The sequence below is a fragment of the Ptychodera flava genome, chromosome 11 (genome assembly GCF_041260155.1).
Source record: "Ptychodera flava strain L36383 chromosome 11, AS_Pfla_20210202, whole genome shotgun sequence".
In the NCBI taxonomy this organism is placed as follows: domain Eukaryota; kingdom Metazoa; phylum Hemichordata; class Enteropneusta; family Ptychoderidae; genus Ptychodera; species Ptychodera flava.
The window spans coordinates 24383869-24455957 of record NC_091938.1 but is presented as its reverse complement, the minus strand read 5'-3'; the positions used below and the strand labels follow the sequence as shown (position 1 = coordinate 24455957).

General features: G+C 37.0%; 1 protein-coding gene and 2 long non-coding RNA genes across 4 annotated transcripts; 1 reads left to right on the top strand and 2 right to left on the bottom strand.

The window, feature by feature from the left end:
- Window positions 1-15371: 15371 nt before the first annotated feature.
- LOC139143891 (neuronal acetylcholine receptor subunit alpha-10-like) lies at window positions 15372-60853 on the top strand. Of its 2 annotated transcripts, none has more exons than XM_070714483.1 (7): window positions 15372-15758; window positions 39205-39344; window positions 44960-45004; window positions 53630-53739; window positions 54599-54801; window positions 55904-56230; window positions 56888-60853. In XM_070714483.1, exons 1-7 carry the CDS (start codon window positions 15704-15706, stop codon window positions 57445-57447), a joined length of 1440 nt encoding a protein of 479 aa, XP_070570584.1. In that variant the 5' UTR covers window positions 15372-15703; the 3' UTR covers window positions 57448-60853. The 2 variants fall into 2 exon arrangements, with proteins under 2 accessions (XP_070570584.1, XP_070570583.1); XM_070714482.1 differs by having other exon boundaries at window positions 15438-15758; window positions 55901-56230; window positions 56888-58989.
- A 4607-nt stretch (window positions 60854-65460) lies between these two features.
- Window positions 65461-66262, bottom strand: LOC139143084 (uncharacterized). Its single transcript, XR_011554521.1, has 3 exons — window positions 66151-66262; window positions 65833-65930; window positions 65461-65554 (listed from the first exon to the last, which is right to left on the bottom strand). It is a non-coding gene; the product is annotated as an uncharacterized lncRNA (long non-coding RNA).
- Window positions 66263-68734: 2472 nt separating this feature from the next.
- On the bottom strand, window positions 68735-70105 carry LOC139143083 (uncharacterized). Its single transcript, XR_011554520.1, has 3 exons — window positions 70032-70105; window positions 69614-69734; window positions 68735-68873 (listed from the first exon to the last, which is right to left on the bottom strand). It is a non-coding gene; the product is annotated as an uncharacterized lncRNA (long non-coding RNA).
- Window positions 70106-72089: the final 1984 nt, after the last annotated feature.

The window sequence follows — 72089 nt, the reverse complement described above, 5'->3', positions numbered from 1 at the left end:
ATATAGAACAAACAAACCGAACCACCAAACGGACTCACAACGTGACCAAAATTAATATACTTGCCTCGCTAATCCGAAAGCAAGACCACTAAAATGCATTAAAATAATTTTCACAAACACAAAACTAAGGAAAGAATCTGCACTGCGACTGATGAGAAACCACACTCGGGTTTCGAAACGCAAGCGTCAAAGGGCGACTCTATCAACTTTTGTAACAACATAGGTCCAGCTGCGTCTCGCCATAAGCTTTCCCCACACAAACAAAACATTACCGTACACACTAATCCAAACTTCTCTACAAATATCCAAAGCGAAACAAACATTTCATTAACACAAACAATCGGATAAGAATGTAGGAACACATTTTCGAAACGAATCAAACACAAACTCGACACAAAAACATTTAGGATAGTTAGGTGGGGAGCCTGTTTCACATTTTTTACATCTCGCTATACTGTCTATGATTCTAAAAATAAAGTCATCTGCCACTTTTTCTGTATACGCGGTTTGGCAAAACTCATCTCTTCAATCGAAAGTCGGGCGATTTCATGGTTCTTTGGGGCACTTAAGTGTACGTCGAGCTTAAGGAATGTAGTTACATTCGCGATGTTTTATTCGAAAATTATTTATTCCTTCAAGGGCAAATGCACATAATTTATGCTGTTGGAAATACTGGCCGCTCATAAACAAGACAATAAACTCAATATATGTGCATCTTTACTTATATTGTCAAAGTACCACCGACACCCACAAAAAACCAAATGGTTCAGTCCAGGTATTTGCAACTCTGCCATCCGACTGGTCAACAGGAAATCAACCATAGGTGTCTTTTGGCAAGCGTATACGCCAGTCACCTAGGCGACGGTAATCTGCACCACTTATCACCATCGGGAAGGTACTCCTCCCCATATACCACTGGTGATCCCACCCTCAAGGCACTGCGTCATTCGACCAAGCATTGTTATTGTAATTTCTGCATAAAATTAACAGCGAGGTCAACCGGTCAAACTCTCTTGGCATTTTCTCTCATGATATTGTTCATTTCAAACGTTTGTTTTCAAGAAAGTATTGGCCTGGACACATGTTTTTGTTTGAAAGAAAAACGTACACAAGTATTTCGCTGACATTTTACTGGGCACCTACTTTTAAATAATCGATGCACAAGACGGTACATATACGTCATGTTTATATCATGTTCCATCTCCTGCGAAAATTAGATTAAAATGGCTGACAAGCTTCCCGCTGTATTTTGTAATCAAATAATAAATTATGTAACAGGAATTATGCTACAAAATGCAAACATCGGCGATAGTATGTGCCGTTCTATCTTTTTTGAACAAATTATATAGTGATGGTGATGATGATGGAGATGACAGTAAAGATAACATGTATGATGATCACGGTGATCATCATCATCATTATCAATGCCAGTCGTTGATTATGATGATGATGATGATGATGATGATGATAAACGTTTCTTTTGTTGAAGCCAAAGTACGTATAACTCAAGGAAGTCGTCAATCATGCATTATACTCATAGCACATCAATAATTTGCATAACAAACCAAATGATAATTATGTATCATGCCGGACTGGTAAATATCAGAATGCGTAACTTAAAAAAAAGTGTTTACCTGTGGCTGTAAACACCATCTTCATTCAGTCTACATTTGTGCTCTTTGCGTTCAAATGTCAATTGCTTTCCCCTCTGACATTTATTACCTGTTGCCCGATAGCCCCGTCGCCATGGTTTCCAGCATGGCACACGCAACATCAAGAGTTAACTGCATGTCCAACTATACCGTCGTGTATTAAGTTTGCTATGTAAACCATCCAAATGTCACTATTAAAAAATCTTTTCAGATATAAAACATATTTGTAACCCACTTTCACTGAGACTTGGACGAAATGCCATCGCAAAGCGAAGCATTAAACTACCATCTTTAGTAGACATGGCTGAACGAATTAGGAAACGATAGGAAAAGAGATACCATTACTAAGAAGAGACGGCACTTTCATGTTTGAACCGAGCTAGCTAAGAGCGCAACACAGAGAGTGTAAATTGTTGCTTTACAAAAAAATTACCGATGTTTTCACTGTTAAAAATAGCAATTATCATCTGTTTGATTTGCGTTTTTCGCCAAATAACCCATTTATTTAAAAAGTAGGATAGAAAAAAAATGGAGGATGTCAAATCGAAAGAAAACCAAGTGCAAGAAATTTCCCTTCGAATATAAATTCTACACCCTCTTCCACGTCTTAGGCTCAGAGGTAGTGGTTGAAGGAGCCGTAAACATCACGGTGACCTTGAATACTTCCTACTACGGAAGTGTCTGTCCTAAAATGACCCGGTACATCAACTAAACAAAATAAATTTCTTCATGGAACAGTGAAAATAGAAAACAAATCAAGCACCTTCGAGTTTACTTGTATCGGATGCTACGGCTGTATGTACCTTTGTCACAATACAGCTTACAAATTGTAGCTTTTCGTGTCATTTGATCCAGTTTGCAATCCAGCAAGCGAATAGCTTCCTCTGCTTATGACACAGAGTCCTGTCAATGTCTTACGCGCTGTCAATATCCATAAGGCTTTCTCCCTTGTTATGCTTCAATTTTCTCCGTATTCTAATTAACTATGACGTATTATCGTAAGTAGCGACGGGTAACAGAGAGAAAGAGGATTTTATTCATGTGGGCACTCAACTATGCACTTTTTCAACCTCATGCATGAAGTTTCTGTACGAAAATTCCATACCGTATTTCATCCTGAGAAACCTGTCATTGTACATGGCATGTGAGTATGTATTTGGCGGAGAGAGAGTACAGTATTTCTCGAGGGAAGTGGTTCCAAGCCATAGAAATGATCGAATGTGTACTGACAAATGTATTTCAAACATGACCGTTGTGTCGTATACACTCGATATTCGAATCAATCAATCACCAGTCAAACAAACATCTTCTTCTGTGTCGATGCAACACTGCAGAGATTCAGATATCATAGATATGCCGATGCTTTTACAGTACTTTGATGTAGCGACAAATATCGAATCTCTTTAAAGGTTTTCATTGACTCTGCATCGGTTATGTAAATAACCAGGCCTAGAATGTAGAGAGTGACGCCCCCTGTATGGCATAAATTTTCTTTTTTTTCCTGGGAATATAAATTACGGCACAGGTGTTCCATTGCCGAAGATACTTTCACTGATAACAGATATTTCTCGATTATTTTCTCCTTAATCACATCCACAAAATTGAGGTCTTTGTATTAGACGTTTTTGTGACATGAAAGAACCTAACAACAAGCCTTTCTACTGTTTGGTTTGTGGGTTAAGTGACCGGGATCTGAGGTTTCATTCCCTTTACAAGACAGTTATGCTTCGTCGGCAAATATGGATAAGACACTGTCTATGACCATAGGTTCAAATATAGTCATTTTTTAAAATATAAAGTACGGGAGTTGAGCTACACTTTAGCATGTATGACTGTTAAAGTTGCAGGCATTTAAATAGTTTTGGCGACGTCACCAATCATATGAGTTAAATTGTGCCATGGTACGCAATTGGAGGTACGAAAAATGGCCGATGAGATGGTGATGAAATGAAACACGTAGAGAGTATATTAGAAAACCTCACTAATATAAGACAGGAACAACATATTTATTTTCTTCACGACATTCAAATACCTTGTACAGAGGTTCGTTCCTACAAAACAATAAATGCCGATGAAAGTTGCCACTTAATAGTTATATTCATGTCCAACATGACGACAGAAACATCTTGTGTGGAAACGCACAGACAGACTCTCTACTGAGCATCATATACATCAAAATTAATCTGCCTATACTGTCAGGTAAATCCGGGATAATAACTTAATTTGGAGATGTCAATTACTGTAGTTTACGACGACAAACGGTTTCCATTAATCCTGTCCACAACGGTAGAATGGCATTGAACCTGCAAAATGTGAACGCGCTTCAAACATTCTCACTGAGCAATTGTTGCAGTGTTTACAACCACAGTCAATTCTGTTTACACGCTGCTTTTCCAATGTATCTGTCATTAGAAATAGTGATTATAATTTACGCACGTGTAATCAACGACAGTATTAGATGTAGCCAGATGGCGTTCAGAATTGAGAAGTAAATTATGACATGCTTGGCCTGGTACGAGATACCTTTGCCATTTCACTGTTATCGAACTATCTACAATCTGAATCGAATTGAGGTCATTTTATGTTAGTTTTGACTCAGTGGTAACACATAAAAAGACGTTTGGCGTTTATGGTGTATTATGTGAATTGTTTTAATCTTGGTAAGTTGGCCGATGCCACACTGTCACCTATATTCCTGATACATTTAGCTCTTGAAAGCGCATAACGTTTAGATGCGAGTTTTGAACCAAACTTAATAGATTTGAATTAAATTCTACGTTCTCTGATCAAGTATGTTAGGTTATCGACCTCGACATGTATATGGACAAATGATACGACCCGATTATGTTGTGTCGATTGTGAGCGAGAGCAATTCGGAACCTCATGAAACAGCGTCGGACTGTTAATTGCCAAACCAATCTGTAATATTATATCGTCACCTGATCATTCATCGTTCAGGAACTCCCTCATGTGGCCCGGTTATCGCTCGAAGTTTTTCGAGTAAAAAGCTCAGATTACACTGATTTATACTTTTATTTTTCTCGCTCTGCAGGTTATTCCCTATTGTGATCATTACGTGCACCAACGTCTGTAAACGAGAATGTAGTAGAAAGTTGATACAGACTTATTATATGTAGCACTTGTTATTTGATAATAATTGTTGTCGTGACCTTCATTTTTGTCGCAAATTATCACCTGTCGTTGTGATCATCATCATCATCATCATCATCATCATCATCATCATCATCATCACTACCATAACCACCATATCTTTGTTATCTTGTCATTTTCGTTTTGCAATAAACACAGCGAGGACTGGTACTGAAGGCTGTTACAACGGCGACGATCACCGGCGTCAGCGTGGGCATACTTACAATTGACAGCTTTCGAAGAGAAGCTAGATTAATGCTGGCAAGCAGTGAAGTGAATTGCAAGCAAATACCCGCAATATGTGAGTTCAGAGCATTGGCAATTTATGGCCGTCAAGTGTCCTCTTCAGAATATTGGAACAAACCACCGAACATGTATGAGTGGAGGAGACATGCTTTTCATTTCTTTCAAAGACATGACGTACTTCCGCTGGTTTGAAAGGTGGAATTACCGATAATGGTTCGGCTGTATGTTCACTCGGATTTTCATTGTAGACGAAAGGCAAAAACACTGGCGTCGATTTGTATGCGCAACAATGGAGTATTTATTTTGACAAGAACGTGTTGTGGGTGACTGAACTACTTGCATATTCAGGTTTGTTACGATTATGTCGATTAGTTCACTTTAACTGCAATTTGCCTTGGTACATGAGAACAGTTGCAATCACTAAGTACTATATGGCATGCAACAACAACGAATTTTTTGTACCTGCAGATCCTATAATAATAATACACAAAAATATTAGATAAATATATCATATATAAGGATTTAAAATAAAAAGAGAGAAATTAATGTGATATTGATGGCTTTACCATTAATCACTGCCTCATCATCGTAGGAACATGAAAGACAGAAGTATGAAAAAAACGACAATAATAATGTCAAAATGTGAATAATTAATGTTATACAGGACAGGTGATAATGATAATGCTGATTATGCTGGTGACGGTGGTTACCATGGTAACAAAACAATTTGGATGACGTATAGGTGGTAAAAAACCTCGATCCGAAAGTGTTTTCTTACCATTGCTTCATACAGCTTACTTTTTTAACCTGTATTGATCAAAACTTGACTATGATATTCTCTATCTAGACACTGTTTGTGTAAAACCCACGCTTGTCCTAGTTCTTCGGTGAGCGTGAGATCGTAACAATGGAAGGAAGAAAAAAAGAATAGTTGCGCCTTGGGCGAACCCACGTGCAATTTCAATAATGCAAAGAATAACAAAGAATGTTGAATCTGAGCTTTCAACTATTTCAATCACATGAGAGAGAGAGAGAGAGAGAGAGAGAGAGAGAGAGAGAGAGAGAGAGAGAGAGAGAGAGAGAGAGAAGAGAGAGAGAGAGAGAGAGAGAGAGAGAGAGAGAGAGAGAGAGAGAGAGAGAGAGAGAGAGAGAGAGAGAGAGAGAGAGAGAGAGAGAGAGAGAGAGAGAGAGAGAATCTTTGCAATAGGGTTACCGCACGTACACCTCAGCACAGGGCATTTGTGCATCGTGACGAAATGACAATGAATACAATTGTGAAGGCATGTAAGCGCCTTTACTGCTTATCAGAAAAGTAATACATAATTCGTTGATTACAGAATATTAAATTAAATTTCCTGTGAAAACGATGTTTTCAATAGCACATTCTTCAGAGAGTTAGAACACCTAGTACCTTTGATAATTTTCTCTACCACGGAACAGCCACGACTCAAAATATGGCCTGAGGGTGAACGTCTTAAAAGAAGATTATGCAGGTTTACACCTCACACAATCACCATTACGAAGCCAAGCATTGTTGTTTCAAGACGGTATTTTCAGAGTAAAACACTGTTTTAAACGCAAAGGATGACGTCATGAATTCTTTATGATAATTGGGGGAATGATGCATATTATCAAAATTGACGTGCGCGATAATTAGTTATTTAAACGATGTTTATTTCAAATTAAGTTGATTAAAATAATGCCTAATCGCGTTTGAAATTGAAAAGGTTTTATTTTTCACCCAAGGGCAAATATTAGCGTCTTTACCTTTCAACGACGCCGCGTTCGTTGATATTCATCGCAGGTATGTGATGTCGTTTTACGCAGATCATTTTCCTGTTTGCTCTAGGGTGAGCATGCACGTGAAAATCATCACAAAAGGATGATTGCGGGCAGCTATCTGGCTTCAAGCGTCAACATTTGTGAGTGGTGTAGGTATTCGTGTATTGGCGTGACTGAGATAATTAACAGATTAAGTCTGCTTAATGCACAGCCCGTGACTCAATTTAGGTAGAAACAAACAGGCCGTGTAATGGCAATGGAAGAACTCTTAGCGAGACGGTATTTAGCAACGGGCATCTGTACATTTCTGTAATTTGAATGTGCTGATGACCACAGTATAGGAACCGATAATAGTGTCGCAACACTATGGCTTCGCGTATATAACTTTGACTGTTGTTTTATGAGAATATCATAGCGTGTTAATAACAGTAATGGTTTTGTGTAAACGCAAATTATCACTGCCATCAACACTTATTGAATGTTAATGGACACTGGGTAGTTCTAACTGGAACGCTAGGATGATATTAAAACTCTTTGGGCTATTGCTTGTATCATTATAAAACGGTCTGGCTTTGTGATCCTCAGTCATTCTGATGTCATTTAAAGTAAGTTGGAAATAAATAACCAATGGATTTATAACAGATAGGAGCGAAGCGTAATTGCACAAATTAATTGCCGGGTAACACTGTTAAACATATATCACATTGTACTTGGTTACAAACCAGAATTTGACATTCCCTTGACAATCTTCGACTATATTTATTGTTGTGTTTTTGTAGCTTTGCTCGAAGTGGTGATGTTTTCTTCAGCTTTGCACACCACTGTTTTAAGGTTCTTTCTCTCTGCTCCCTGCCAAGGGTAATACTTATTTTGACTCAATTCCAAGTCAGCCACAATTTTCCGAGGCTGTTTCCTTTAATGCCACAGTACGGTTTTGATAACTTTGAAACATGGAAAAATATATGGGTATTCAGCATGAGTAATTTATGAATATTGTATTAATGTTACATTACCGCTTTATTTGAAACACTAGCATCTTCCTGTACCGATAAAAGTGAAGAATTGCACAGTTTATACCGAAGGTCAAATACTCGAGACTTACAAAGAAAATTTACTTGGTGTTGTTGGGAGGTACAAAAATATTTATCTGAGAAATTACAGATAACGAGACAGAGTAACCATAAAAGTTTAAGAAATGTTTAGGCAAATGCGCACAACACGATTGGAACTAATTTGGGAAAATTGGATGAGAGTAATTATTAGGAAAATTTAACGAAATCGAAATTTTTACAGCTGAAATTTTACAAAATGATAGAATAGTGTAAATTTGAAACATTGTTCTCATCGAACAAAACAACGAAAACACAACGATTATTGCATACCTCTTTTATCGGATTCATTTCTTGAAAAAAAGTTTATTTTTGTCTAAATGTACTAAATAAATGAGACAAAATGCTTAAAATTTCTCTACTTAACGACTTTTGAGTCAGGACACTTTTGAAATGCCCCTGACTTTTTCCTGAATTTAAGTCTTCATAAACATTAAATTGAGTCAGGGCACATTTTAAATGACCCTGACTAACTTGACTGTAAATCAATCGAACAGCTTCATTTTGGTCGAGGAAAAGTGACAAACTGAGATTATTACTTGTTTTTCAGTAATGAAGAAACTACAGACAAACTCTCATATTTTCATTCAAATATGAATATTGTTCAAATGTTTTGAACAATATTGCATTAGATACTATCATGCACTGATTCTTACTCATAACATTTCAACAGCATTGTAAATTTTGAATACAATTTTAAAGATGGTGAGCAAATATGGTGTAATATTAGACAAATTTCTAAAATTCTTGAGAAATGTTACCAATCCAATTATCCCAATTTAGTTCCAATCGTGTTGCACTTTTTGCTGACGAGAAAAGAAAAGAAAAAACATGTAATTTTGATGGCATAAGGTTAAGGAGGGCATGAACCAAAATACCAATAATAAACTTATAAATTGCTCCTCAGAAGAGAACACCACTAGAATAAGATGTACACCCCTTTGCTGGCGTCTGCTGTCTATTGATAAACAGTTTTGCGCAAATATTGCTTCTACCGATGTTATTCTTGACAAGATACGTTTGAGTGAAAAGCCGCATGAGGACCCTTTGCAAAACAATAACGAAAACACGAATAAGAAAAAGAAACACAAGGATAACCTTCAGGGCAAAAGTTGGAGACACTCAGCCACTCAGACACCCAAACAAAAGGTCGTGTTGCCAGTGTTTCTTCTGATGCACAAACACAATTCAGTCATATAACCTCAATAGTACAGGCTATCCTTCTTTAAGAATTTACAATACATACAAATATGATCTGTACTGAGGTGCAATGGACGCGTAGAGGGCTTTGAGTGCAGACCAGATCCCTTGGCAAGCAGGTAAACATAAACTCGGTCAGTAATGTAGCACCAAGCACTCAACTATTAACTGTGATAGCACTTGATACCAGTATATTGTACTTTACTAGTCTTATGTAAATTATATTTATGTATATATCTATATATATATATATATATATATATATATATATATATATATATGTATATATGTGTATGTGTATATGTATATATAATGTATATATAAATCATATATATGTAAATATTATATATAAATTATATATATTTATATATAAATAATTATGTATATATATACATATACATATATATATATATATATATATATTTAGCTCTACTCTAGTATTGAGCACTCTACTCCAGCTGATCTTGAACTAAACAAGTATATATATATATATATATATATATATATATATATATATATATATATATATATATATATATATATGCAGTAAAATTGATAACAAGTTGAAAAAGGACTTAAACGTTACTCAGAGTTTCAAATGTGTCGTCTGTAGTGATCATCAGACGCTCGAGAATTTTACAAATGCTATGCTCTATCATGTCGTTGATTCCACAGACGTCTATCAAATGATTATAACGACATACAATCTACGGCAGTTTACAATTAACAGCTGACTTCGAGTGCATAATCTGATATGTAAATAGGGAAAGCAGCAATATCCAACCAAGTGAAAATTCGGTAAACTTATGTATGAGTTGTGTGTTAAAAGATGTAACTTTTCGAGAAGCCTTATTTCTAGTGAATGTTACATCTTCGTTCAATCTATTTTCGTTCATATTTCTTTTAATTCGGTTTGCTTTTAGCTTTCTACTTTCCACAGGGATGTTTTGAGGTTGAAGCAACAATCATATTTGGAAGTTTTGCTGACAGGTCTACGAATTCGTGATCAGACGCGCTGACGCCGAAGTCGTGTTCTCTACTAATAGCATCGTAATTGTTTTCTACACCTAAGTTCGACGACGCAATTTTTAAATTTGTTACAACAGAAGATGAGTTTTTGATGGGCTACATGTAGGTTAGAAAACCATGTTCCATATAAGTAAAGGGTTATTGTAGAATATATATATATATATATATATATATATATATATATATATATATATATATATATATATATATATATATATATGTAGTTCTTTCATTGTTGAACAAAAAGATGTTTTGCAATACACGAGATGCCTATGCATAAATTTGACTGTTTTCATGAACGACATCTGGTTCATTCTGCGCTCGTGCAGAATCATCTGCTTTGCTCTAATTTAAGGTTTTCTGGTAGATGGATGTAATTATGAACTTTAGGCTCCAGGCAAGTCGGCGTGGGTGGATGCATAACCGCCGTTAATCAGAAAAAAGAAAATATCTTACCATAAATTATTGCACACACTAATGGAAGAAGAACAAAACTCTTGGTACCGAATCAATAAATAAAGAATACACATATCTGCATCCTCGCAATTCACCACTTCTCCCCTAACATAAAATAACCAAACCTGTGTTACAATTGCGGCTTCGTCCCTCCCATAAGTTAGATATTACATAGAAACGGATTATGTTCGTTGTACAACCGCTCCTCTGTGGTTCATCATATCACAGGTCAATTTGTGAAAAGAATAGTTGAACAAAACATGCCTTACATAAAGTATATCGTAACTTTGGCCATGAAGACCCCGAACAACATACATCAACATACTTTCCTCGGATTTGTCTCGCGGAGATATACAGACATACATTAACACGGTTATGTTTACCGATTGATCGCGAGAGAAATACAGTTTACAACTGTTAATCTATACCTTCATTGATATTTGTGCTGAATGACTTGACCGAAATGGTTAAATGAAATTCTGCTCCCCGGCAGCATGCGATATTGGTCCGTTGCTACGCTCACTGAAAAGATCATGCATTATTTTAGTGTCTTTACTTCCAATAGCAACATTGATTTATGATTGAAATAGGGCAGAGGATTCATATGAACATGATAAATGAATGGGAAAAATGTTATGACCCGTAAATCTATTGGCAGATGGCACTGACGTAGCACAGTAAATCATGTCATGATGACCATCGATGAATTATTAATTTTTTGATGATTTAAAAATTCTACATTACTTGTTCGTTTTTATTTTAGAAAACAAACTTAAACATACTCTTACAAAGGTGATTGAACAACCGACACATGTAAGAAAAAAGTCGAAAAGCTTTTGACACCATTTTCATTATCTTCATGTCACGTAAGAGGAGTGCTTAATTTTGTTATTTTTGCCCCCCCCAAAAAAACAACAACAAACAAACACATATCGTACAACGTTTTTCTAATTTCCTAACTTGTCTTTTATACTTTGTCGATGTCAGATATCTGCTTACTTTACACATCTTTATAAGCGGAGTCAAATGTTTTCTAAATCTCATCAGCTCATCTCTAATCATATGTCATGCTGGACCCCCGCATGTAAGACAGGTCACATAAGGCAGGGCCCATTCGTGTTTCACAGTGACATGTATTTTAGCATTTGTGTTTTGTCCCTTGACTGTAAACCATTTGAAGGGGACACTCTTGCATTAATACGACCACAGATGGTAGCCCGTTTTACAGAATGAACAAAGAAATTATCGCCGTTAAATTCAGAAGATTAACTTTACCAGTATGCTTTTTGTGTCATTTCAGCATCAGATATATACCTTTGAATTAACTCCAGCAAAACGTGGCTACGGTTACTTATACGATTAGTTATATGGCCCATATGGGGATTATCTGTTAATTATTGTTTATTTGCCGGAACTAATATTCAAGCATTAAACGATTTTGGTATATTTAGTAAGTTGCTTGGGCCTTAAACAACTTAAGCTGCTACGCACGTGGCACTCGTCATATATAAAGATATGGATTATAAGGCGAGAAAAAAAATTATCTGTTCAACGGGCCCGACCGACCCATATTTGGACCACTCCACATTTTTCTTTTTTTACCCCGAAATCTTTATGAATCTGAAGAAACGCGGAGATGTTATTCAGTGAACATCTGTCTGTAAGATGAATTACCTTCACATTTTCGATGACATTGACTTGAGTGAGATTGATACAGGCTATGATTTGAAGAGTAAAGGTGGAAGCTCATCACAAACATTTGGTCAAGGTGAAGGGCAAGTTTAATACGCCGTGGAAAATAAACTATTACGCCACGTGTTACGTATAGCATAGACACTCTGTACAGTATTGTTTCACTGGCGTTTATTTCACGCCCGAGTGGTTGTACAGTCTATGTTTTCTAGTGTTCGTATTTTCAGTGTTCCTTGAAAATTCTTTATTGTTCTTTGAGTCATCACTCGTTCCGATTTTCGTCATGGCTTTCTCCTATCGAATGTGTGATTGTAAGCAGCAGTTCTCACTGCAGGACGGACATGATTTGTGTTTCCGTTGTCGAGAATGCACAAGGAGTCAACCTTGTGACATTTGTTTGACTTGGACACAGGACGAATGGTCTAATTTCGCTCCCTCGCTCGACGACGTCACCCCGGACATCCCCGGGGCTGACCCGTCAGTTTCTGAGTCGCGAGTTTTGGTTGGAATGCACCGTGCTCATATGGCTGGTGACACCAACACAGAAATTAGCTCCGTTAGATTCAGTGTAGATTGAACTGTAGAAGTGAAGGCAAAGAAGCTGTTCTGAGACAACCAACCCATGTCAACAAAAATTGAAAAAATCATGAACGTACTAAACAACATATCCAGTATATGTTATGTGACTAAGAAAAAGCATGAAACACACAAAAAGTGTTTATATTATATGTTCTGTTCAAGAAAAACCAAAAAAAAATAAAAAAAAATCCGCCCTACCTACCCAACTTTGAAGTCATCCCGCCCGTTGTACAGCTTTTTGGGGGGCCTAAAGGGAGATTATACCATGACACAGTCCAACGCCATCAATGCAATGCAGGAGATACATCATAGGCATATTTTGTACAGGAGCGTCTGATGGCTGACATGTGTATTCACAATCAGCAATATCAGACCAGTGTGTGCACATTATAATATAACTAACTGTATATGTCTTATATGAACCTCCTGTGCGATGCCTCGGAAAACTGAGCAGAATAATGAATCGTAATGAGGAAAACACACATCCTGTGTAGAATAAAATACATGAAAACAATACGATGCATTACAAGAAGGACATGCATCTTGAAAAGTAAGGGGTTCTTCGGTTGTTTGGAGATATAAATTCGATGCATTATATACATATATATATATATATATATATATATTATATATATATATATATATATATATATATATATATATATATATATATATATATATATATATATATATATATATATATATATATATATATATATATATATATACTTACAACAATTCTTTGAGGTCCATCTAGAGGGGTGTAGCATGCTACATGTAACTGATTACGCTTACCTATTCCGAATACTTGGTACCACCACTACGCAATGGTTCTAGATTACTATGTCACTTTCTATTTGATTCTCGGACACAGTTAATTATTTATTATACCTTGAATGATAATCACATGTCGAGTTGCCTTGATGTAATATTACATCATTAAATATCATGATTCTAGGGTACGGATGTGTAGTATGTAAGCCGTTTTTTATGATACATACGCTGTCAATTAATCTGAGGATTAGTTTATAATAATAACTTATACATAATTTATTTTGAACACTCTTTGTGTCTGAAACTTTATCTAACATTCTGTGTTGTGCTTGGCAAAGATACAATTTCGAGATGACGCAATTATCTAGCAAAGCAATTGCGTTCCAATCGGTAATTCTTGTTCCAAGTCGGATACCTGTGTCCCAAAGAGAACAAATGGATAATTCAATGTTCCCTTGAAAATATGTCACTGACAGCAAATGTTGTTCGGAATAGTAAGCATTATCGAGACGTAAAATACCAGAGACGTGCTCGCAGACTATGCGTAAATATTACATACAGTTTACTGAAAATAGGAAAATCCTGTTTGCAAGGCTTTGTAGACACACGCCAGGAATTACTTCCCTGTTTTCCTAGAATGTTTAAAACATAAGAGATATAAGAGTTTGGGAATCCAATATGCAAGATTTATGGTATGTTGAAGGAATTATTTTACTGACGTATAAGTCGTAAGCAGGGCTATACTTGACTGATGTTTCAGGAGTCAAAGGTTACAACGTTTGTTAAGTCTTATAATTGAAAACAAATATATGTAAAATTTATGTTATGTCTGAATATGGCGAATGTGTCCTGTCCAAACTAGCCCTGGCGATAAGTTTTATTTTAAGGCTAGAGATAATTATCAGTTAGTTAATTCATGAAGATGTACGTCAATGTTTTTTCCGAACATCGTCTTCTTCATCGCCTCGGGAGACTAAAACGAGGGCATACGGTGACAGGTGATGTGAAACAGGTAATAAGCGACTGTATATCGATGTCGAACTCTTGGCGAGTTGTGACAATAACCAATTATCGTTTGCTTTTTACTATAGAAAACATTGAGTTAGTTGCATGGCAAATGAAAGAACAGAGGATGTTCGCAGGTAATAAGGACTCATTGCTAAATAATCACGTTTTGAAGTCGACGCGATTATCAGTTTCCCTGAAAGCGGAATAGATTGTAAAAAAGCCGGAACTCGGTACAGCTCCTTGTGGCATGAATTAGTACGCTCATTTCCATCGTGGAATACCTTGATTAACTAACATAGATATACAGTCTAACAGAAATGACACCTAGAATTCAAATTATCGAATCTAAAGAATCGCAAGTGCCGCTTTTAAGATTATCTTATTGTCGACAATTATTTATCGTCATACATCTGTCAATTAGGGATGCATCTTATCAGGAGTGGCATGCGGTGATCATGTCCGTCAGCGGAAGAAAATTGAGTATCTTCGTCTTAATTAGGCACTCATAAACTGAGAACGCTAGCATGTCACTCTTTCTGGCCGGTAAGAAATCTTACCAGACACGTCGCAGATAAAGTTCACTGCCTTGCGTAATGGCAGGCCTAAAACAGACTGAATTACTCATGGGCATTTGTTTCTGACGTGAGAACATTTTCAAGCCTAAGTGGTCAAGAAAAACAAAACGAAAATGCTCACAGCTAGAGGGCCCTCCAACTTTGCATGCAACTCCATCGCGGATTCTCATCTGCTGCATAACAGCTCTTTACAAGAGTACGGACCGTACACAACGAGTACCCTTGTGGTGTTTTGAGTACCCAGCTTTGGGGAACATCGTTAAGAGAATATGTTGATTCTCTCTGCGTCCATCTTTTCCATATAGGACTTCCCATCGGATGCTCTGACGAACACACGTACATTTTCGTCTTCATTAGTGTCTCACTGGCGCTGGTTTATTGGGTACTAGGATAAGACACAGCCAGGAGATATCATCATCTGTGGCTCCCCTTTATAGCTGAACTGGTCAACATGAGCGGAAATTCCTTATTTTCATTGGTCCTGTTTATTGCGGTACTTTATCAAGGTGAGTCCTGGACATCTGCTTGCACTTGCCGTACAAGTAACGCAATGAATTCTGATAACCCAAAGAACCGTTGGTTTATTTTTAAATATTGACCTCCTAAAGCGAAAACTGTAGAGTAATATGAAATGATATATTCCACTTAAACTGATATGTCACTGTCGAATTTCTCTTCTCCGATAGCAGCTTATTTCCATAGATAGCAGTTGTGTCATATCGCAATGTCTCTCATTTTTTCTCAAAATGAGGTAATATCTTGAAATCTTGAAAGAAAACTGGCAATCTTTCTCTGTTAACCAGTATTTTCTAGCCTACAAATCAAAATCCAATCTCAAAATCTCTTTCTCAAATCCGCCGTTTCCGCCGTTGCCCCTAGCGATAAAGAATGACATTATCCTGTAGTTTCCACGAAGATCTCACAGTTCTGCAACATGTTTTTTTCGATAATAATTTCGAGTCACATGCATTATCAGCGTCCATTCTTTACATTGTCACAGCACCCAACCAACGTGTCCAATTAGTCATTCTTCAAAATAACGAACACAAAAACAGACATAAAAACTGAAAAATCTTTCAGAACGTACGTGTACAGGCCTTTACTTAGCTTAGCAAACTTCGATATTGTTGCATCGAACTCAAGCAATGAAGTAGATGACGGTAAGACAATTTCAAAGATTGTTTGGATGCAATACCCTTTCTCTCTCCTAAATACATGTATAAGAATACGCCATCGACACTGGTATTACGTCGGGCAAGAAAAGATTGACAAACTTCGAAAAGTGTATTGTAGATGACACAGAAAATAGATTATTCATATCATATCATATCATATCATATCATATCATATCATATCATATCATATCATATCTTTTAGCATTAAATCATCGTACATCATATCATTTCGTATCATGAACACATTTCCGTTTCTATTGTGATCATGCCCTCTGTTGCAACTTCCTTTCCAATTTGCATAATATACGGCAAGCTATAAATCAAACATCTATGATGCTAAGCGACATACGTTTATCAGACTGCAGCGATTCTCATAAAAATGATTGATGCTAATTGTCATAACGCCACCATCAATGGTTATTACAAAACAAACAATATGTATCATAGCATTTAAATTCGTAAAATCGCTGACAGTAGGGGGGACTTTTGACCTATAGAATGCATCTACGATAACTGACTTAGCGAAGAACAGGCTTAAAAGACCGTGTGTGCGTCAGCGCTTTCCAGTCTTATTATGGCATTTGTGATAAAAATAAGACCAGGACCATTTCCATGACAACTTTGAAGTCGCAAGAGTGATAATTTCGCTTTTAGGCGCAATCAAGCTATCCGAAAACTGCGTGTTTTGAAAGCTGTTCGCAATCAAAGGTGCCGTCACTGCCCAAATGTTTTCCATCTACGAAAGACTACACACTCTTATCAGTACAAGATGGAAAATCCACCTAGCGAGTATAAAATCGGCCCCTTTGCCGACTATACAAAACCAGCAGCTCGAAGCGAACATCAAATTCACTGTTAACTCTCGGTGACTTCTAACGAACATTTGAACACTTCAGATTTCAATATTCCATGAAACACTCCGCAAAAACAACGCCTCTGGTAGGTCGACTCAATCCCTATCTGTGATAACAGATTTCGTTCAGTTGAATACGCGGATGATGTCGATTTACTAACTGCACGTGTTTCCTTGACAACAGGCATGAAATATTGCGACTCCGAAGCAACATCAGTTGATGTTAGATTTTTACTTTTTTATGAATCATGACAAGTAGAGAGTCTTTCTGCGGTGTACGGTATGTAACAACACTTAATAAGATCTGGTGAAATCAAATCGACAATGCTAGCATATTTCTAGCTTTGAAAGTCTCACTTGTAAAGCGGCAAGTTTGAAATTCAAGTCTTACTCGGAACAACCCATTCTCGTATCATCAAGTTACATTCATATTCGCACTTTACCTTCGTATTAACCCGCCCCCCCTTATACAAGAAATTTGGCTACTGTCATGAAATTTTTCTCCATCATCGATATGTAACACCAGGACAATGCAAGTGATCATATGACAGGCTGTGTAACGCTAGTCTCCTTCAACACAATGGGATAGGCTGTCGAGCATTAAGAGTCACAGCAGGACAATGGAGACGATTGAAGCTTTCCAAAGCACCAATATGGAATTTGAAAACAGTTTGCTATCTATACACGTTCTAACTCTTCCTTTCTGCGTCTTTTGTGCTGGAACACCGCCGTATCAAAGGCCATTACGGGTTAAGCCCAGATAAAGTGAACAGAACTTTTCGATAGACGTTTTAATGGGTTTCTGGTTTTGGGCTACAAGAGTCCATCTCTGATACACTATGTTAATCGAGTTCTTAATTTTGAGTAGACTACTTTGAAATGAAAGACTATAATACATTTGTATCGATGACCTAAATGTATGCAAAGTTACACTTTGCATACATGTGAATGCTGCGCAGTCCTTATGTGGAAACCATAGCTACCAAGAGCTCCTATTGCTCGCGCAATGATCATTTAGTAAGCGTGCGATGCGTTGAGAACATCGGCACTAGAGGCTTTTGTACCGATCGAAATGAGAATACGGATCGATTACTTTAAGAGAACAAACAGAAACCCGCCGAGAAGATGAATCGTGTTCATCGTCACCGACTACCGTATGCTACTCCGGTTAGCATGGAAGTGATGCGAAGGTTATTTCGTCTGGTGGTTACACGAGAAAAACACCTCAAAGAGCTCACTGTACGAGTGTGATGAAAGATTAATAGAAGCGAAGATATAATATTTTCATAGATTCAGGTACTCATGCCGACAATGGTACGATATACCCTCTCGAGGATCGCATGCCGACATCACATTGCCAGTCACGACGAGTTGCAAACGCGAAAGGTCACAACCAACAACTGTGATAAAGAGCTGAGAGACAATAATGTCATCGTTGATCACGTTTACAGATGGTAAATGAAATTGGGCATTGTTTCTGTGAATACGAATCTACATTTGTTATGCTAACAATAATGATGCTCTTACATTTAAAATGATAGCGTGTATTAAGTAGATAATATCTCTTTTAACTAGCAGGTCATAATTACTCTTGTTGTATTCTATGTAAAGTGCCATGAAATCGCGTTGGAAGTTCCGTGACCCGGACTTTGAAATTTCTACATTAAAATGCTTTTCAAGAATTCTGGATCGAGACGTTGTATGTTGAAATGAACAATTAAACCATATAACTAAGCCGTCAATTTATTCAATATAATAATCATATATGGACAAGTTCGTTGTTTCCCTCTGTATATTTTTTAGAGTCATAAAAGATTTGTTTTCATAACTTTTGTTTAAGTTTAGAATCAGTATCACTCCAATCGTCTTTTGTTCGTCATTTATGCCCATTTGTGTCGAAAAGAGGGGCTTACAAGATTACTCGATTTACATAAAAATGAAAAAAAAGCTTTCGTAAACAGCCCTTTGTGTGGGTAGTTTGATTCAGTTGTTATCGTTGGAGACTCAATTATATAATTTGGATCACTTTCGATATACACAGCGTCATAATTTTCCTGCGCAATCGGATTCATAAGTGCATTCGCCGACATGATAATACTTTATGTCAATAGACCATAGTGCTATACACAGTAAGCTGACCATGAAAAGATTCGAAAGACCACCGTCGTCAAGTGACAAAAAATCTTCAAAACCTTGCCATGAAAATGCGTTAACATTGTGAATTTTTTGCACTAACCTTTCCACAGCGGATATATTGTATAAACTCATTTGTGTGAAGGTTCGAAGGTGAAGTTGTGTGAAGGTTTGAAATGGTTATTTTAAGAGCATGGCCAGTGCCACCTGCTGTTTTGATAAAATTGCACACGAAATTATGTACAATTGCATAACTACACATATTCTAAAGATCGATAAATATGACTTATCATGTCTACCTCCATCTATTTCATAATCACAATCATCACCATCAGGATCAAAGATAGATAGATAGGCAGATAGACAGATTGAAACTGTAGTAAAAACGGTGACCCGAATGGTAATTGAAGTGTGACTAGTGAAAGAAGAAGGGACAAGCATTGGGTCAGCTGTTGCCTCATTTGCGTTTTAACTTATTTGAATATATGCATCGACTCCAGTCACTGATGTTGCTCTTTATTTCAATTTCAGCTTGATCGGTGCTTTGATCGTATAGTATCAAAACATCTGTTGGGATAGATTTCAAAATAATATTTGAGAATCAAGTAGTGTGACAAAATACCTTGCCGACAAGGGTGTAGGAGCTACGTGTGTAACGGCGATAAGGAGTCATATCGGGGTGCTGTTATTCAGGTCACGTTTGTCAATCATGGTGAAATATTTAGCAGAGCTGGTGAAGTTTCGACCTCGGGAATTCAAATCAAATGTGGATTAATCGCTTTGTGAGGTTTCTAATGACGGGGGTAAAATTAACACCGCTTGTGATTTCAAGAGGAATACTCCTCATGTTAAGATACGCTTGGTATTACCGGCAGCGGCGAAGTCTCTCCCACTTTGAGTAGCAAAGACCTGCCCGTGTTAGTCAAGTAGTTAATGGCATTGTAAACTGCCAAACAAGCTCTTTAAAATGTCACTGACACTGACAAAAGTATAATCGAATATAATGCGAGCCTACCTCTGGCGAGTTTGCATCTTTACACGAATAGACATGTCGTGCTTAATGCGTACTAGGGAATGGCTTGCATGCGAGTCAATAAACCTCTCCAGGAAAGGGGTAGATGAAGTGTGACTAGAAACGTGAAAGGCGCTAATGGACAAGTTCTTGTGTCATGTTTGCTCACGTCAGGACCAAACACTGTCAAGGTGGCAAAGTAATTCTTTTTTCCCTAAAAGCCACTTACGAAATTTGAGCTATGGCAAATAGGAAGAATTGAAAAAAAATGTGACAGAAACACAGGTTGGGAAGACCATCTCACGTGTACAGATTGTTGTCGTATTTTATCTCATTGGTGAATCTCACAATCACGTATCTTTTGATATAGATTATGAGTATTTGCTGACATCTGTTTCCCTTTGACCTTTACCTCGGTTAGCAAAATTTTTCCTCATGCTGATTATTGGTATCAGTTACACGGATGGAAATAAGCACTTGCCTGGGGCATGAACTGTACCATGTCAGATGACGACTCTTAGAAATTTGAATCGGTGCATCCTTTATTCTAATTTCACTCATCCCCTGTGAAATGTAAAGAAATGTTTAATTCCACCCACCATGTTGCAGTGGAAGCTCTCAGTTCACTTTAGGAGCAAAGATTGTGCAAACCCAATGAACCCATTTCACTCAATGCTTTTCGTGTCCTCCTAGTAAGTGATCAGGTCACTCAACGTAATGGTATTTCCTTTCCAACTGAAGTTAGTTTAATCGTGAGATTAGGTCTCACATTTACTCTCAGAATTCCAAAGAGGGCAGCTTTCCTGTTTCTGTAATCATCCTTACTCAATACCCTGTGTCCTTTTGTTCAGTATCTAACCTGCCAAAGTTGGCGTCGTGTCAGAAAGGGTTCGCTGATTCTGTGAACGCCCTCTCTTGCAGAGATTTTATCTCGAAGCGTCCCTCACGTGACCAAGGCGCGTGAAGGTTGGTTCAAGATCGTATACGAGAAGGAGATATGAGATAGCGTCATACTTTTAATTAATTATTGGTAAATGAGAACAATCGAGAATGGGATATTACATGGTTTGATCTTGTTTAATCTGAGGAAAAAATAAATGGCTGGCGGGAAATTTCCAAGTGACGGCCATTGTATAATTATGATAATTTTGTAGTTATGTAACTTTAGAAAAAGTATGTAACTTTGTAGTGAATGTATACCAACAATTCAACAAGGCAGCCCGCACCACGCGTACATGTATCATATTGTTGAGATGAGTCTAAACAGTCAATTGAATGAATGATCCTTCCCGAGATATTTTAACAGTTTTCCCTTTCCTTCATAGGGCACGCCTGTTCCTATCAAGACAACGTCGTTATCTACTTTGCGTGAAGCAAATATTTCTTCATAGGTTAAAAATTTTACCCACATATTTGCTTACTCTTTACAGCCTGAGGAAAATCGTAGGCATTTGACAAAGCCATTGTGTTCATAATTTTGCTTGTTAACAAAGTTTGTAAAGAAGTATTAAATATATATGTTTATCAAGGCAAGGCAATATATTCATTCGCCAATTGGTATTCAATGCAATTGCACGGTTTTAATCATTTTATTGCAAAAAAACCTTATCATCACAAAAGGTTGTGACGGCGACCTATCGGAGGTCTCTCTGGAATTCATTCACTCCTTTGACAGCCCTGCCCGCAGTCACGACATATGCATTACCATCTTACGTATTACATTTGAAGATACGGTTATTTCCGACCACATGGTATTCAGTGAAATGGCATTACGGTAGCACTCACCGCAATTTTTCCTGAAGAGCTAATCGTGTAGGCTCTGTTTACGTCTTAACTGGTAGGCTGGGGTCCCTGCTCAAATATCTCTCTGCTCAAATACAAATCCGTTTCTTACAGTACCTTATTAAATTTCGTACAGCTACCACGGATATCTTTTGACAATTACTAGTCTGGCGATTTTTAAAGGAGAAATGGATAGGTATGGATAAACCCAACAGGGAAATTAGCCCCGAAAGGCTAATGTAATTGGCCCGTACAAACCCGTATTCTTTGAAAATGACCTCCTGTATCTGAGATGAAGACCAATGAGCAGCGAGTAAGCCAGATGAAGGCTTACATAATGAACAGAGCCGATCCAGATTGACTGGTTTGTACAACTCTGCAAACGTTGTTGTGATTGCTGCAAGTGCATTGTACTATTTTAACGGCATAGATCATTCATGCAACATCAGAATCAATTACATAATCAAAAAACCTGCTCATGCAAATAGATTAATCATATGAAGTAACTTTAATGATTCTGAAGTTTTACTCAATATATGATTTGTGAAAGCAAATGGTTTAGCGCAAAGAATAAAATCGTATACGCTTGTGTTTCATTTTTACGGAAGTTCAAACGCTGAAAGTGATATTAATGTTATCACACTCGTACTTAGTTTGGGAAATTGCCGCTGTCGTTGCAGTGTGTTATGGAGTTACAGTCACAACGGAAATGTTTATCTTTCTAGAAGGGTTTCTAAGATCATGCTTGAATATCGAAATATAACCTTTTGTCTTGTGTGTGGGCAAAAATCTTTTAATTTCGTTCATGTCAGTCACAGATATCTACTCTTCATGAAAAGGCAAATAAAGTGTTGCAATGAACATGAAATTCTACATTGATATTAGTGAATATCCCAATAAAAATACCATCTCACAAAATACTAGAAGACCGGAAAGTAGTGAAATAACAGGAACACATTCCTTAGTTTTTAAGGAACATTTTAATAGTTCCTAAGAAGAAATAATTGTCTAACCAAGAATGCTTAATAGACAAACTTAGAGAACTTGATAATTTTAGACGAATCCCTCATATTTATGACATGCAAAAGATTATAGGATAGCTCAAAATTCAGTTTGTAATGAGACAAAAGACTTGTATACTTGTAAAACTGTATATCTATTTTATGAGCCTCAAGGAATAGTTGTTCCCCGAATATAGCACAAAGGGCTGGTATGTGATGAATATTTTAAAAAAAATGCGACTAGATTTCCTTTGTCAAGCTGTGGTATAGGACGATTCCTGTAAACTTGAATTTCCTCGTTTACTTAAAGTTATTAACGTTTGTAGAACATTTTTGCGTGTTGTTGCGTGTTAGGTTTACTAGCATTCTCGCACTTGCTTTAGTATTTCCCTTGCATTTCACAGCAGCTATGTGACATTCGCTTTGACATTACATAATAAATGGTCTGTTGTTTGGGCAAAGGACGGAGAATGGTGTACCTAGTACCTAAGAAGCAAAGCCAGCCTTGAAAAGTCATATATACAACCACTCCCCAACTTTGTTATGATGCTTAATTTGTTAACCATTACAAAACTGACATTTATTCACATAATTATGACATTAGACTCGTACTTTCAGCACCCTTCTATGTGAAACATTTCTTCCCATCGGAGATGGCAGAGTGCTAAAGAACACAATGTGAAAGTAAACCGATGACATTTCTTTAACTATCGGACTCAAGTAATTCTACTTTCAATCTTAAACCTTACAACAAGTCACTGTCTCCCATGAGGGACTTGTCAGAAAAAGGTCATCGCGATACGTATGCAGAGTATTGGCTCGTAGTCTTCAAAGTTATTTCTTATGTCTGACATCGCTTTCAACAGAAATGCCCGCTGATTGTAAAGGGCTACTCTACCAAACTTGCCGCTCTGTACTATGTTAGCCAAACTGTAATTGCACTTTCCAATTGACCTATTATGGAACATACACAATTACAACAACTCTGAAAGTTATTAATATGTTGGCACCAATTACATGTCACAAATAATGATGGTATAAACACATTTGTTAAATAATTAACAACTTTCACTGCACGTATACCCTACAATACTTATAGTATTAGCATGGTTTATTGTCTGTATTTTAGCTGAATAGTGCATATACAGATGAAATCAGTCAAAAATCCATTGTTTATATTCTGTAAACCTGCATTCACGTGGACTCATGTAAATCAAGGTGCATTTTTCTATAATAACGGTTAGTGTGAATTTAGTTGTATAATTTCCTTTTGATGCAATGTTTGAAAAACAACATTACCAAACCGTAAATTTCTAGCAGGTATGAAAACCTGCATGTACACTTGATGTCTTTGTGGAAACAAGATGTATGTCTAGACTTCATGCAAATGAATCTCCATTCGGATGTTTGATGGGCAAATACCCATCAACCATATGTTGTTTGTCACTGTTCCTAATCAATTATAACTTAGTCTATCTTAATTCGAGAAGTTAAAGGTATACAGTCACCTGTCATCTAAATATGCCCATATATGATCAAAGGGGCGTTCCTTTGTATTCAAAATGCCCATGCGAGGGCGCTGTTTTTAGAAAGCGGCCACCCGCTTAAAATCTATGATTGGTTAGATTTTCTCTTTCCATGGTAACTGTGGCAAAATTGGAACAGGTGACAATATACCTTCAATTAACACGTTGAGAGATAAACCTCAATACCGTGAAATGAGCAAACCCATGAAAATAACCTGTTCCTCATTAGCTAACATTAACTAATTACAAAGTAAGGTAGAGTTTATCTCCTTCTATGTGTCCCGTTACTCCGTTGCACATCGTAAAAATCTTGAACTTACAAACGACCATGAGCCACAGTTTTCACGACATTATGCCAACACTGAAAGTCGCCTAATTGGCAACTCCTATTTTTAAAACAACCTTCAAAATACATACCAATAGGTTCTGACTTTACTCGCTGTTTTCTTGCAATTTCGTCAAGACTTCATCAATGAAATAAAACCTTCGAGTTCTTTTGCCGGATGAATAATAAAGCCACAATATTCCTTTATAGACTTGTTTTGCCTCTTTAAAATCGACTTATTCCATAACTGTTAACCATAGCCATCAACTTTTATGATGACTAAGCAATCACTTCAAAGCACATCTCTCATAATTTATAGTACACTTCTGGCGATGGCATCCGGAACAGCCTTCGCAATATACCGTCTTGAGTAAATGTTTGAGTATAGATTGCATTTGGATGGGGAATAATTTGTATGCCTTCATCGAATGCAACTGCCCTGTTGAACAAAGGATACAATGCGCATCAGAAAGCTGGAACTCGAAATGAGAGGAAAGCACAGGCATTTAAATGTCATACAAGTGAGTATGAAAAGAATGGGTAAGTATACCCTTATGTTGGAACATCCCATGGTTTTTATCATTGACATATGGAAAAAAACGAAAAAAATATTCGCTTGTACCTGACACGTCGAGTAATATAATGAGTTTTTGGCCTCGATGACTTTCTATATTAGGCGTAAACTTAAGATATTCGAAGACATGGCTTGTGTTAACAGACGTGATAGTCTGAAGGATATGATGAGCTCGCCAACGTGTGATATATTATATCTGAAGAAAATTATTTGAAATCTAAGATAGGGAGTGTGGCTTGCCAACAGGCATGATTTACTAACTACGGCTCAGCGTTATGGACTACATATGCCAAATACGCAGTTGAGTTTGTCTTATACAGTAGACAAGGATTTTACTCTGGATGTATGAGCTGACTTTACATGTGTCTGAAGCACCTGATATCATTTCGGAGGCACAGTGCCCTGAGGTATACTTCAGCAATAAAGCACACCCAGCAACGGTATATCACGAGATTTTGATCAGTTCACGACATATATGCAAGAGCGATAGCGAGTGCATATATGAAGTGAACTGGTCAAAATCGAGTGGTATACCGTCGCTGAATGTGATTTACTGCTATTATATCATAACAGTATGTTGAAATTCTGATATGAAACTTTAAATAGGATTTTTGCTCTTGCCGAAAGCTCGCGCGTGTGCCAACCGTGGTATATCGCGAATATACCACGGTTCATTTCACGTCTCGACCAATCAGATGCATGGCTGCATTTGCGCGATCAATATACTGGTATGATATACTTATTACTATTTGACTGCTTCAAACATGTACTGTCAGTGTACCATAATGAATACACTTTATCTAAGCAGCGTTGCAGTTTGATGTATCAATCGGTAATCTCTCATGGATATAAACACGCTTGAGATAGTATAGATGAATAGTTGGCAAGCCTTGGGCTATTCTTACTCCAGTCATCCGGTTTGACTTGTGATTCGTTACGAAATATCTCTCTGTAAGGGGATATGGCCCCAAGGTTTAGAACGCAAATGATTGCCAATTAAAGAAACCAAAGCAAGCAAATACATTTATTGTGTGCCATATTACAAAGTGTGCACCCACAGAAACGTGCACATGACAGAAACAATGTATGAAACGAGTTGATAAGTAGCTGCATGAACGCATGACACAATTGTAATTAGTAAGTTTTAAGTAAGAAAAAACAAATATGTATATGTCAATAAATTAAATTAATTTCTGCTGAACGAACAAACAAACAAAGTGAATAAATAAATAAGTGAATAAATAGATTAATAAATAAAATAAATAAATAAATAAATACATAAATAAATAAATAAATAAATAAATAAATAAATAAATAAATAAATAGGAGATATATATTTTGTCATGGAGATCATGTGTGTTTTGATGTACAGAGTTTGACTTAAGCATGCAAAATGATCTATGGTCTTGATATTTCATTTTCTACGCTCAACCCTTTGAACAGAATCTCTTGGCTCTACAGATTTCAGTTCAGTAGACATATCATTTCGAAGAAAGTAAAATTAAGGATTCTGCACGAAAATCATGGTAACTAGCCATACCTACAGGGGTTGTCCATGGACATTTACGTCGGGTCGTCTTTGCGGAATGCATAATTTCTGGACTAACCTTCCGTGAACACCTCAGGGACAAGCAGATGGAGCCGCGTGGACCTGTTTTACGTGCACAACAACATTTGGCGAAAGACCATTTATATTTTAGGGTCCTTAAAAATAGCGAGGATAACATGTAATCTTTTTAAGGATATTTTCCATCTATTATTTGTATTTTGTACAAAACTTCATCGTGATAAAATATCCACAGTGGTGCAATGTGTGTCATTTAGAACGTAAACCAAAACAGTGAGTCTTTCAGATAAAAATCAATTTATCTAATTGCAAAGTGTAGCAGGAATTCGAAACTATCCTAACCATTCTAGACTATCAAGATGTTGTTCGTAAAGGTGACGCTGGTTTAGATTCGGCTTTGGTTATTAAATTTTGATCACGTACAAAAATTGACAGTTTACTGAAAGTATCCAGCAAACCATCCGAAAACGCTTTATAAATTCTTTGTATCATGGAAACGTTCCGCTTCTCTTGTTGAACCTTAGGGTATCAAATTAAATCGAATTTTGTGACAAAATTCCATACTTCGATTGTGCTGATCATGTATCGTGTCCCAGAAATTCTTGAGGTGATGATTAAATTCTAAGTTTTATTAACATCACAGCACATGCTCTTACACAATGCTGGCTGTGTGACGAAGTTGATTTTTTTTGCTTCTCCGAATCAATTTTCTGTAGAGTGTAGAGTGTCCCGCGAAAACCTGAGGCGATTTTTACTCAGATGTGTCTGTTCGGAAACATAATCAACTTCTACGTTTTCTTCCCATGAATTTTTTACGCAATTTTGGTAAAATGATATATAAGTTAATGTTACTTTTCCGCATATCTTAAGGCCATGTACGTTACCATGGAAATACGTAAATGAAGAACGGATTTGGTTTGATCATAAATATATATACTTATTTTCCAAAGCGAATTGAAGGAGCAGTAGGCCCAGCAAAAGCCAATAATTCAAGATGAGCGATATCTGTGAAAATTATGAATAAAATACGGCCACCGTATCCAAACAAAGACGGCATTGTTAACAGCCTCGAGACATTATCAGTTATTTTCCATTAGGAGAAGAGGCGGATAGGGTGTCTGGTGGTGTAGGGAGTGTTATCATTTATTTTTGAAGCATTGGGAAACAAAGAAAACTAATTCACAGATTTTTATTTTCAAATTTAATCAATTCCTAAATCCTGTGTTTGCATTCCGTTTGATCGCAAACTAATTCCCTTTGAAATTTATGACCGGCTTTCATCAGTTATTTTCCATTTCGAGAATCAGCCGACCTCTTCGCCTCCAAAGTACCCGGTGCATGTAAGTGTCGGGTGGTTATTACGTGCTGTATCGACTGGAAATGACCTTTGATAGCGAACTCATCTGAAACGTTAACTTGTATTAGATGTTTAAGAACATGCATAGTTCATTTGGTTCACTATGGCATGACAGGTATCAGTGCAAACCATGATATGTATCAGATAACCTTCGTTTATGACTTGATGACAAAATGTGCTCCTTCACAGATCAGTTATCTTAAATAATAATCAGCCTAGCTTCGTAAATGACTGGAGTAATACTGCATCAAATTTCCCTGAAATCGATTTTTTTCCCGCACACTCGCTCATTTTGCGAAATCAGTGATTTGAACAGGACCTTCAGTGGCGGGTCACATGGCAATCCATTTGTTGCAGTGTTTTCTGCCTCGTGAATTTTTCGCAAAATGGTCAAAATTGGCTCAAAATACCTCCCGCGAATTCTATAAAAAGTAGAAGCAGGGTATATCGTTATAGGCTATTTCACATGCGTTAGAATCTACAAGAGAGGATTAAGTTACTGAAGCCTCTGGAACTATTCAGTGAATTATAAGAGTTTGCATATTAAACAAATAATTGCTCCATGTATCCCTTATTGCTCTATTTATTTAGCAATGTAACTCGTTTCAACTCCTTTATTCCACTGTTAAGATACTTTTTAAAGTGCATCTTGTACCTAACTCTAATACGACAAAATTTTGCATAATTGTTCGCATTTCTTGAAATGCGTGTGACCCTTAATTGCTCTGCCTTTGTTGGGGTTTCAGTTTAGGATATGATTCTTGAGTCTGACGCCATACTTTTGAGGAAGATGTGGCGCCTACTACCATACAAATCGATCAGGGATACATTTATTGCCCATGCTGTTGCCTAGCAACGCCGATGGTCGCGAGGGTACAGTGAGAAACACTTGAATTTGCGGGTAACCAATTCTCTGAGTTACGTGCGTCTTTGGCCAAGAGAGTAATTGGTTTTCGGCGGATATGGCGAGCAGTGTTTAGCGAAAAAGCACGTGTCGGGTATGCATGAGATCCCAGATGTATTCTTGAACTTCATATCATTATGTCCAACTGTCAAGTCATTAGCTGATTGCAGATAAACGCCATTTTGCGATGTTATTGATTTTTCTAAGTTCAAAATCGACATTTAGGAAATACATCCTTTCAGTAAAGGTTGCCCAAAGGAATGCTGTACACATTTAGATGCCACTCCTTTACGTCTGTATAAAATTCAACAACGGGCAGGGATAAATAAGACAAAACCGAGTGAGAGATTTAATTTAAAAGAAAAATTGCTGGGTAATGTGATGGTACTATTACCTGTAGTATTCTGAAATCGACATATCTGCTCTTAACATTCAAATCACAATTTATAGTCTCAACTATAATGAAGTGAAATGGATTGCCTGTCAATAGGCTGACATTTTATGATTCATTTATCGATTAATCATCAGAGAAAAATCATAAATAAAAGTGAAAGCGAACGTTTACGCTGTCTGACTCGTTTCCTAGTGCCATGAATTAACACACTTGTAATGTCGTCGAGCATACATCGCATAAAAACCGGACGTTTTAACCGTCATTGGATCTGTGACCTCAGAGGGAAAACTGTCCATCTACAACACAAATTAATCGATCATAAATTAGGTTCTCATGAAGATCGACGATTCTCACTAACTGTACCTTTATAAGCAAAACGACAAGTGTCTTCAAGACATTATTTGTAGCATAAGTCCTATAACAACTTACGGTTGAAATTTGCAAAATATAATAGCAACATCGACGACATTTTCAGTAGTTTACAGGAAGAACCATATCCGCATCATATATTAAGAAATGAGAGATTCCCTTTGAGTTGCTGATTACATGAAACCATTTCGTTATTTTGTTCATATTTGCTGAGAAGTCTTGAGCTGCGATTAATCGAGTATTGCCAAATTTCTTCAATCATTCCTTGTATTTTAAATACGTATACTTTCCCAGGAGCTACAATGGTGAGACGGGATAACCGACTTGATAATGTCTGTAAGCGGCGATCATCGGATGAAGTCGTAATGAATATATAAAGAAAAAATATGTTTGGCTCGACTACCAAGCAACGGTTGCATATTCATCGACATAAGCTATGTGTTACGACTTGGATAGAGCCTTTAACATTCTTGCAAAAACTTGTCATAATTCTTTTGAGATTGACTTATTACAGCTACTCTGTTTTTTAGCTTGATTGACAAGGTCATAAAAATAAAAGAACCCCACCTTATGCGTCAAATGCATTTTACACACTGTCAGGCTTACCATTGAGTGACGGGTCGTGGTAAAAATCACTCACAGAGAAGATCGATAAGGAATGTGCCAACTCAAATGAAGTAAGGAAATGACATCAGGTGTTCAGGAAGAGAAAATTATTACGCGGATGTTTTCAGGTTTACACTCGTGACCATCAGATTTACTTTAACATATGTACACAGTGGCAGACGTTTTTATGCATTCGTTTCTCACAATTGACGACCAAATTATATTTTGTCCCATAATGAAGGCTGACCGTTGCTGGGTTTGTAAACTTTATCAAACCCGTCTTTTTCTTGAGTTAGCAAGATTATTCTGCGAATACCGAAAGAGGGACGTCTTAGAATTATTTCGTAAGGAGATATCGATCGGCAAGGTCAGATTATGTTATACATCATGTGACATGTTGAATTCTTATGGCGTCTTCAGACTAGAATAGGACTCTTGGAAACTGCAGTCAAGTTTGACGCAAGATGACACAGGGTAAAAACCATTATTGCTCAATACAAACGAATCACTGGAACTGTGCCAGCTGTAAAGTTTGAAATTAGTATTCGGTTGTATGAATTCATCCAACATTATTACATTTGACCAATCCTCTATTTCTTCCGCATTCCATATAATATGAACTCCAGTGATTTATTGTATGGCGTTTAATGGAAAGCAAAAAGATTAACTTCACAATATTCTTGAGGCTTGTACGCTACGTGAAAGTATAAAGAACATTTTCATCAAGAAACCGTGAGCAAAGGCTATCATATTTCCATATATCGGATAACATAATGTAATGTAAGCCAACACCAAAGAATTCAATTTCAGATATTTCCATGAATCAGTTACCTACAGTGATGTTGCATTTCCGTGTTAATAAAGACAGAGCAGCTGTTGCTTATGATTATTTTCAGGTGTTGTATGACAGACACCATTCTAATTTCACATGACTCTCTCCACTCATCGAAACGTAATCGATTTGAAGTCGTATAAGCCTTGTATGTGATTTGTGATCATGTAACGTTTCACCACTGTGTGATTACCAGTAATGGAGTGAAAAGTGAATGTCCTGTTCGGGCGTAAAATTCTTGGAGCATACAAAAATATGTAGTTCGCATGTAAGAGATACCTAACCTGAAGGGGAAGTCGACATGACAAAAATCAAAATAAATGTCGTTTGAGAGTAATTTTTATGTAAATAAAGTTCCGTTTTACCCAGTTTGAAGTTTCTCTCGTTATTATACCTTATATTGAAGAAAATGCACTCTCATTCGCCAATACGGCTGGATTCTAAGACGAGGGTTGGATAGGTCGCAATATAATGTCATAAACTATACAATTTCTGTTTACTTAAGATTTCACGTCTTCTACTCTGCCTGTCTCAAGAGAACGACAAAGCTCCTATTATTGCCACATTTGCTCAATTTATCAAATTGATAAAATACCGCGAGTCGCTTATCTTGATAATACGCACTGTATATTTTCTGGTAAACTCTCTCGGCGTCTAGCAACAACACAGTATCGATAATCGATAACTGTTAGCTCTTGTAGTTATTTCGCGACGAGACTTTCATCCCCTAAGGAGACGCTTTCTTAAGGACTAGATAGATTTGTAATTATTGTCTTAAAGGTCATCAATGCAAGATAACGTCACAACACCGATAAAGATACGAAAATGCAAACAAAATACAGCGGGTACCATACCGCCAATATTAGATGATCAGATAAACGAAAAAAATGGACACTATAACATTGTTCAAATAGGATGAAAGATCTGATAATGCGAGCTATGGTTTCTATGGTGAATTAGGATCAGTTTGTTTGACACCACGATCCTTTCACTAATTTATGAATATCTGGCTAATTGAGACTGACAATAAATGATGTTTTTGATCCAAGATGTCTATATTCTTGTCCTCTCCTAAACGTCTGCGCTTCGGGGGGAATTTTATCCCCACGACATCCTCGAACTGTCAGCAAATTTACGGCGACACCTGTCATCTTATATTTGGCTTCCCGTGTAATTCGAGAAAGCCCCACTCCTCTGTTGAACAGCATCCTACTAAATCAATCCAACGGGGGCTTAAAAGGTTCCGGTCGATAAATAGAAAATAAGCTGTATTGCCACATGTTTCCAAGGAAACAGGCACTGATTTGTTATGATGGTTGACATTTCTATGCACCAGCATCCATCATCATCGTCTATGGTCATCGATGCCAGTAAAATTATTAAAATTAAGATAACAATATCCCAATTACATAAGTCGATATGACTACAAATCACATTTGCGACAAATGCATTAAGACGCTAATTGCGTTTTATGAGGATATTTACTGAAGTCTGGATGAAAACAAGAACATAATCATGATGGGAGTCAACACGTAATGAAGGGATATGAAAATCTCCTTTGATGGGTTAGAAATGTGTCACAGTGTCGTAAGAATATTAATTGTGATATGTAAATTTAAGATTAAGACCTGTATTGATTTATGTGATTGGATGTACAATTTTATCTTTAATTCAGTTTATCGTATGATCAAAGCCACGCCTTAAAGATAACGTTTAAAATTCAAATTCTAAAATAATACGCGGAGAAAACAACGGACAAGAGAAAGAAAATACAACGAGAGGGAATACAACGGACAAAAGAGAAGGAAAACAACAGACAGGGAAGAAGGACAGAACGACCACTGAGAAAGCCAAGACATTTAGACCAAGGGAAAAGGGTACCTTTGGCAATGGTACCTGTCAAGCCCTCTTTCGAGAAGTAACTCTCAACAGGCTAAGACAAACTCAAGTTCACAACCGAAATCAACCTATCACTCTAACAACAATAAACAATATGTTAGATAGATAGATAGATAGATAGATAGATAGATAGATAGATAGATAGATAGATAGATAGATTTATATACAGATATGCTGGACGAGTATGTTTTATAGCTCTATCGCTGTTTTAATAGATTTTTGGTCGGTCGGCTCATCGCGCTACTGTACCAAGGCGTAAACAGATCATTATTGACCATGAGCTGCGAGTCTGACCTCTCATAATGTCAAAACCAGCGGGAGTTAACAGACGCCAGGTAACATGCATTTTTCTCTCATGCAACAGCTGATCAAATGCCTAGACTTGTGGTTTTAATTTGTTATTCGCCGTCCAGGGTAACGTCTGTCAATTCAGAATGTAAATTCTAGTCTTAGCGGATCGGATGGCTAGACATGTATTATAATTTTCAAATAGTGAATTCATTGGAAATAATGTCAATCAATGTTTGCCTTACTGAGATCTTAAAACATTTTGAACAAGACCATATGGCTAGGCATGCTAAGCGATGGAAATGTTCGGCTGTTGATAAGTTTTGACAGTTATTCTTTCACAAAATATAGCGAATGGCTATCCATCACTTTCTATTTCAACGACAAGTGTCAAGTAGGGCCAAAAAACACAGCATTTTAAAATATTGACGGTTAGCTACATAACATGATCAATGACTGCAGATGTCATATCGATTGTTAGGAGCATCGTACTTGATGTGTCCTTATTTTTTGGAATATATGGTATGCCGTTGTGAATTGTCCATTACCTTGCTCCCCCCAAAAGGACAGGGGGGTCTCAACGATTGTTTTCAGCATGTGGAATTCATGAACACCGTCACTTTTATAATAGAAAGACAGTAAATATGTGAAGTATAGAAACCCTCTTTTGGATGCGGTATATGCAAGATGACAAGTTAAGTAATAACGATACTTATTGACTGGTATTGACAAATGTCTTCAAACGAAGTGCTTGATTCAAGGCCCCCTACAAGGAGCAGATTGTTCTTGCGTGTTATACCACGTTAGACTAGAAAGTGCGGTTTGTGCGCGGAGCCGATTGAGTATCAAAGTAGCGGGTGCATCAGACATATCGGTACTCTGTCTTCCCTTTTGTACGCGCGATTCGAAGGCCAAGCCGAATATACTCTGATCACGGTCCTTGTGGAGGGACCGTGCTCTGATTTATGGACATCTGTATGCCTTTCACGCATTGCGGCGTCATTCAACTTCCCACACGTCAATTTCGTTTGCTGCTTTTATTTCCATCTCAAGAGGTGTTAAAAATACATTGACTGAAAGCTGATAAAACATTGTCGTTCCCTGTGGAAAAAAAGATCGGCATTGAAAGGTTTAACTGCGTAACAATGTCTCATAGACCTTTAAAAATGTCTACACTAATTAAACTGTCATAAACATTGCTCCGAATAATTTTTCACATGAGAATACGTGATATCTTCCGATAAACTACTGAAAATTTATGTCTATAAAATGTCGAGTGAGTTTCCTACTAGTTTAATATATTCACCGGGAGTAAACTGATCCTTGAGTTTTGGGTCGAATGTCCACGTATCTGAAAATCAAGTAAGATGGCTCTGGCCTTTATAAAACGGTACCCCGTTCGAGCTGAACAGTTCCTTACCAAATGACAAGTCAAAAAACGGTAAACGACATGTCAATCATTGCTGGTTAAAAGTGCAAAGTTTGTTCATCCACTCTGTAAAACACTAATTGTGTGCTACCTTGACCATGGTAACGGAGTTTCTGCAAGCTTGCGCTTTGAAAAAAATGTAAAAAATGTAAAAACGCTTATATTAGTATTAGCTCCAACAATTGCGTTTGAAAACTGTCACTTCTTGTAGCAAGGGCTTTTCTACCCTCTTAAGGACAAGAATGAGATCACATTATTTTTCCGCCCTCTGTAAAATTTGAATGAAATATAACCCTACGGACCTACTGAAATCAAACAATGAAATTAATTATTATTCAACATTTATTAAGTTAATAGGTGATTAATAAGTAAATGTAATTTAGAGAGATACTAGGTTTACACGAATCATCTTAAACGACTGTACATGCATTAAGGGGCAATGTAATCTTAGAAGATAAAGTGAATGTAGCGGGAAATAGATATAGCGATGAACTTCTTTCTTCTTTTTATCTGAATTGATAAAATAGCTGATAAAATTTTAAATAGTTTAATTCCCCCTCTCTCTATTCTGCATAATAGAATTGTATCGGTACTGCTGCAATGGGTTTGCTGTTATCTACGGCATCAATATTGCATGATCGAAATCATGTCAATCTCATGATATTGTGTAGGTTTTTTGTATGCCACCTGCCATGCGTGCTAGTAGCTGTAATAACATGTCAGGAACTATACCCAAAATAATCAATCACACGAATACATATATGTGAGCCTTTACAGGATATCACCATGGACGCAATTTCAGAATCATGTCGTTTTGTAATTCAGCTAACGTTCAAGTAAATCCATGTCATTTGATAAGGTTCATCGGCTATGCTTAGAAATTCGTACGAAATACACGCTAACGGGATCCATGATTTGCTTCTGTAATGGCACATGAAAAGACGCCGTTTTTAATTGAATATTTTATTAATGTCTATTCACTTAGAATGAACAAAAAACATTTTGTGTAACATTGTTGATGTTAATATGTACGATAAATGGCCTCTATGCCATGAAGGCAGGAAAATGTCGCTTTAAATTTATCATTAGGGAAAGACTGCATTAACTTGCACGGTAACTGAAACCCGGGTCCTTGCTGACCAACTCGGGTGACAAACAGAAAACTTTTAATCCCTTAAGGGGTGAATGCACCATTGTTACGTTTATTATTTCCAGCTGGTGCTTTGATAGGAACATCAGGTCTGAAAAGACTCACTCAAGATAATCTGTTTGCAAATGTTGACATAGAGATTAATCCTCTGATAACCAAGTAGGGAAGTAGGGTGTTCCTAAGTTAATGGAACTTTCCCGCAATGTAGATATAGCGTGTTATCTGATTCCAATGTTAGGTAAATCGATCCTGATTTCGGACTTTTTGCAAAATGGACCATATATATAGCAGTGTCTAGCCAGTTATGTGTTATATATCAGGGTCCATAGCAGATATGTACGTGCTTGGCATCCAATCCAAGTTTTTGACAAACTACATTCATGGCACCCTCCCCTATCCATCATACAAGATGACGACAACGAAGACGATGTTGATCACTACCGTGACGACTTTAATGTAACGAATATTGCAATAGAGAAGATACACTGCAGTGTCAACACGCGTAAACGATGTATTTTTATCAGTAGCACGTAAATACTAACAACTACAACAACATCATTGGCTGTAAATCCGCATGTATGTTTTTGCGGATACAATAAACCAAGTGATAGGCAAATTCACATGACTGTTCGCAGTTCAAAATGTTAGACGTGTGGATTAAGACTTATCGTAATGTTGAACAGCTACTTACTCAACGGAATATCAATTACAACACGACTCTAGCAGACTTAATAATGGTACGAACGGATGAGTTCACACCGACTCAAAGCCATGTTTTCAGACTCTGAGTTACGTGCCTTTTTTAAAACTTCCAGGGTTCACAAGAGGTCACAAACTAATGACTGCTGCGTAAGTACGTGAATAGAAAGTTCATATTCACCGATCGCTAACTTATTTCTGCTGGACGTAAAATACCATGTTAGTGATTTTTTTTGTCCGTAACATACAGGTTTACAAGAGGTGAAAAAATCACAGCTATCGTGGAGATAAACATACGGGTTTTGTCACATATTGTTTATCTCAGGAGTTTATAGATGGCATCACCTTATAGCACAGTGCCACGGACGTTTAATGAATATTTACAAGATGGGGCACTTCTAAGTCACCTTGTTGTCATTGTACTTGTGGCCTCTAAACATTTTCATAGCCTCGCTGCTAGGATTTGAGTTCTCAATATTTAAGGATGCAATCGATTTTGATAGATCACGGCTTGAGCATTTCATGAGTAGACTGGTGCTCTTGTTTTGCCGTAGAGCTTCATCAGTCATAGTTTGTGAATTTTACGACGAATATTTCGGGGGGGGGGTAGTCGCCAAAAGTGACAAATTCGTCAATCTTTTGTGATGAGTGTTGCCTTGCAAAGATGCACCAACCTTTATACCTCGAGTAAAGCGGTATTCAGTAAAACCTGATTTAAAATGATGTATTCAAAACATTTTTAGTCGCACCTGCTCTCATACTATCGCTCATAACGAAAAGAGAATAAATGCAGGGCTCCTAAATGCTTCATATTTGATTGGTATTGTTCGATGCCATCGATAATGTTGCAATGACAAGGATACATGTTTATCAGTTTAACCACTTTGACCTAACAGAAATACCAAATTGTTAACTAGATCTACTTTTATATTGGTAGTTTAGCATGTTTGAGAACCATCAAATTTTGTTTTAACATGGGTCATTTAAAATTCCTTTTGTTTCACTCGAGCAGGTTTGTTGAAGGGTATCATATTCAAGGCAATATATTACATGTTGCCATTTTCAGAGTATGCACTATTTTATGCTTCAGCTATAACACCACAGAAATGGATCGATCAAAAAATATAGCAATCATTTAGCTAATTGGATACTAACAACCGTCAGAATTATCGGCCTGGTTACGTTGGCCTAATACTCTGTGCCATACCTTATTTAAGACTCATTTACCACAAGTACAGTTGATTTGGGCCTTTGAAACGTAACCTTATTGTTCTAGCCGTCATGTAGCTACGTGCTACAAAACTATTTTTGTACTTTTATGTTAATGTAAGAGAGCAGTTATAGAAAAAATAGTATAAGTAGCGCCCTTTTTTAAGAGAAACGAGCAGGTGAGAAAAATAAAGGAATTTGTCTACATGACAACATCAACTTCGAACGTCGTCAAAGAAAAAACGTCTTCTATAGTAATTGAAGTAGATAATAGAATGATCATTTCCTCCAGAAATATTCATCGCTTGCCATGTATTATTCGATGATGAATAGCATTGATGTTCAGATATGATCATGATATGCTCTAGCAATAAAGCAAACCCAGCGATGGTATACCTCGAAATTTTGACCAGCTCATGACATATATACACGAGCGATAGCGAGTGCATATATGAAGTAAACTGGTCAAAATCGAGCAGTATACCGTCAATGGGTGTGTTTTATTGCGATTATATCATAAAATTTTATTGAAATTTAGGCATGGAACATCAAAGCGGATTTTTGCTCAAGCTGAGAGCTCGTGCGTGTGTTACCGCGGTATATCACGAATATATCACCGGTCTTTTCTCGTCTCGACCAATCAGATCGCTGTATATTTTCACCATCAATACACAGGTGTGATATGATAGTGATTATCATTGTCGTCACTTTGTGTCACGATTACTTCCACTATCACCATCATCATCACCATCATCATCATCATCATCATCATCATCATCATCATCATCATCATCATCATCACCGTCATCATCATCATCACTCTGATATTATCATACATATGTTTTGATCCTTACTATTCGCCCTGCAGATTGCAGCGGGAACGAAACGATTAAAAAGCTCGTCAAGTCTTTGTTGGAAGACTACAACACTATTGTTCGACCAGTGCACAACATGTCGACGGTGACTAACGTAGATATGCAGCTGTTTATTTCACAGGTTATAAACATGGTAAGTCCAAACAGTTCTATTAAGATGATTCATGACAAATATCTGTAGACATTGTAGAATTTCTCCAGAGTAGAAAGAGCTTTAAGGACAATTTTTCATTCACTCAGTTGTACACAATAGTTTGTATGGCACACTGCTTGTGAAGACTTGTTTTGAAGTCATTTGAGGAAATGAAGTCATCGTTTTAATTTTGTAAAAATCAAAAATTTGCAATTCACATACAAATACTGTATAGCTTTCGCTTTTGATTTCAAATATCGTTAAATTTGAGGCACTTTGATTATCAAATTAAGACTTTTGCCTGGAAACATCTGATTTTTTTTTACTTCAAATATTAAAAACATGGCAGTTTAAAGTTTCCTATATTACATTAGAGTTAACACTAAAGATTTCGATTTCGTCGCTCGTTTTGCCAAAAATCCCAACACAAGAGTGTGTTGTGTAATAAATCACAATATTGTAAATCAAACTCGAAAGTTTAAATTATCAGAAATGATTTGGCATGACTGGAAGTTTCTTCCTGTAAACGAACTAAGAATAAAGGGAAGCAACTTTTTCCTTTTCGGTCCGTATTTTTGAAGCAGTAATGGAAGCTTTCATAGAAATCGCACGGAAAGGTAGCTTGTAGAGAAGACAAAGAATGTAAACGAAAGTTTTTGAAATGCCAGACAATTCAGAGAATTGGTTTATGAGTGACAGTTTCACAAAACAAACACTGAATTTCTTCACTCACAATGATTGTTAACACTGTCTCAAACGTCACAGCTGCAGGTTCTAACAGCGCCCACGTAAATAGTGACGTCATTACTAGCACTGAGGTTAACGTGGAGACCCTTTAAACCTACGTTTTCATTTTTTGAAGGAGTTTGTTTTCCAAATTATGCGTTAAATCATCACCAAGGATTCCACGCAGAGCTGTCAGGCTAATATCACATGGGACTTCTGGTCGATCAACATTCAACAATAGGCATAATAGCTGTCAGTACTTTATGATGTTCTAAAGTCCATAAAAAGTATATTACTTTCCCCAAAGTAAATAAGCTCTATTTTTAAACCGATCAAAGGCTCGCTGTATGTCATATTTGTTATTCGGGTTCCCTCATAAGTAATAGATGGGCACTCGTGACTCGAGTTACATGTAAATATGCGAATTTTTGAGTACCGGTTCAATAGCGCACGAAGAGAAGCTAGCATTTGAATGTCTTGATGCAATTCACCGGGTCACGTAATCGAACGTTGGCATTTAGAGCGCCGGCTGCCCTGGGAGATACTAGATGACTAGGATTATGGGTGATTATGCAAATGAGATAAAACTTCAAGTTAATGAATCGAACTCCTCTGCAGCAGTCGCAATTTTTGCTTGTCGTTCGTAATGAGGTCAATTTTGTTGTGCGGGGTTAATGAATGCAGTAGAAACAAAATGATGGCTGAAGTAGCTGTTCAAGTATAGGCTTCCTGGAGGAAAGGGAGCAGACTTACAAATATATATAGGCGCAGAAAACAAAATTAACCGACTTGACATCACTCGTTGGGGTCAACCATACTGCAATTCAAAGATACCTCGCATACTAAGCTGCAACATGTATGGCGGTTGTACGTGTGCTCATCGTTATGTACCTGTACAGTCACTAGTATACCGCTGCAATAATAATCTCATTATCCGTGGTCGAAGAGATAATGATATGACGTTCAGAGTTTTTAAACCCAAACAAATGGAATACAACTGAATAGCGAAAGACGCATGCCAATCATAATAATTCGTTGACATTGATGTATATCTTCAGCCATATCTGAAATTACTGCCTTGATTCTGGTGTTTTAGGAACATTAGCAATCATCCTTATGAGTGACATGTTTTCAATTTTGAGTGTTATTACCAAAATTTTCAGGATATTTAGATATACATGAATCGATGCTCAACAAGAAATATTTTAATCTTAGCTACCCTCTAGCCCCCCGTTTCTTAGTGACTGTAGATTGTCAAGCGCGAATCCGACGTCGATGGTACGTTGTTGTGAATGCAGACGAACTATCATGGCGGCGTCACTTAATGCGTTCGTAATGTGGGGATATTGAGATCACCTCCCAACGTGTGTTGATATATAATGGAATCTATTTCTGTGTCAGATTAGCTTTAATTTGATACACGTCGAAACAAGAAGAACGTCAGTTCAGCACCCTCAGGGACTCAGGCAAAATATGAATTTTACCCATACATCCCGTAAATCATTAATCCTGGAATTCAATCTTATACAGTAACTTTGTCAGAATAATGTAATCGGTCTGTATGACATTTGATATTTTGTGACGCTGCGACAAAAGGCGTCAGTTATGCAGACGTCTTTTCCCAGTTTCATATTTCTGTCATAATTCCCTTCTTATTTTTGGATAACCTAAAGTAGGCATTACGTGTGTTGGTAATCACAGGCCAATAATCAACTGTCGTCTTTCAGTCGTCTGTGATTACACTGGAAGTGCTGACGTGACTACATCGCATGGAAAGGAATAAGAACACAACGACTACGCCCGAAGCAAAATTCTCCAGTCTCAAAGAGAATATATGGGTATATGAAATATATTCTACCCTTTTGGCAAAGAAGTAATAATGCGGTCATCCAATATAAGCGTGAACATCCCATCCTTCGAAGAAGCGAACCCAAGTTTGCTTCTGCGGATGACTTTAACAAACTCTATATGCTTACTTCATATCGGGCTGGTCTTTCCGACTGGTAAAATTCATAAAATTCATATTTTGCCTGAGTGCCTGAGGGTGCCGACTGGGTTGGTCTTTGTGACTGACTCAATTACGTATCTATAGACACTGGATATTTCCATTCAATTTCTATCGCGTGTTTTATCTCTTGTTTATTAGATTGATGGCGTTTCAAGCTTGCCCATTTTTGTTTTAAATCAAATTTCTTTTGTTTACATGTTTACTACCGCAAGGCATGTATACGTTTCAAAATGTAAATGATTTAGTGCAAACAGATGCTCCGATAAGTCCCATGCCCAGGTTAGGAAAGCTTTAATATTTCATCTGCCCTAATGCGACCTTCGCCCCCAGTCTTTTCCACAGTGCCATGCATGGATGCCAGATCCGTCAAAGACGTTTTGACAGGTTTTAGTTTTCACTAGAGCCTCGCTGCTTCACCGATACACACAGCGTTACCTGTCTTAAACCTTCGCTTTGCAATTTTGAAATGCCTTGTCTGAACAAATAATGATCCTAAGTCCCAAATCATCTTCAAATTGCCAATGCGATTTAATGGCCTCAGGTGTTTACATCTAAACTTTCCTTGACGTCAAATCCAATATCTTAACAACAATTTTACCCGTCATGTCATCAAAACAACAGCAGTGTCACGTCAAATCCATCTTCTAGCCTTTTCCAGTCTTAATCCTTCAAATGCTTGCAAACGACACAAATCTTGTAAAGCCAGGGCATCGTGTTCGCAAAACGCCGTGCGGATAATTTTTTCAAGAGCCTACACTTCGTTTGGTGTCATTGAACTTGCATTTGACTTAGTCTGTCGTTACATTCAAGTTGGAAGACACATCTTAGTTCTAGATATTATACTGAAACTCACGTAAAACTTATACGGACAGTTTTACACTTTGGTTTTGCACAAACGAGCAATCGGAGAGACAGGATATTTAAAACAATGTGACATTGAGCGTTATGTAAACCCATATTATGGAGCAACATACTATGTTTTATTATGTCCTCCTTTTCCCGTTACCCTCAGCTTTTTCTAATAATACGAGTTTGGTCTGATTTAAAAAGCGATTAAATAATCATGGGGTATTGAACAATCATTATAAAAAAACTGGTATTTTAATTTCACGGCTACTTAAAAGTGCCATTCCAATATTTTATAAAATTTGCGATGAAGGAAACGAATTTTACTAAGCTTTGCGGACACAGTTCTCCCAGTATTTATACATAAATTTTATAATCTGCATGACTCCTGTGCCTGTATGCGTATTGCGTCCATTGTCTGGTTTTTATTCCTTGTCACCGTGTATTAGCTTAACAGGATGTGCAATCCGAGTAGTCGTGGCGAATACACAACAGGCATTCAATGATCCTCATCAAAGACGAAGGGAAATGTCTTGGAAAGAAGGCGATTTACGTGCGAAACGAAGGTAATTGCCCGGATCTGATTCGAATGGCGGTGCGATGGGCTCAATCAGTATTGAAAGGCACCGCCGACAAAAAAAAATCAGAACGGCGGGTTTTTTACCAACCTTTAGAGAGAGATAACTCGTGGTGTTAACAAGGCCTTTAGAAATGGCAGTGACGTAGAACAACCAGCAGTGTGCTATCGTCAAACGAACGATTAAAATTTGTGAAATCTCCCGCGTTCGTATCACAGATAGCCAAAGGCCACTCCGTGTGTTTACTGAATGTCAAATGAAGCGTGATTCTTAGGTTTCCCCGTACACCTGGTGACAAGAACGTCAGAAGATAGTATAAGATGTGACTGACGCTACTACTGTGCGTCATAGCCGATATATTGATCGAAATATGCATTTTTTAGGTCGTTCTGGGGTCTGGTTAATTAAAAATATAGTCGAGTGGTTATGAGTTGTTTAATACACTCTCATGGCATTATGGAGCCGCTTCAATCATATATGGATGGACACGAATAACCTTTTGCGAGTCAAGCAACTGTACGAAAGAACTGATTCAATACCATAATGCAAGCCATTGCTTCGATTTATATAGGAATCCAGGATATTCCCGCTACAGAAATCACCTATAGCAACTAGGAAAATGATGTGCATTCGCATTGCTCCCTGTCTACTATGTTACCTCTAGGGTTAAGTAATATCAATATGGCGTGTTTCTCGGGCAATCATTATACTAGGAACTGTTGCAAAAAAAACTGGTTTAGATCTCAAGTTCTTAGACTATGTTGTTATTTACAATAAAAGCTTTACATCTTCCGCACCCAACTTCCAAATTCTTGGATTTATTAGTGATTTCGTTTCGTAAGTGTATGTGCTGATTCCAAATTAGTAATTACGAACCGAATTAAGTGAATTATTAAATTTCCGGATGAAAAAACCAACGCCCATAAACAACAACTCGAACCAGTTGCCATAGTAACAAATATAACATAAGTATCGAATATAATTTTCAGACGAAAATTCCCCTGCCCACAAACACTAAGCCAAACCATTTGACGTAGTAACAAACATAACATAAGAAACGAACATAATATAACTAATATGTAACATTTGTATCAAATATCAAATATGTTTAAAATTTAACATCGGTATCAAATATGACATATATGTATCAAATAGAACATAACCGATGAAATGACTCGTAGAAACCGTACACTGCTAGCAGTCTGCAAGAGCTAGAAGTTGCTAACAAAAGAAAATACATTTTAGTGGGCGTGAGTAAAATAGAAAAAAATATGGAACGGAACAGGCAAAAACGGTAAAAGTAGATGTGCTCGTGATAAGGGAAGTCGCTATAAAATAGCCCTAATGGTCTGTCTGCTATCGATAAGTTCCTTTAGTTCGGGATTCCATTACATCAATTTCTGTAATAGAATACCCTGACAAATTCTTCATTAATAATTATTTCTTTTTCTTTTCAGGACGAGCGGAAACAAACATTACAGGTCAATACCTGGTTAACTCTGGTGAGTTTTATCTCCCATGAACTTTGGTTTGTCTAGTAGTTTAGAAGCCCCTTACAGACATTGAATTGCAAGAAGCAGGGACCTGAAGGTCTTTGTCGTCCATATAAACATGATCCGAATATCTCGATCTACACTTTTGAGTCGTAAAGAAACGCTGACATTCCGCTAAGTTAATACAAATCGTGGTTCAAATTTAGGGACAATTAACACTATTTTGAACTTTAGTAATACGTATCCGGTTATAATACTACTTAATCGCATGACACGAAAGCAACCTGCAGCGAAAAGCGAAAAACTAAATTATCTATTTATTTTATTGTTACACTTACATCAAATTCATCTGCACAATTGTGGGATTGTTTTCTTGTTTTTTCGATCACGTTGGAAACGACTTAAAAGTCATCTTGAAAATAGCTTGCTATGGGTGCGAGTTAACTTTTTATTTCCCCATGAGACACTCATTATAGTTTACTTGACTGTTTACTTACTATATAGTTTACAGTTGGGGGCAAATATGTTTGATTTTATGACTACCAAACCCACATGCGCTTTAATTTTTATTATTACACTCCCTTGTTCAGAGTCTATATAATATTCTAATAAAATATAGTAGAAGATCTTACCCATATAGATGGCTCAAACCGGCAACATTGCAATGAATGCACAGAATGGTAAGGAGACCAAGATACACCGTCACAACTGGTAAAGATTAAGTAAAACTGGCGTACTTTGGATAACAAGAAACACATAGCATGTTGCACTTATGCACATCTGTATAGGTTTACTGATCAGTCAAAAAAAGATAGGTATTTGAAATAGAATAATACAATTGTCGAGATATGAAGGATGTTGATACATACTGTGTGTACGTGTTACTACCGATATGCAATGCGGAATCTACTGAGATCTAGAGCATTTTGCCACTTTCTTTAGCATCAGTGTTTGTCAAAGTTTCCTAACAGCAACACGAGCCATGTCCGAGTAGGAACCTTCTATTATGGTAAGGGGTGTACACTTACAGATGTGCTCTCTAGCGTTAGCAATGTAGATATTTCTACGATGTAATAAAACAATTTTACAATTCTAGGATTCAACTGTTATCTGTTTTCCTCATCAACTGAGCTGTCATGTTTTTAAAATTAAGGGAAAAAATCTGGACTGTCATGTTCTAAAAATTAGGAACAAATCTGGACTGAAAAATTCGGTTGTGTATCTGTGCGTCTCCGATCCTAAAAAGGGTTGTAGTTGGAGGAGTACCCATACAAGACTAAATCTTTCAGTCTGCGTATTAAAACTCATACAAAAATGTTCAGACTTGAAAAATTCACAATCGAATATGGCCCAATTTTCAATGGGCATTTTTATACCGAAATACTACAGACGTGACATTGAGGTTATTTGAACCATAGAGATGCGATGTGTACGTGCTTTATTCACATCGCGTAGCTAGGCAACAACTGTATATGGGATTTATATTAACCCCTGATATTACAAAATGAAATTTTTTCGTTCAGGGATGGTGAAAGGTATCTGATGGCCTGAAATCCACACGGGGAAGTCCGTCAAAACCATATAAGATCAAAAGATATTATCTATGATTTCACTTGTCTAGTTTATCATCATTACTAGCCATTTGGAATTATCGTCAACCACAGCAGTCTATTGCTGACACTTACTCATTCGATGATTTTGTTTAGGTAAAATGCAGCAAATAAGAGAATCTCTCTGAATTGACATAACCAGTGATCAGTGGGAATACTTGCTGCGCGCTGTCTACAATAATTTCGTCCACAACTTTACCGTGTTTATAAAGAAATAAAGACAGTTTATTAGAAAGTAAAACGCAACCGCGGTTGCACTGCTCAAAGGCTTTAGTGTTCCGGGTTGTTTTCTGAGACCCAGCGAGCGTCAACTTTAAAGTTTACCATATCCGTTGTTTTATTTTCCAGCAAAGAGACCGAGATATTTTTTTTTTTCATTTTACGCGCACTGCTTTTCGCCGCTGGGGATATTCTGTCGGCTCACTATATACGTCTTTCCAATAAAGTGAGAGGATCTTTGTTCCCTTATGGCTATTTAACTCATTCGCCCTTCAAATTATTACATATGGGTAATTCTACTGACCCCGGGTGAAGGCAGTCGTTCTGTGATTTTGTTTTATGGGCTCGTTTCATCGTAATACACTTTACGGCATACCAGTTTTCTTTGATAAATCATCCATGTATTAACTAACAGAACATACATTTCGGCAGCCTTCATGTATAATATGACATCACCTTTATGAAATCGGTAGTTACCAGAAACTATACACTATCAGAGTGCCGTTGTTCTCCAAAAAAGATATGAGGTATGTATCGACAATCAGTATGACGTCCCAATGATGTGAAAGGTCATTTAAAGGAACTTGAGCGCATGGCAGGATTAGTGTCATAACGCAGCTTTAAATTATCAATTCATGTGATTTGCAGAGCATTTTCAATTCTTTAATTTACCTTCAAACGAAATTGATAACAATACTGTATGAAATGCACCTAGAAGGCATGGACTTAGACCTGAAAAAAATGATGTTTTATGTTCAAGATGTGGAAATCAATTACGTGTACCTTGGTTCTATTCTCGAAAACAATCTTACATTCTCGATAACAATCTTAAATTGAATTCAAACACTGATGCTATCGTGCTAGAGGGCCATCAACGCTGGCACCTTTTGAGAAAAAATAATCAGTTAGAGTCGATCGGAAGATCTTATCCTTTTTCTATAAACTTTCCATTGAAATTGCATTAACCTTTTCTTACACATACATCGGATGCAAAACCTTCAGTAAAAATAAAGAAGTCACTAGATAACATTGTTTTATACATTTATAGGCCGTGGCTCGTCACAGTTTTGAAAACAACGGGTAACAAGAAAAGCTCGCTCGTGTTCAGATTTTATCATCAGACATATGTTTCTTTTTTCTGTGGTCACCAGGTCAAATCAATGCAAACTTTCTTTTATTGCAACCACAGTTCGCATTTCACTCTGAGTATGCTAATGGTTAATGTATCATAGTGTTTTTCGGATTGTTTCTTGAAATGGTGTGTCTTGCTATTCATATCGCTTGTTTTCGGATAGGTGAATTAATATTGTAAAAAAAGTCTCCTTAATATACACCTTCGTGGTGCTTGAAGCAAAAGCTGAACATTTTAAACCTTGCTTTAGTCGCTTTTTTACATAAGTAACATAACCAGTTTTTTGTTTGCCAAATAATACGGGTAATCTCGAAATAATGTCAGGGTTAATTGAACTTTGTAATTGAGTAATACTTGGACTCAAGCAAGGACAAAAATAACAAAGCATCTTAGAATCGTTGAGTACTTGTCAATGAAAAATATAGATCTTTGGAGGTCAATAGGCTGAATGCTTCTCATATTTTATTTAAAGTTTTCTTATCAGTATCGACAGAAGAAAAAAAATTGTGCTTCTTTTCTAAAGCAATTACAAAGTGCTACGCTTTTGACGGGTGAACAGAACAAACGATATCAAATATTGCATAATAATTGATTGCTATCAGCAAATCTCTGCTCTAGTAACACAGTTTGATTCTTTTTTATGATTCCATAGAACCGTCTTTATTCCATATATTAAACGCGAAAGTCGAAAACGGGAAAGTCAAGCATCTTGAAGCTCATTTGAATGTTGTAATGCGTTTAGTTATAGTCAGAACGAGCACTATTTCTGTCAGTTCTCATAGCCCATAATTTCATGTATGAGACTATCTTGTTTTCTCCTCTCTTACACACTGTCATGAAGACAAAACAAGATAACCCTTTTAGAGGTCAGTCATATATTATCCGTTTCACGTTGTGATTCACTGCCGTGGTGACACTGGTGTGTTGTAACTTTTCAGCTGCGTGCATAAATGTAAAAGGTCAATACTTGACCCTGACATTCATCGCGGAGACGGCAAATTCGAGAGAACTGTGATGGATTGCAAATAAGCGCTCAAAATCCGACGTTTAATGACAGTTTCCGATTTTGAGTGGATGCGATCCAATGCTTTTTCATCATCTCTGGATTACAACTATTCCAGGGAGTCCTAAGGAAGGGAGAGACACGCCACAAGTACACCGTGCCATGGTTTAGCATGCGCCCATGCTCCCTAGCTTAAGGTAAAGAGTGAAAGTGACGAACATTCGTTTTTAGGAACTTCAAATTCACTGCATTATCGAATTGCCAAATATTGAAACAATACCACTCGGGTTTTTTTAATTTTGTGCTATCTGTACATGATGGAAATAACAAAAATAGACTGTTAGTATTAAGAAAGCAGTTTGAAAACGTTATACAAGTTCAACAGAACTTTTAATCGTTAAACTATTCTCAGTCATGATGCCACCAACCGACCTAATCGTGTATACCATTGTTCATAAATGCGAATCTCCTTTTCAAGTTTGCAGTCGTTAAATTGGTTCCTTACATACAACAGTCTGAGTAGCCTGCATGCTTTCAATTGAGATCGAACCCCGCTGCGTTTAACATTCAGTACTAAGTAATGTTCGGTGAGAACAGTCTTAATGCAAATACACTGCTGCCAAAGGGCGTTGAACTGCGAACCGGCAAGCCGTGTGCTGTATAGACTGAGGGAGAATTTACCGTATAGCACTCGCGTAAAGCTTAATGTTTTGGATGAGTATCGGAATAGAAATTTCTTCTAGCGACGATTTTGTGTTTTGAAAAAAACACAAAAAAGAACGAGTATTATTAACTTTATTTAGAAATACGTGGATATCACAACTTTTATTAGAAAGTCAATGTGTAATGTTGCAGCCTTTTTATGTATTCAAGCAAATTAACGCAATACAGTGTTTAAGTCTCTTTTTAAGCATTGGTGGAAATTTGTCAACGAAACAGATTACGATTGAAAGTGTTTGGTCTACGCCTTATAAATAGCTCCGTTGTGTGATATTCGAAATTAAAATCGGTGCGTTAATGTAACGAGAGAGTAAGTTTGGAAAACGGGTGAGATTTGCTTGAATCAGTGAAATCGGATTCCCAGGTAGTTCATGATCTAGGAGTTAAATTTTGCATTTGCAGGCAGCTGAATGATTGTAATGTTTTGCGCACTTTTGGAGTGATAGCAACGTGTCCCATTCGGTATTGTAACATGAAATTCCGCAGACTTTGTTCTTGCTGCTGACAAGTGACATGTCAAAATTTGATGTTAGGGGAAATTTTCTAGCTATTAGGGTCTAACAGGCTAATATACCAGGCTCTCTCCTTAAAATCACAGACACAGAGCTGTGTCTCTCTCTGTGTTAAAATCAAACGACAGTTCCGTAAGGCCAGGTCGAGCGAGAGTTCGGCGAATGTAGAATATTGAAGGCTGAATGTTGAATAGCGATGATGACATGACATGATAACGATAACGACATGATAAAACCAATGTAATCGCCTGTTTTTGGTAAGGGAAAAGTAGAGTTTGGTATAAGATAAAGAGCTGAGGTAGAGGGGCAAGTCATCTCGAAACAACACGAATGCTGAAGAGACGAGCGGCGATCTTGTGTTAGACCAATTTAACTTTTAAATGGTAAGGACTTAATAAGAGTAGTCCAGTACAAGTGGAAATCAACTTATACCGCCCACTGAGAGAAGTTTGTTAGACACTTTGAACGTCATGTAATCATTACGCATTGTCTCATATTTTCAAAAAAATAAACAACTTTTAATGAATAGTTACTCCATAGACGATCGTTAAAGGCGTTTTTGTCAGAAAATATTAGTCCCTCGTGTGTGCATTGTGGGGTTATGCTTGTGTTCAATATCCTACATGTCACGGGGGCAATGCTGTTAAGAATACAACTATATTGACTTAATTATAATGCTATTCTTATATGTTGACACAGACAGAAATTTCAGACGCCGTCGCGTATCTATAACCACAGAGGTGTCGTTAATCACCACCTCCCAGTTGTGTATCGTTGATTGTGGGAGGGATCCAGTTTCATACAGCTGTTTCAGACCCAGTCAAACGCCAGTGCTGATGTCAGAAGTCACATTCAGTTTTCTTGCAATTGTGTCTGGAACTTGTGTCTCAGCTGTACAACAACATATCATGTTTCTCTACCACAATGCAAAGAGAGCTGTGACAGCCCCTTCCGGCAGGCTGATGACATAAGGCGATTTCCCTTAACTATTAAAAACTTACACGACAGTCGTACAATTGCATCAGTATGTACATCTTGCTGGAAATAACCAACTGTTCAAGGAAATCTTAGGTCTTATTCTTCCACCACTGTCACAAGACTACATTTTATTCAAAAATCAATAACACATTTTATTCTTTCAAGTGCCTTTTAAACAATGCAAAGCACAACATAAGAGTTACACCACAATCTGGTTTGTCTTACTTGACACACAGGGGAAACCTTTCATATCGTATTTTTTAATTCACATGCATTCGCTCTTTAAGGCAGTATGGCATATGACTGTTAATGAAAACGCGTTTTCTGTGGAGCTCTCTATTACATTACAATTCATAACTTTCCTAAGACAATAAGCTGTAGATAGTGTATAAGGGAAGTCGATAGTCATGAAAGCATGTAAATCATTTGATGCAGCTTACTACGAATGATAGGGACAGCAACTGACTTTATGCGAGCTCTGTTTTAGTAATTTTGGTTTCTTTGAAAAATTTGGGGTTTTAGGACGTGTTGATGGTACCAATTGAACTAAGGGGCAATTGATTCAACGCACAGACTCCAATGCATCGAAGACGCTATTTGTAGCCGTGGATTCCATCGAGGTTCAACATTAAACATCCAAACAGATGGTGTGGATGAACTCGATATATCATTAGACAACCGCCGCTGCTGTTCGCTCCTTCCCTGCAGAGAATAAATATTTGTATTCAATTCACTTGATCAATCTTATATGTTTTATTAAATTTTGATAAGTAATGAGGATGACTGATGGCTTTCGCGTTCAGATTTTATTCTGCTTTTTACTTTTCAATGCAATATTTTATTGACATCTAACCGCAGATGCCAAAGAGATACGTTTTAAATAAAAATAGGCTGAAGTCATAGATAATTTGATAACAGACAAAAAGGTTACTAGTAACGCTGAAAATGCAGAGGTTACCAAAGAATCGCGTTTTGTATCCACATGTGGTAAAGACCATCTATTAACTTACTACATTGACGTGTTATTTCAGACTTAAAAAGCTAAGGATAGGGCGTCGGATGTTTGGAGTAGGGTGATAAGAATGAGAATAATTCAACGTTACCATTTGCACTGCAGCGTCAGACTTTTGAGGAAGGGAGCATCTGCATGAGGTTGATCTTTTAATCGCTCTAATTCGTCGCGTCGTTTAAAATGCGATAATATCGTCAGATAAGTCTTAAGTATTTTTTTTCAAAGGCAGTGTAAGTATTATGACAATCTCCCCTATGTCCCTTTTGAAATTAAAAATCATGACGCTGTGTCCATTTACAGCTTCTTGCACCTTGAGAAAAACCTGGACAATGTTTTCATACCAGTACTACATGGAATTTATCGAAAATAATAATCAATTAAATTTGATCGATTTTCTGGACAAAACAACTGGCATTACCGCAAAAGGACTTAAACCTTTTGGAAGCAAACATATCAATTTTATGCAGATTAAAAGAGACATTTTGACGGACATTAAAATGCTATTTTTCATTTACGTGAAAGTTCATTACTATGAAGTGTAAAGTATTACTACCCTACTGAATTTGAGTTTTGGATTTGATAATTTAAACCCTGGTGAGATTGGCTGACTATTCACTCAAAAATGAAATACAAAAGTGTATCCTATATGTAATTACCCTCTTGGCAAAAAAAACCCCAATCGTTGGAAGTCCATGCATTTTCCTATATTACAACTGTCCACATGTACTCAGGTTTTGATGTTCAATTAAGATATGGTAATTATGTTGAAAGAGATTTTTTATGTCAACTTCGACAATTCTATTGAGAGACAAAAAACAGAACGTGACGAAATTTCCGACTTAAGTCAGCATATTGGATTTGTGTGTAAATTTAGCATTTCCGACCTATCCCAGGAGACGTGCAACTAATGGTGTGTGTCAGCATACACGTTAGATTGTCTTGTCTTATTAATGTGTCTTTCTTAAAATATACGAAGTTAAATGACCAAAACACACCAGAAGGGTTGCCAGGCCTCCTTTACTCTTTTTTGTAATTTCATTACTGTAGCTTGAACTTCGGTAAACACAAATGGCAATGCCATTACTTAATGCGGTGAACTCCCATGGCACAGGCCCCGATGGAGAGAAATAGGCTCGTTGAAGGTATATTCAAGACGAATCGTGCCAAAATGAGTTATGTGAAACACGCGAATGGAGTACAGCTTAAATGCTATAAATGGAATGTCCCTGTCCAGACCGGTGAAATCTGACTGTTTTCTTTAAAACAAATTTGCCCCAGGCCAATTTGTACACACTTGCAGAAGGTTACGTGGGTGTTTAAGACTCCTGAATGTCTTAGGTCAGTGTCTAGCTCGATTGCCTTTCAGTTTCTTCAAGGATATTACAAATGACATACCTCTTGCGTCTCTTTTCTAGCCTTTTATAAATGATAGATCATTTTATTAACAGCGATGGAATGATGAATACCTACAATGGGACGAGGCTGCGTATCCAGGAATTAGGGACATCAAACTTCCGAGCGACTTGATGTGGCTGCCTGATGTTTCTCTGTACGACAAGTAAGTTACGTATCGTTTACTAATATACAACGGAGCCTGCAGCGTTTGATCAGCACTCCCGGGGCACTACGTCAGCGACTTTCTCGGATTTCGTCAACAGTCTTTGAGCATTATAGAGCTAACCACATGTAACATTATATCAGACTGTATAACGCTGTCTCTCAAAGATTTCAGAACTTTTCTGCAAATTTAAAAAAATAAATTTCAACAACACTTAAAGCAATTACTGACCATAGCTGGAAATCATCGCTGAAAATTTTATCAATTTTTATACTTTTATTGCAAGATGCGTTATATTCAATTGCAAATACAGTACACGCCAATTATTCACTAAGGTGGTCTGCGCCTCGGGGCGAATATTTCGACTCTCACGTTTATATAACAATACCTTTTGGTCTACCAATTATGAGGAGTCATTTTAGTAAGCCTAAGGAGTAACTTAAATTTTCACACGCCTATTTTTGTGATACTCGCAAACTTAATTTTCCCTTATGAGTTAAGAATGTGAAAACAAAGGGATTGCAGCCATTTTGAATTTTAAATATCGGTAAACTTAGAGTAATTTGATTACATAATACCAACATTTGCATGGTAACACTAATTTGAATTCTTGATTTTGAAAGAGAAGGGTTTAAAGTTACGTTGAAGAGAGTTTGGGAAAATTCAAGCATTTCAATTTCGAAGCGCACACTTTTGTTGGGTTTAACATACCATAGTTTTGTACGCAGTTCGTGTACGACCACGCGATTGGCTTTTACAAGCAGGCAACAACAAAAACAGTAAAAAAATTTTGCCACAGCTACAGTCAAATTAGCAATGTCTGCAAATCAACAAATCCTTTGTCTTGTGAACATTTCAGTGCCTACGAAGATTACAGGAATATTATGAAAGGCCAGATCGCTGTAGTTTATCCAAACGGCGACATCATGTGGGCAGCTCCGGTCATCCTGACCAGCAAATGCCAGATAGATGTAACCTATTTCCCGTTCGATCGGCAACAGTGTCGAATGAAGTTCGGACCCTGGCAGTATGAAGGAACGGAAGTTATCATGAGTGGCGGAGGTAAAAGAATTTCCAATATATTTCCGCCATTCTCCTATTGACTCATACATATTTGATAGCTATCCATTCTACAGCTCATTCTAGACTGTTCGCCTTTTGCAACTATCATGCTGTTCATAATCCAACGCCAGTTGAATAGCTAAATGACATGTGCAGACAAGACGACGCCATTTCACTTCTGAATCGTTATATCGAGTTAGAAGTTGTCTAAATTAAGGTTTTGCTCCAGGGAAAAACTTGTACAGTTTCACCAGAGTTGATATGTAAGATTGCTTTGCGTGCGTCGTATTGCCAAAATGTCTCTATTGTTTGACTATAATATTAACAAAGCGCCTCAAGTGAGAACAAACTCTCTCCGAAAACAATCATATCCCGGGTTATATGTCAATAGAAAACAGACTGTTCTCTGAAAGTATCATGTGTCTGGCCGTAACAGTATAAGAATTGAATTATTTACGGGCATTAAATTAAACGGTGACGCTCTGAAAACATTACAAACAGTCAACTGGCACACCAATTGGCCGACTTCTCTGCTTTGTTCATATACTAGTATGTCTGGCAGTTTACGTGTATATATTTATGTATACAACGTATAGTATAGTATAGTATAGTATAGTATAGTATAGTATAGTATAGTATAGTATAGTATAGTATAGTATAGTATAGTATAGTATAGTATAGTATGTATGGATGGATGGATGGATGGATGGATGGATGATGGATGGATGGATAGTTGTATGTATGTATGTATGTATGTATGTATGTATGTATGTATGTATGTATGTATGTATGTATGTATGTATGTATGTATGTATGTATGTATGTATGTATGTATGTATGTATGTATGTATGTATGTATGTATCTATGTATCTATCTATCTATCTATCTATCTATCTATCTATCTATCTATCTATGGTAGACATATAAGGTGTGAGTTGTAATATATGTCGTAAAAATCAAGTACTTATCAGAACACTATAGCTGCTGCACATTTTATTTTGTTACTCTGTCGATATTGATTTCACTGTGACACATAAATTAAATCTCTCTCACTAAATGAATGCATAATCATTGTTAATACATTCTTTGGTTCCTAAGCAGGAAACACATCGGTGTTCAAGAGTGATGGGGAATGGGAGATGGAGTACCTTTCATCGAAGGCAAACATTGAGTATTACCCCGATGCACCTGGGATACCTTATACCGACGTGACTTACACCATCTACCTCCGCAGGCGACCCATATACTACGTATTTAATCTTATCACTCCGTGCGGGCTGTTCTCTCTGGTTACTATTTTGAGCTTCCTCATTCCCGCCGAATCCGGAGAGAAAATCACTCTAGGCATCACGGTGCTGCTGTCGCTCACTGTGTTCCTGCTTCTCGTCGCCGAGACAACGCCACCATGCAGTACGATCCCTCTTATAGGTAATAACAACCATCAATATGATTTAGACATCCTGCAGGCAGACGACAAAATTGCCTCACCAAAATACGCTGATAGTCACGCACCAGACCAGAAATCAATTATTATTCCGACAAACTTGTCATTGAGGTGTGACTTTATGACAGTCATCATTTGTCTTCAATATATAAAATCGATGTGAAAAGGAAGTCGTTACGGAAGTTGATTGACGTTTGATATTTAACGATGACAGTTTTGGAGTCATGAAGTGAAAACAATTGGAATTTTTTTATAATTCCAATAACCATCTCTTAAAAATTCAGGAAGAAAACAACAAGTTACCCAAGCGTTCTAAATGCACCGTCTAGACATTTGCACTATAGTACGTTTTTTACAGTATATGTTGCAAATAGTTTGAGTGCTGAAGGGATGACTTTAGAACAAACTAATGTGAAAAAACTATTTTGTAAGCGTGCATTAATCTTTTTTGTCATTGAAATCCACTAGCACTTCTTATGAATTTCTTTTATTTTATCATTTCTTAAAAATGAATTAACCCATTCGACTACAGGAAGAATTATTGCAGTTTGTCAACGCTTTGATGTTGCCGGAGTATATTGTCTTACTTGACTTGTCAATAATAATGATGCTACATTTTTTTCTGTTGTACACCGATTCAGGTCAATATTATGCCGCGACCATGGTGATGGTAACACTCTCTCTAGGAATGTCGGTAACAGTCCTGAATCTCCACTACTGTGGCTCGGAGAGGGCGCCCGTTCCGCAGAAAGTGCGAAAGCTTGTATTCGGCCACCTTGAAAAGATTTTGCGCGTGCGCAGTAAATACTCCACGAAGTGTCCGCCCTTGAATAGGTACACCACCGAAGCCGGCATTTGTGTGGTCCCAAGAATGCTGAAGGAACTGGACTGTTCTTGGCTGAAGGCATGCGCACTCCACAGCCACTGTCTGCGAAACAAACACATGACCAACTCACATCACTCGCAGGCAAAAAACAGCAGGAATGACAAACAGACAAACAGTAACCATGACGACCATCTCCTCTTTCACCTGCTTTACGAATTTCGAAAAATTGCACAGCATTGCGAGAACCGCAACAAAAGGGAGACAGCCACAAATGAATGGAAAAGGTTAGCCGTTGTTATAGACAGGCTATTTATGGTTTTCTACGTAATAGGAACGATATGCACCATTCTAATAATCGTATGCCAGATTGGCTAATTAGGAAGGAAGGCACGACATGTTGGCTCTACACAGCTGTCTGAAACTGCCTTTAGTTTGAGATTACCGTGATCTTTGACCACTCTCCAGGGTGACCTTTGTTATACTCGAGTAGAATGGTAACGTCGAGCTTGGAAGGAAGTATTCAGCGTAAAGTACCATCGACAAGACAGCGTGTGTCCTGTCATAAATGATTACGCCAGACACTCCGAAAAGGTCCCCGTCGACTCAAGCTCCGTAGCATCATTAAAGTTGGATGATAGCGCGCTGACCTCGTCATCAGCACAGTCATCCTCGGTAGCCGCCCTTCAGGGGAGCATTGCAGTGCTCTGTAAGCATCAGTTTCTACCATGGACTTGAAAACCGTATACATATATTTTTCTAAAAGAAGACATCCAACATTAAGAGTACGTATCCCTGCCTGGCATCATCGTACTTATTTAGTTTCATTCTGATTAAACAACGCCACCAAACATTTGTGATAGCAAGGCACTAGGTGAAAAGACATGTGACGAGGACGAAGAATGTAAATATTAGGCTGAGCCGTGAGACAATTCAAGATTGAATCCCAGGAGGGTATTTTTGAGGCGTTTGGTTATGGAAGCTGTGCAAGACAACCAAAGCTTTATTAAAATTGAGTTTTCGCACGGAATTCGTCAAGTACTTAGAATGCTGCTACTTTTTTTTGGTTTCATGTTTATTCAAAAACTTGCGCTGCCACACAATCAAATACATTAACTGTTCTTAAAATCACTTGAGCAGCAACATTTGAAGGTATTCAATCTGAAAACTCACTCACTTTTCCGTTCAATGCTCTAGGTAAAGATACGTCATATTAATTCTTCAAAATTTTTCTCTAAAAAAACACTTCGTACAAATTGTCTTGAATGTCTTGTAACTCTTCAGAGGCGATATCAGCTGAAGAACAATCTATTTCATTTTTTTAAATTGCAAAAAAAGAAAAACAAATATCAATAACTAACGTTTGTATTGACGGATAAAGTGGAAGGGAAAATGTTAGCTAGAACTACATGGAATCCACAAATAGTATATCTGTCATTGTTCAAGATTTTGTTCAAATTGCTGGCTTTTCCTGTGTAACATTCGTTTTGTGTATATTGCCTTATTTAAAGATATAGTGGTGTCTTTCATTAATTAATAGAGTTTATGTCAACAAGAATGGGTATTCCGAATGAAAGAATACGTTTAACTTGTATATTATTTAGATCAGGGTAGAATCCTTTCTTCTCTGCTTGTAAGTGTAGCCGTGACATTAGTTACCGAAATCTACGCCTTGACTTCTGTACATACATCTTCCATTAGCTTGGTTGTAATAGAATAAACATTTTTGCGGTCGTATTTTCGTATTTCCGTATATCCGTATCTCCATTACGGGATATAATATTTCGATGCAGATGGGTATTTCGAATTTTAAACTGTAATAAAAATCATTTCATGTCTATTGTTTGGCCAATTAAAAATTATAAGAAATCATGGTACTGTTGTAAATAAACTACCTGTGCACTTGAAGCTTTTGTCTCCTACACAATTATTTTTCTATAAATGATATAAGACCTTGGTACGAGGATTCTTCTTGAATGTGAAGCCCAAACAATTTATCGAAGGGTCAGAATTTGTATGCAAGAAGAGGTTAAGTACAAAGCATTTGTCTGACACAAATAACTATCACGAAAGTAAAGCATTTCTTATCGACTTGTTTACCTTACGATTATATCCGCCTCGAAATAGAAGACTTTAAACCTTTTCTAAAACTTTACTCACGGAAATTTTAAATGACTCGCTATCATAATCTTGACAGAAATACGTGGTCGTCGCATGAAGCTTGGATTAGAGAAACAAATGACTAAAAATTTACAGTATTTTTAAAGCTAGAATTGACAGCCTTACCCTTTGTTAAGTATAGTCAGAAAAATACAATTTACGGCGATTTTCACCAAAAAACCGCAAGATTGTACTCTATCGACTTAAAAAAACCATATTAGCATTGGCATATAAACATAATGCAGCATTTCATAAATGATTCACACAGTCTGTGTTTACTAATTTGTGAAAGCCATACACGCCTGCAGCTTGCTCTTTTCCTACGCTCAAAAATTACATATGGAGATGTATTAGATATTTGATAAAATGCAACATACAGAAACCTAGGGATAAGAATTTAATAGTCTGAAATCACTGCTAAAACTTCTAATTTTATCCATTTCTTTGCCAGTGTTGTCATGTCCTTCTTACGATGGTAATTAGAGTTATGGTCGCAGCCGAAGACGTAGTAGGGCTAATAAAAGGCCTGCCAATTAAACAAATTATTCTTAGATACAGAAAAAAACAATTTGAAAACGATCATTATTTATTTACTTGGTCGTCAAAACATTCATTCAAAAAATTTAATGTTCGCCTCAACCTTCCCTTATTGAGAAATGGTAATTTTATTTCAATACAGTTTTAAGTCAATAATATCTCTACGCTGTAAATAACCAATAGAAGGGTTAAGCTAGCAAGGCCAGGTAATTGAACATGCGTTAAAAATCGAGTGAAGTTGAGTTGTCTTGGATGAGTAGAACAAAATTCTCTGAGTGCTTGCCGCAAAACTCTTCTATATATCCTTCATTTTATGGAAATTTCAACAAAGAATCATCGAAAGATAATTTGGACAAAATGATCACTAGAAAATAATCTCTGGCCATTCTTGCATATTATACCAAACTTTCAGTTAACGAAACTAAGATATATGTAATCTGTTAACTTTGGTAAGAGCCGATATTTCAATTACAGTTGCTTTTGTCGTTTTTTATTGTTGTTTAAAAAGACTTTGCTTACTAAGCAGGATAGAGTCATACCAAGACACGAAAATTGTAAGATTCATTAACCTAGATCGAACATTTTACAAATATATATTCCAGGACGTACCTCTCAAAGGCAATTGTAAACGCCAAAAGCGGCAAATATCAACTCAAGGGGTCGCTGTACTGAACTCTTCCTCTGCACTATAAGCGAATATTTTTCTAATGAGCTCCGTTTAATATCGCCTCTTTAAAGTCGCCTTGTCAATGTCCTTCTTAGCGAAGACAACATATTGGTATACTGGTAACGTGACGAACTGCATAAAAATGGTTTGGCAAGTGCATCATCCCCCTGTAGTTAAACATGGTTTAATATTATCATTTGCCTTCTCAGGAAATAGTACAGTATAGTCGGCTTTGACATGGCATACCCCGGTATGCTGGAATATGCAACTTTCTGTGTGGACATTACAAATGAGCCATAAACTTTAAAAACCGAAACACAATTGGCTGTCGAAACTTGGTTCAATCTGCAATATTGTTGTAATGTATAAAACAATAGAATATAAAATAAACGTTTATCGATATGTTAATGTATTTTTCGGAAAAGATATTCGCGTGGTCCATTCAATCCAATCAATATGTACAAGTCACATTTCCCATCATCTGTATATCATCAGGACACCCATTATACTGACATAATGCGTACACTTAACTTTCCCTGATTAGTACATACCATGCCTGACATTTGAACTAGAAGATGATTGGGATTCAAAATGTCCCCATTCTAAAAGCCAATGACGCCTCCAAGGATCTAGATGGCAAAATCGGATCTTGTTCTATCATCTTACATTAAATTTTTGTGGTGAAATTTAAAAATACCTTTTATTTCAACCGTATCTCATCTACTTTGAAAGTAGTGATAGCTATTTATCAGAAGCAAGACAGTGTTAAGTTAGTGTTTGTGTAAATGCAACCAAAATTCCTTATATTAATGGAAATTTTATTTTTGTTGATGCACTGTGCAATGCATTAGACAGTTTATCATGTACATTCTTTTCATTTACTTATTGCATCTGATTGGTCAAACTAGAAAAACATTTCATTGAGATGTCAATTAATTAATTATATAATTACACTTCGAAATATAATCATCATGCAATATTGTGCCTCTATTAATCAAGTTGACGTAAACTGTATTAGAAACAGTTCAACACCAAGCAACACGTAAAACGAAAATGGAAGATATATATTGTCAGTTATTTTTTGTGTATGTGACTATAAATCAGAAATAGATTGTGCATATTATCTGTGTATACGCAGTGAATATTGCGTATTTCTACTATATTGTTGAACCCTTGAGTGAATTAACACGAACTCGTGGACAATGTTAAACGTTCAAAGAGCAGCATCTTTGCTCGAATGCATTGCAGCTGTACGTGTTTTAAATCGTTGTATGTCCGACTACGTTGTCAACATCGTCTTCGTCGCTGTGTTCGTTCAGCACCGTGACATGGGCTGCATCAAGACCAGCACGTGATACACGCCCGCCAGTAAGTTTCAAGGAAACACCACTAGGACCTGCAAATGCATCGCGTTCTTCATTAGTAACTTCCCCGGGGGTAGTGCACCGCGGTAGGCTTTGCATTCCCAGAACGTAGACCGGTGGCTTACTACTTGTTGGTACTTCGCTGCTTTGACGGCGTCTTGCGGGCGCTTTATCGATGCATTCGTTTTCTTCGTCGTCACTTCCATAAGGACTAAAGGATATCTCATCTGCATCTTCATCGCCATTACCATAGAAATGTGATCGGATTGATCTCAAAACCTAAAAGCACGAACACGTACTGTTAGCTGTCTGTCGACCACGGACCATCTACCAATTATATCGTGCATCTAATCTCACATCTTAACTTAACCCTCTGTCACTCACAAGTTCTCCAAGTGCATGACGGAGTGTTCTTGCTATTATCAACGATGTGCCCAACAACAAACTTTCAGCTTTTATATATGTTGTAGGGTTCTGTTTAAAATCCATCATCTAAATCAGGGATCAAGACTGTAAGTTTTGGGTAGAATATACTAATTGCCTACAGTGTAATGGTATTTTGAATTGTCAATAATGGCAATTGTTTGTCTTAACCCTTGAGTATTGGTTATAGTAATATTCAAAGCGATATGTTTGAGAACCTAAGTTTCTCATGGATAAAACGGGGCAAAAACAGAACAGTGGTTAAAGAGTTCCGAATTTTATTTTTTTTTTATTTATAACCTTTGCCTGAGGGTCATTCCTGATACAGATACCGTGTTATAATAGTGAATTAAAATCTCTCGTGAAAAATATCGAACATCTGCAGTATACAATTTATCACGATGGTACTCACCGCTTTGTTCGTCGCGAAGAAACCAAGATAGCAGGTCGAGCCCTGACAGAAGTTAAAAGAAATACCAAGCTTGACTTACATGGCTGCTGTCCAAAAAAGACAGGTCATGCTTAAATGTTACACTTCGCAATATGATTGAGCAGCATACAACTCGGAACCATGTGGTTTATCTTAAAGACTTGTAAATATAACATTAAATTCGATGAAAGTCCTTTATTGCACAAGAACGATAACTGTCAGTCGATGATGCTCCTTTGATGATATGTTTCTTAAACTGACATGTACAGATTAAAACAACAGCAGGCACTTACGCGAACTTCGACAAGTTTTTGAGCGGAATCCTTTGATTCCCTTGAGTTCAAGATATTTGTCATATTGAAGTTTTGTCATAAATTGAGAAATCAAACATTCCACTGTGTACTTACAACAACAAAATTTGCGAAGGCGTAGGTATATCCAAAGTACATATTTCCCATTATATCTTGTAACCCCAATATCCAGGTTATGGCAAACATCGGCACCATTAAGCGTATACGACAGAACTCGTCCCTGTCAATGAAAATATCAATTCTGTTTACCATCGCTACCAATATAATTGCATCTAAGTGAAATCAACTAAATTGAATAAATCCGTGATATTATTTGTTCGCTTATATATGACGTTTCACAAATTGCAGTGGTGGACCAATACGCCGCTCCTGTATCGTGTTATTGGCCCGAGCGTCTTTGGGTAAGTAGTGGTCATTGGTAAACTATGGTACCACAGATTTACCTTTGTCTGTCTGTCTGTGTCCGCATCATTTTCAATTTGCTTACATGCGAAACGTGTGTTCTAGAATGAGATTTGGCGCCTTAAATACGTATAACTCCTCCTTCGCCGTCTTAAATGTTACAACAATCGTTTAACTTCAAGAAAGAGTATCGCAACACACCTCAGTATATACCATAAACCAGATCCGTAAGTAAAGACCAAGCGGTCAAACTTGTAGGACATGAACACGATCAAGACGAAGCTTGCCTGCAAGGAAAAAATGTTCAAATGGCACGAGTGACACAAGAATTTCATAATTAAGCTTATCAGTGGTAACCTGTCAATTTTATGACACACACGATTTTAGTGGCATGCCATGATGAAATTTGGTAATAACTCTTACAAGGATGTGTCATTACTAAGAGTGATACATGTATGAAAATCATGCACAAAATCATTATGAAAATCATTCACAACGAAGCAAATATTAATAACATCGTGCAAACAATGTACACATATATATTGAAATAAGCGTACCAGAGTCAGGAAGGCAGCTGGAACAACAGTAGCTATATAATGTTCAATGTTTTCCGGCACCAAACAGCTTGGAAAGGAAAACGAACAGTGTATTAAAGTTCTAAAAGACAGGGAAATGCCTTTGCTGTATTGATATACATAATTATTCATTGGAAAGTTTACAAAAAATACAGCAAACTTATATCGCTGTATATTGTCAAAATTAAATTTACATGCCAGCATGAATGGACTTGAATTATATCGCAGTTATACTGTTCTGTAAAAGGACGCTTTCTCCATGAAGATTGATAAGGCTATCCTAGTTAACGAGGAGCATGTGTACTGAGCAAGACATAGAATCTTACTTTTTTGATCGCATGTAGCTGGCCGACCACAGCAAGGCAGAAGGTACAACGAATAAGACGGGCACTATCCATCCATGAATGAGGTAGAAAGCCCTGGAAGGTAAATGGATTTGGTTTAAACACAGACGGACGAGATCTTATCTGCTGGTTTACTGCTGAGGAAATAGAAAACCTCCAAACTCAGGCCGATTGTGTTTATAGTAAAACATTGTCAATGAAGCTTTGGCATATTATCATGAAAACACTTGTCAGTAGGTGTGTCGTCATCTGCGTCTGAGTGTGTAGCTTGCCATATTTTTTCTGCCGTATAGTTATTTACACCACAGTCTTGGATATGATACAAATAATTTGTGAAAGTTGATGCAAAGAAAAACTCGTGAAGTGATTTCACATATTAGGAAATGGATTTAAGTCACCAAATGGTCGACGCAAGAGTCATGATACCATTTAAAAAGTATTTGCAGCGAGCAATATCAGAGGTCAGGTTGCGGTACGTTGTGGCCTATAGTTCTATGGGTATTCACATGATTGGCTACACTGATACTTACTTTGCATAGATGTTCTTATGCACACAAAATCGCAGCTTAAGGTAATGTTGCAGACAGAAGTTGAAACCCCAGGCACAGCAGCTGATCAGGGTGTAATGGCTGAGCATGGCAGATATTTGGCACGAAGTCTGAAATCAACGAAGTGAAGATCATCAATCCATTAGCCTTCATAAGATACCACCAAGCATTATAATAGCTTCTATCTGTGAGAGCCTCAATCGACCAGAGCGCGGCCCTGCCGGTGTTTTATTTGGTAGACAACACACTGACTGTTCACAGAAAATTGCCTTAATAGAAAATACGGTACGAGAACTAAGCGCTAATCATAACAACTAAGTTTTAGTCTGAATTGAAAGTAGCCACTAGGAAATTACGTAACAAAGGATATGGTAATTGTTGACAGTGTGCTGACTTTGAACACTTTTTCAACGGCTGGCTTTGCGCCTTGCTGGTTTCAGTCATTATTTTAATCATTATCGTGTTTTCATGCTTTGTAAAACGTTAATAGTTCCCAATATCCGTTCGCACATTCGGTGACATATATAAATGTAATAATTATAACTATGAGAAAGACAGGTATTGGTCTATATTGCTTAGTTATTATTCTATCGCAATACAGTTGAAATAATTCATTGCCATTACCGTTTCTTTGTCCACATTCAAAGCCACCACAACTACGATGAAGTACATTGAAAGTGACAGGGAAACACTCCCGCAGACAAAGTAGTGATCGGTCGTTATCCTTAGATGCATAGAAAGGAAAAGTAATTTAAACGAACAGTGAAAAAATATCATTTGTCATTAAGACGATTTCAATAGTTAACATGCATGCATCGTCTATTTTTTCATATGAGCATAAATGTGCCTACATACATCATCCATCCAGCCATCCATCCATCCATGCTCACGTACTTACATGCACCCGTACATATATGCGCACGTACATACAAATGCATGCATTAATGCATGCAAATATGAAAGCAACGATACGAATCAAACCAATCAACTTAGAAAAAATACCTTCTCAAACAAAGCGTCACAAAAGTGAAAATGGACAAGAATGCCGCTAAAGTGCTCTCTATCACAATGATCGTTTTCAACGCAGACTCCAGGAAAGGCTAGAATAACAAGATGAAAAAACATATTGTTATCATCTCAAATTTGCAAATTTAAATGCTACAAACCGAGATTAACAATTAAAGAAGTCATTTTTCATCGCAAGAACTTAATAAGGCTTATACATTACGGCAGGGATATTGAACAGAGCATCTTATCCAAACAAAAAATGTAGTGTTTGTAAAAATACCATTCAGGACAAGCTACTGAGCTTTGTCTTACCACAGGTTTTTTGCCCATCGTCATCACAAGCGCCACACTTCCAACATAGTCGCACTTGCACTCTGTGAAACCGGAAGTTGTGTCGTCTACCTTCTGGCAGTTCATTTCGTCCCACAAGCTTGCGAAGCAAATATTTTACAAATATTAATTTTAGTTCAACTTATCTGCGATGCGGATCGTAAACATCGGTTGCTGATCGTGATAACATCGGGTTAATCATTGTATAAGACTATTTTTGTTTATGAAGTTTATCAGCAAACAAAAACTCTTGTTGAAAACTATGGCCAGTGCAATTTACGTCACAGTGTTTGGCAAAGATTCTGCCAACGGTGGAAAGTTTTAATCACGGGCCTTCATGATAAAATGTTATTTTTTAAAATGTTTATGTTGTTACTATGCGTTCAACGGAAAAGACACATTAATGTGGAACGTACGCTGTGGGATCACCATGTACCGATGATAGACACTTGGCATTGAACCCGGGCTGAAATATGGAACAAAGAGGGGAATAGGTATAAATTCCATTGCGTTTTGATATCGAGTAAATCTTAAAATGTAGTTAATCCAAGATGTTCTTGTTTCGGGTATTTTTTATTTTATTTTATTTTATTAATAATGACTTCCACAGCCGAGGCCATTTATGGAAGACTGTTAGTAAAAATACAGATACAGAGTTAAAGCATGAAGACAAGACGAACAAACTTTAACAAATACTGAGAAAACAATGTTTTAAAACATTTTTAAAACCATTTAAATTTACAGAAAAAGGATCAATGTCATTGTATTCGTTTAAAAGCAAATTTAATTGTCTCGGAATTCTACTAAAAGAGAGTCACGAACACAATTAACTCCACCAAATGGCACATGAAACAAAGTAGTACGCCGAGTTGAAAACCTTGGTACATGAAGACTAAAAAATGAAGCTAAAGCATTAACATTAAACTTTGCATTATATGGGTATATTTACCTGCTAAATTCTTCCAGTTCACATCATTTTGAACACTGCACAATACCACAACTTTATTTAAACGAGGTAACCATATGAACTGTCTGTTTACTGACGGACACTAAGAACCATCACGATACACAACATTGAAATTTTACGGGTCTTCAGAACGGAAACTCAAAAATCTTAAATCGAGGAGAAAACTTGAAACATGACCCTATAATAAGACCTTGTAAAGTCTGCAATGCCCTACAGTGTTCAAAATGTATGCTTATGATATATTACCTCCTTGTGGTATAATACGAAGGTAATTGGTTTTTCTAGCCTTCTTGCTCGCATGCTATCCCTGTCATAAAAAATATTGACAGAAATCACAGGAGAGTTCACTCTTTTCACTTTCTTGGTTGCAGTGATTGATCGCACCCATTGTCTGCCTTGTCTATCAGAAGGAGACAAAACGAAAAGAAATGGTTAAGTTAAAAATGACACAGAAGCGCATAAACAAGCGAAATGTGACGATGTTTCTGTTCTATGATCTCTCGGTTCTACTTCTGATGTAATCTTGCTTATCTCACAAGCTTGTGATGCAAATCTTGTATTTATTTATTTATTTTATTATACACTACGAATAAAATAGTATTAAGCGATCAATAAGGCAGTTGTACCTTTGTATGCAATTAATAATTCTGTAATGTGTTGACCAGCTTATGTTCTGTTCTACAACGAGCAATCAAAGTTAATAGCCAACCCAATAATTCAATTATGTGAAATAAGGTTTCACGACTTACTGTTTCTTCATTTCTGACGGAATTATGTTCCTTGGATTCTTGTACGCAAAAGCAATAACCGTGACATTGCCTAACGATTTGAAAATGTAGTACATATCAGTCAGAGAACACATCGTACTTTCCGCAGAACTGACCATTAATGTAAAAGTCAAGTGTCTCGTATCACATGTCACTTTCTACCCTGATACTGCGAGGCCATTCAGCATACTAAGAACGTGGTGGTGATGATGGATCAAGAAAAATATAACGAAAAGATCCTAAAAACGCATGACATAGACAGTATTATATACGTGTCTTCACTAAAATATATCAATATTTCACAAAGAAAATACCGGAATGCCTGACCCGAGTGCAACACCTATTATGGTCACACCCCGCCATTTGCTCGACTGTAGTGTGCTCGATTTATGCATTAATGATTCGAAAGCTGGAAATTTCGGCCGTTTTCGTTTTTTGGTTCAGGTCTTTCCGCTGGAGGCTTTTGTTCTGATTCACGAACCTGTAGCTGGACTTAGTGTTGCTTAACGTATATAGTAGTTGTATGTACTAGGTCTTTGTGTACTAAGTCCCAGAAGCCTCGGAGTTATTGTATGTTCTAATGCATTGCACAATCGTTCGCTATACTGATGTTCAGAGAATCCAAACAACTAATCAATGTGTACTCAAACGGTGACATATTTACACTTTCCAAATAAAATTATTATATTTTTGTCCTCCACTTTGCAAGTGATATGATGTAATCAATTGCCTGTGTAGAATCGACTTAACAAAGTGTATAATGCGATGAACTAATCTTATTGAACATACATCTTTCACAATATTTCTACCTGAATTATTCGTCTCCAAATTTTCTCGGGGTATTATGACCTTGCTACCCCCTTCGTCAACTTTGTACCAGACACTTGTTGATCTCTTCCTTCGTGACGTTTTCAATGTGCCGGGAAATGCCAACTCGCCGTCTTCAGGTTTTACGACACATGCTTCAAAACCTGTATGACAAAACGAAATTTATATCGTAAGTGTTTGCGAGTAGAATGTCTTGCTTTTATGCAATGTTTTGGAAACAAGATGTGATTGACGTATGCAGGAATCACGCCTAAATTATCTTCACTCAGCAGGTCTCACCAAATAACTTAATGAATATATGATAGCTAGCCACAATGTCATGGATCATGTGAAATGTTGTGAATATCGTGTGTAACTTTACTTGTATAATACTACACATTTACCCATTCATTGGGAAATAGAACCAATATATATGAATTGTAACATTGGAAAAACTAGTTACATACAACATTTCCCAAGGTTTCAAAAATATATCATTTGCTATTAGATGTACACATGATATCAACATCATGGGAAACAATGGGTATAAACAAGGTGTGACATGATTTTCCATGGTCTACATAGATGTCACATTGTTTCACCAACATTGTAACCCGCAAACTTTTTCCTGTGTTAACGCGTACTCCTTAGTCACACAAGCATTTATTTTATAATAAGAAACATTAAAGTGTTTAAAATGCATTAACAAGATTAGGGCGCTGACCATCTAGTGGAAAGAAATACGACTAATACTGACATATGCGCAGATAAGGACGACAATTTTAATGGAAGTCTAAAATGTGTATCGAAAATACATCGTCCGTATAAAATGTACACATCTTAAGGCAGGAACCTTCTTAATCTATGGCATATTAATTTTTACAGCACCACTTTTGAAACCTACCAATATTCTCGCTGGATACTCTAATATTTTCATTGTACTGAGTCACATAGCCATATACATCGTGGCTAAATATTTCCAGTGCCTCGATCAAAGTTATGGATCCGGCATTTGCACCTCTTGTCTGTGAACCATAAGTAAAGAAAAAATAAATTACGTCATGATGCCCACATTTTTCAGATTTGTGCAATTCACAACACACTTGTTCAAGATTATAATACCTTAATGTTTCATATGTGTAATTTATTTCTCTTTTTTCAGCAGAGAAAACTCATTCTGGTCATCCAACAACTTCATGATGCGGGTCACTTAACGCTCGAAAACGCCACGAACGTATATCTTCACACTGTCACTCGAAAAACTTCTTCTACAGAAATACTTATTATTGAATATTCCTTTTAACTAATAGCAAATTTCTCACCTCGTGAATTTGAGACCACTTGGGCTTCCTTTTGCCATCCAGTAAATTGCTTACCACTTGAACTACGGACTGTAAATCACGCGTGAATATTAAGTGTAAACGAATTTCATAAAAATTTGAATAGCTTCCGGACTACGCCTTTCTCAGTTTCAGTAGTTAAGCAAATATTCTAGATAAGTGTAATCCAATCTTTTACATTTCGAAAACCATGTACGCACTGCCGGAAACCACTACTCACGTCGGGCTGGTATTTTTCAGATTTTCAGGTGATTATATTTTCTTAGTCACTTCCTCTGACTACTACAACAAGTAAATTCAAAATATATATTTTCCATTTTACTATGAGGGTTTAAAATGAAATGTCTTTGGCTAGATTGAATAGAGATATAAACGGGGAGAGAGAGAGAGAGAGAGAGAGAGAGAGAGAGAGAGAGAGAGAGAGAGAGAGAGAGAGAAATGAATGGTGCCTACCTCTATGTACTCCTTTCTCTCATTTTGTTGTTCTGGTTGTGTGAGTGTCTTGAGGTCAATAATGTCAGATACAATATTCATAGAGAGTATCACGTCCCCTGAAAATTTGTCATTCAATCTTGCGACGATAACCTCGAGTATTTTTGCTGCTTTAGACGAATTTAAACTACTCGAAACATGCAGCTGAAAGTTTACATAATCACAAAAAGGATATGCTAGGGAATATATTGCATTGCATAACTTTAAAGCTCAAACAATAATTCACAGTAGGAAAAAATCAATGACAACAATGCAATAGGCATTAGATCAAGTTATTTCATGGCATTTACAAATTGTATTTTGAGGAAAGGGTGCATGAATAAATCACGGGATGCTTGCATCTAAAGAACAGTGCACTTTTTTGGGCTCTTTCTGCACTGATATATGCAATCTAAAGTAGTTATATCAGATATAATCAGACATTACATAACGCTTAGTCAACAACTTCAGATACCAATAGCTTGGCCGGTACTACTTTATGCCAAGGTATTGTACAGTGAAGCGGCACAAACTCAGTCTCGTGTAAACCTTGACAACAGTATTATCATTTCAGGACATCAGAATTTGTTCCTACTTTTATTAATTTGAACTAACATATGGCTTGTAGTATATTTATAGGTCTTACACTGCATAAAAACCCTATAATACTTACTGTATTAGCATGGATTATTGCCTGTATTTTAGCTGAAGAGTGCATATACAGATGAATACAGACAAGAATCCATTTTTTTGTATTCAGCAAGCCTGTATTCATGTGGATTCATGTGAATTCACGTGTATTTTTCTATAATACAGGCAACTTATTTGTGTGGATTTATCTGTATTATTGCGTTTTCATGCAGTGTTATTCTGTGAAAATTAGGGTACAATGTTCAAAGAAGTTCAAGGCGAACGATTATCTGTATGAGTGAAGTGTGTAAGGCAAAGATGTCTTCCCTGTACATCCACTTAATCACTATCTCTAATCACATATTGCAAACAGCTTACGAGATGGCAAATAACTTTAATTAGGAGCTCCATACCCCTTGAAACCTCTATTTCAAGGGGTGAATGTGCATTGAATATGCATTGTTTTTTAGATGGAAACGTCCCCTAATGATAAATCACAAAAGGGAACAATAGATCATGTTAGAAATATTATATTGGAAAATTAAATAATTTTTTTTCAAAACATTATACGGTGTATACCTAACGCATTTCAAGACTTTAATACAAACCTTATCATTCAATTCCACAAGATGCTTTGATTTACATTCCGTTGTATAAACTGGCCACCAATTACCATTCTCATCACAGAATCGTATCATTTTCCCTGAAACAAAAACATAAAGGATGATATCTATATCAATACCTCTTTATCTCTATCTATCTATCTATCTATCTATCTATCTATCTATCTATCTATCTCTCTCTCTCTCTCTATCTATCTATCTATCTATCTATCTACGTACGTAGGTACGTAGGTACGTATGTATGTATGTATGTATGTATGTATGTATGTATGTATGTATGTATGTATGTATGTATGTATGTATGTATGTATGTATG

What these genes read in the sequence shown, in the direction of transcription:
- LOC139143891 (XM_070714482.1), top strand. Translation starts at nt 15,704, where the DNA reads ATGAGCGGAAATTCCTTATTTTCATTGGTCCTGTTTATTGCGGTACTT. An exon ending in GATGTTTCTCTGTACGACAA is followed by an intron (nt 53,740 to 54,598) that starts GTAAGTTACGTA and finishes TGAACATTTCAG; the next exon opens with TGCCTACGAAGATTACAGGA. An exon ending in AGTTATCATGAGTGGCGGAG is followed by an intron (nt 54,802 to 55,900) that starts GTAAAAGAATTT and finishes TTGGTTCCTAAG; the next exon opens with CAGGAAACACATCGGTGTTC.